The sequence below is a fragment of the Coptis chinensis genome, chromosome 7 (genome assembly GCF_015680905.1).
Source record: "Coptis chinensis isolate HL-2020 chromosome 7, ASM1568090v1, whole genome shotgun sequence".
Classification (NCBI taxonomy): domain Eukaryota; kingdom Viridiplantae; phylum Streptophyta; class Magnoliopsida; order Ranunculales; family Ranunculaceae; genus Coptis; species Coptis chinensis.
Window position 1 is genome coordinate 35,808,507 of NC_141462.1, and position 72,089 is coordinate 35,880,595.

Below are 72,089 nucleotides of genomic sequence, written 5' to 3' on the forward strand. Positions count from 1 at the left end.
AAATTGTAGGTTTCACAAAACTAACCTCATTGTGAGTGTACAATGTACAATATAGGGGGAGGTTGTCATTAAGTTCTTGTAACAACTCATTTCTCATCCACGACCACTCTTCCTGACTTCTTCCCAGTCCAATGAACATTGCTCTATACCCGCAATTCCCATCACCCGTAGGGTCATCCACTTTAACAATATATTTGTGCAGTTCTTCTGGAATATCCAAACCGTAATGTTTCGGCCCCCTCAGGATGCCAATGTCTAACTTTTGAGGTGGTAAATGTGATTTTTAAGAAGAGTTATTCCATGGTGTGGTTGTTTTAGGTCGTAAAGGTGATTTTTTATAAGAGTTATTCCGTGATGTGGTTGTTTTAGGTGGTAAAGGTGATTTTTGAGAAGAGTTATTCCGTGGTGTGGTTTTTTTATGTGGTAAAAATGATTTTTGAGAAGAGTTATTTCGTGGTGTGGTTTTTTTTTGTGGCAAAGGTGGTTTCGGAGATGACTTCTCTTCAGGTGGGTTTGGAGTAATGTATTTCGATGGTGTGGGTGTTTTATGAGAAGGCTTGGAATTTGGCGTACATTCCGATTGTTGCGACGAGACCCACTCATCATGCTCACGTTGGGAATGTTCAAAACCAGATGGATCTCGCTTTGAAAAGTTCCCATCCTCAGTTTGAAGCTTTCTCTTACAACTACCCTTAGGCCTTTGGTTTTTGCCTCCTCCTGAGGCGGTTCTAGCCATGTACTTTCTGGCAAGGCAATCTCCATAATTAAGTTTCCTAACCATAACCCTCTGTTCTTCTTCAGAAGCCATTTCATACCTTTTATGGAACATATCCACCGAAGATCTACAATTGGGACCAACACCCACAGACACATTTGGAGAAGTAGACAAAATTTTCCAAAAGGGATCGATAGCACTCAAAGATATGGACTGTTCTTGCTTTTGAAGTTCTATAATTTCGTGAGCACATGACAATCCATGGCTGGTGCGCAAATAACACCCACAAATGAATTTAGAGTCTTTAGCAGCATCCATTATGCAGGTATTTAGTTCTTCAAAAAGCAAGTCCAAACATTTTATAGAGACCAGGTTTCTGAGTTCACAAAATAATAGAATTTTGTGGCGGCGCTGAGTTAGAATCAGACTCCTCTCAAGAGTACCTCTAATCTCAGACATCTGAATCTTTAAAATCGGGTGAATCAAGTAATACATACCTAGAAAATCATGTTTGTTTGTGTTTCCTAGTTACCTTTTCACCTGAGCATGAGACCCTTTGACTCTATTGGTCATTGTACTCCCAAAGTGAATGTGTTGGTCTATCCAACAACATATGAATCGATCCTTGTAAGGATATCAAGTCTCTCGCAAATAACTAACAAAGTTGGAGTACTCAACCTTGTAATATATATTTTTCCAAAGCATCCTATCTATGCTGGAAAGTAACCTCTGTCTTCGATTTGACTACAGTGTTCCACGAGAACTGGCCTTTCTCTACAAGTTCTGTGGTTGGAAAAAAATCAAGGCATTTCTGAAGGACACACATAGCGATATGCCATCTACAGAGATGCTTGTGTGCGTCAGGGAACACAATATCAGCGGCACGCATCAAGGCCAACTCCCTATCAGACACGATCACGAATGTCCTTTCGTCACCCAACAAGCCGTTAAACTGACGCAGAGCCCACTCATAATCTATCGTTGTTTCAGACCAAAGCAACACTTGACAGACCGTGAAATACTTCTAGGTTGAAGTCACCCCCACAAACTGTACAAAAGGCCACCGATACCTATTGGTTTTGTAGGTGGCGTCTATGATGATAACTTTTGGAAAAGTCCGAGCCAACTTAACACCCTCTGGATTGGCCCATAGCAACCCCGTTATCTCATCCGTATTCGTATCCTCTCTCACCTCCTTGAAATAATGGTTTTTTGGTAACATCTCACGCAATCTCTGCATTTGCGTGCGACCGTTCATATCCAACATCCTCACCTTGTGCCTCGCATTATAGACTTGATTTATGCTGGATAGGTTTTCAGGATACCTATTTTTGATGGACTTCAAAACTTCTTTAGGCTTAACTGAATTTTGAGTCATCTCTGACAAGTACTCGAATTGTGGAACGGTCAGCCGAGTAGCAAATGCATGTCCTTTGAGGGTCTTCGCCAGTGGATGGTTGTGAATACCATTAACAACAACAATTTTCCAACTATCCACAGTGCCGTGTTGGAAACAACATCTTAACTTAAATGGGACATCCACATTTTACTATTCCCATATTTCTCTTATTAGCCTTATCTTGACCCACCTTTTTGTGTGAACGAAATATACCCGAACTCTCACAAGTTAAATCCAGCCTTGGTACTCGGTTCCCGTTAGCATACTGCAACTTCCCAATTACAACAACCACATTACATTGTTTTCCCTGAGTAGTTGCCCAACCAATTACCTCATTACGTGTATGAAATACCTAAAGATATGAAAGAAAACAACAATCAATATACTAATATAATTTTATTTAGAAAATAAAAACAAATAAAATCAATGCCTAATCTATGCCTCATATGTAGTAAATATTTTTGTTGTATCTATTGAAAGCGGTTGAACACCATCCATGTCATTCGAGTTTCCAGGGTTCTCGGAATCCCACATATGATCCTGCATGAAGAACAATTGTTAAGTGATGTATTATACAAATGGTTTTTTATACAATTTTATTAGAATTGTAATTACGTACTTCATCAATTTGGTGAAATTTCATTTCATTTTAATAAATTTTTTGTCATTCGATGTGACTAGGTTGTTTGGGACGACCCAATTCGATGTGGTCATATCGTTTAGACTGAAGTTAATCGATGTAGTTGGGTCGTTTGGAACTCATAGCTATCGATGTACCGGGTCGTTTGAGATACCCAATTTCAATGTGGTGGGGTCGTTGGGGACTCGAGGATTTCTAAAAAAAACTAACGCGTAGATTCTAAAAAACTAGCTAGGTTTACCTTGTGTCCTCGAGGATTTCTTCCCATCTCCGTATCATCTTCGGCTCCACTTCTCATTGCAACTTCTTCAGTTTGAATATTTTCCCTCATTTGGTCATCTTCCATTCCTCTCTCTTCTTCATTTTCTCTCATGTGTTCATTAAATTGTTCATCTTCGTGTTCTAAAAAGCTATGGTCTTTCATTTTACTATTTCGAAGTTCCTTCACTTAGGGTATAGTTTAGGGATTAGGGATTAGGAATGAGGAAGAAGAAGAAAAATAAGAAAAAGGCTAAACACATTTCCAGGTTACTTGTATTTAGTTGTGTGGGGGGATGCGAACACAAATTTGTGGGGTCCGCCCAACACAAAATAGGTTGTGCCCATAGCGAGTACCTATATATTTAGTAATAAACTTTATATATCAAAATCATAATAATCGGTTCTGATTTTGGTTCGGATACCCACCGGTTTTTTACTATTCGGTTCTAACAGATTTGGTTCTTTATCGGTTCAGTTCTTGAAGACCACTTTTTAATGGATCTAACATTTTAGGACTTAGAATGCTATAAACGGTTTTGGTTCTGGTTCAGTTTCGGATAATCAGATATCCATGCACACCCCTATAAACAACACCCATGAGCCAAAATATAGTAAAGGAAATAGCTACGAATTTTATTTAGTGCTGCAAATGTTCCAACTTACAAATCTAATGTAAAGATTTTCAATTTCTCGCATAAACAACTTAAAACATATAAGATTTCTACCAAAGAAAAAAAAACTTGAAATATATAAGATAAGAACAACGGCTATGTATAACACCCCGTGTTTTTATTTAATATTTTTCCTAGTACAATAAATAATAAAAATAATAAAAAATAATAATAAGAGAGAAAATAAAATAAAAGGATAAATATTAGAAATAGATAAGGTAAAGAGGATAAACCCCATTCCCTATTTTGAAGGGGTTTTTGAAAAAAAAATAGGGTTGAGACAGGAGTTTACACGGGGAGTTTTAAAAACAAGGAGAGGGTGGAAAAATGAGAGAATGGCGAATACTATTGTGATTGTTTTCTGACGATTAGGATGTGGCGTTTTTCGTTCTCAAATTTATATTTATTCACATCGCTCGTAAACATAACAGAGGTGAGTAGATATTTTTATATACGGGTTGAAACGTGATTTAACTGTATGGATTACCTTCGAAATTTTTGGTAAACATGTAGGGCTGGTCATCGAGCTACCCAAGTCGAGTATTGCCATGCTCAAGCTCGACTCGCACCTTTAGCAAGTAAGCTCAAGCTCGACTCGAACTCGACTTCGAGCTTAATATGGAGCTCAAACTCGACTCGTCCAATTGTACTAATAGCTCGAGCTCGACTCGACTCGTTTTGCACTACGAGCTTGAGTTCGAGCTCGAGCTCGAACTCGAGTTAAGCTCATTTATACTCATCTAAACTCAAACTCGAGCTTAAACTCAAAAAAAATATCAGAGACATCAAACAAGACTCAACATCAAATTTACTTAAGAGTCTACTCTGAACAAAAAAAAAAAAAAAAAACCTCATGAGACTACATATAACATTCCATTGCAATTCAATTTAAGTTCATAGTGCCATATAATATTAATACTATAATCCACAATCCAAGTACCTATTACATTCCAAAATCCAAAAGACTTTAATACCAAAACAAGTCGACTATGTCAATCTATGACTCTATCATCCAAAGACTTTTATGAACAAAAAAAAAGTCAGACTATATCAATCTATGATGCAACTTTGAGTCTTTGACAACTGCAACATCTTGCTTTGAATATGTGCACATTGATCTTTGTCTTTGCCTTCTAAGGCGTCAGCATGCAAGCAAAACTCCAATCACTAGAACACAAAAAAAAACATGTAATTGTACTATGTACACAAGGCTCCCTCACCTGACACAAAAAAGAACCTGCAACAATACACAAAGTGTTAGGTGCATAGGGGTAAATGATATATAGCCTAAAAAGATATGGAAAGTGGTGGCAATACCATATTACCATAGAACTGACAAAGAAACAACCTCCCATTTTCATCCTTAAGTAGATTATAAAGTCAAAGGGAGGCTCACTTACTATCATTCGCAAAACTTACATTCATTCCCAAACCTTCTTGCAAGAGTTAATCATCATTATTCTCTTCCTCAACCTACAAAGTAAATTAAACGCCCAATTTTATATCACAAGATAAATATTACAAAAGCATTATAACACATCAATTTAAACAGAAAAATCAATTAAGCACTTACATTGAACAACTCTTCAATCCCACTATCACCGCGCAACCAATCTCCGCCGCAAAACAAAGCTTCAACTGCATCAGCCTTTAATGAGCTACGATACTGATCAAGAACCCTACCACCAAAGACTAAAAGCTGATTCGAAAACAAATCGGTGGTAACCGGAATAGAGAGTATGTCCCTAGCCAGTTTTGAAAGGTGTCGAAACTTAAGAGTATTTGCTTTCCACCAAGTTAAAGCATCAAAATCAGCATCCTCTTCTCCAGGTAGGTAAATGCTTTCTTCTAGGTATATGTCTAACTCAGATTTGTTTGGCTGAACCATATCCAATTGCCTCGCCCACGTATCAAACTCATTCCTACTCTTAGTTTTCACCTTTGAAGCACCAACTCCACTACCACTAGCTACACTACTAGCATTTCTTTCTGCATCTTTTGAAACATAATCATTAAACAAGTCGTACAAAGCATCTTTAACCTCATCTTTACATTTCTGAAGTTTATCGGGTGCATAAATCTTAGGAAAACAGAAATTAATCAATACCATCTTATACCGAGGATCTAAAACTGCTGCAAGTGCCATTAACAGGTTGCACTCTCCCCAATATTTGTCGAACTTATCCTTCATCTCCTTAGTCATGCTCCTAATATACTCTCTCTCATCAAATATCATGTCATTCAACAATTCCTTTATTTTCCAAATTTCAGGGAGAAACTGATTTGAAGTAGGATAGGAAGTTCCAGAAAAAATAAGTGTGACTTCATCAAAAATCTCTAAGAACTTGCACACCTCTTCAGCTCGCTCCCAATCCTCATCAGATGGTAACCAAACATAGTTGGGTTCTCTATCTTGGTACCTCACAAACACATCTTTGAACTCAATAGCAGTTGCTAACATAGCATAAGTAGAATTCCAGCGAGTAGAAACATCCAAAGGCAAGCTTTTAGAGGTTGCAATTGGCAGATGCAATTGTTTGACAATTTCATTAAACTTGTGAAGTCGTGAAGGAGTCAAAGTCACATACTTGACACTCTCCCGCACATTTACAATCACTCCGGCAATCTCTTTCAGCCCATCTTGCACCATGAGGTTCAAAATATGGGCACAACACCGAACATGAAATATCTTACCACCAAAAAACAGGTTTTCATTGGATGCAAAAATAGTTTTCAAACTACTTATAGCTTTGTCATTTGAAGATGCATTGTCTAGGGTGATTGTTGAAATCTTAGTTTCGAGTCCCCACTCAATAAGACACTCATGAATTGCATCTGCAATGGCAACACCAGTATGGGGAGGGGGCAAACGACAAAAGTTCAAGATACGCTTTTGTAACTTCCAATCAGAGCCCATGTAGTGTCCAGTGAGGCACATGTACCCCACTGTTTGATTTGAGGTCCACAAGTCTGAAGTTAGACTAACTCTATCGACAGTAGCTAACTTTAACTTTAACTTAGCTTTTTCACAACCATAAACTCTTATGCATTCCTGCCTAATAGCTTTGCGTTTCACTACCTCAAATCGTGGGTTAAGCATTTTACAAAGCAACAAAAAGCACTCATGTTCAACCATTCTAAAAGGGTACTCATGCACCATAATCATCTTAGCAATTACTTCTTTTATCATGTCTTTATCAAACTTGTAAGTACTTAAAGAACTACCACTATCAGCACCAAAATGTAATAGATGTTGCTGACCCTTACCAGAGATGCTAGCCTTTCGAGGTATACAAGTAAGTCGGTGCCTAAGAAGGCTACTCGTAGACCCCCTAGTAACAGCAAGTTCGTAAAAAAAGGGCTGCATTTCCCTTTCTTAATCCCACCCACTATTACTTCAGTAAAATCTTTCCAAGAAGCTTTTGATGTCTTCGTTGGTGCCTTCCTCTTTCGTGTCGTCATGGCTTCGTTAGGAGGCTGATCACCTATAGGTGGAACAACGCTATTTTCAGCTTGGGCAGTCACACTACCATCAGTTAACGAAGTTATGGTGGGTTGTTGCGTAGAGTTGGAAGCCATTTGTTGTGACATATCTGTAAAATAGCATTAGAAATTAAGGACATATCTAACATATAAGTGAAATGCAACCATTGAAAATCAGCTTATATAAGTAGCATACTAGCATTTCAACAATCGCCACTATAACCATTATATGATCAGATCCCTGGAGTTTATAGACACATTTTATCGTTGGTACCCACTTAGTTCCTTAGGATGGCCGAAAGATTCTCGGTAATGTCTTTGCACCAACATTTAATAGTTTGTCTGGCCTTTGACCTCGGCAATATAGCACACCTTAAACATGTTCGAGTAAGTGTCGGCCGGTTGAACCATTGACTAAAAACATTTGTTTGTCTCAGATGTTTTCCTTAGCATTCTAATACCATAACCTAGATTTGATGCAAGGGCACTCGAGAAAGCGTACTCTTATTGAAACTTTTCTTGAAGTCCCCCTACCGGACACCCCCAAAATAAAATGTTTCAAAGAATCATTAGCAAATGGTTTTGGTAACACAGATACACATAATAGATACACAATAAATAGGGAAAGGAAGAAGAAAGAAACAGCCAACGACAAGCCCACCATCACAACAGTTCTAAAAAGCCAGTATCACCAAAAATATCAAACGCACCAAATTCCAAAACTAAAAAAAAATACAATTCCTAAACCAATATAGAAACATTTCATAACAAACCCAAAACATCCAACAGAGAAAAAAAAATACATAGTTTCCATTTCAAATTAAAGTAAAGTTAGTTCTTTTACCTGAAAATACAAGTTCCAAATAATAAAATAAAACCCCATCTTGCAAAATCAATAAGTAGTACTACTGAAATGAAGAAAACACACTCAAACCAAACATATCTTAAACCAAAAAACAAAGTAACTAGGAAAGGAAATACCTTGAAGTTAAGATGAATGTGAGCACCAAATAATAAATAAGATGGTTGGTGCAACTGTGCAAAACCACTTCACAAACTTAACATGGAAAAAAAAAACCATCATTGAAGATGATTGTGAGCAAAAAAATAATAAATGAACAAGTAGAAATTGAAATAAATCAAATTGCTAACCTTAAATTGTTAGTTGTTTTGAGTTAAAGAGATAAGAGTTCAAGAAAAGATGAAAGAGAATAAGATGGAGTCATGGCGGCTGTTAGAGTGTTGCGTGTTAGGGTTTAAAGTGTTTAGTTATGTTGTTTAAATACATTGGGCAAATGGGTACGGGCTAATGGGCCATAGCTTCATGGGTTGTGGCCTTGTGGGATACTGGGATAGTGAGATATCTATGTGCTTATAAAACGAGTAGCTCGCGAGCTACTCGAGCTCAAGCTCGACTCGAGTAGTTCACGAGTAGCTCGCGAGCTACTCGAACTCGAACTCGAACTACTCGCTATCTAGAATGAGCTTTAAATTAAGCTCAAACTCGACTCATATCTTTATGCGGACGAGTTTGAGTCGAGCCTTCGACGAGCCGAACTCGAGTTACTCACGAACAGCTCGACTCGATGACCAGCCCTATAAACATGTACTATCGGTAATTTATATTTAGTTTTTACTGTTTAAATAGAGAAAAATTATCATATATACGAATAACAGTTTGTTTCGCATCTATAGAAATCAAATAATGAACTCATGAGGATTTCAAAATATAGATTTATGAGATCAAAAGATTTGTGCTTCATCTATATGCTGTTGATTCATGTTTAAATTTGATTGGGCTTTATTGTATAAACTGTCATGAATTGATTAGTAATTTAAATATTGAATTGTTTTGTGTATTGATTGAGCTGTTGGTTTATGTCGGTCGGTTGTTGTTTGAATGGGATTCGGTGTAGTGTGTGTTTGGGTACGGTAGAGTGGGGTGTTGAAGCTTGATTGGGTTGTTAATGGCGGAGAGATCCAGATCTAGTTTTGATTAAAGGTTTTTGGATTTTATGAATTGAGTTTTTGCTTTTATTAATGTTATAGGGTTTTTAATAAGAATTAAAACTGCTGGGATGAGGGTGGACGAAGATAGGAGTTGGTGGTGGCTGGAAACTGAGCTGCTGGTGTTAGTGGAGAGGATGACCGAGAGCACGATCCGGTGCTCTCGACCTTGTAGTGTTATGTTGGATCTATTGTTGAGATTGGGCTTGGGCCGGTTTGAATGTTACAAGTGGGCTTTAGATAACTTTTGGGCTTAGGCCTTTGTTTTGGTTAGTTTTAGTTTTATCTGGGCTAGTACGTGGTATGGGCCGATTATGTTTTTTAAATCGGATCCCTTTACTTAGTTTGATGGGACAGATGTATATATGGGTTTTTCTTTGAACTGGTTTAGTTTGTATAGTCTGAGTCACTATTAAATTTTGAGACGGATTAAGTTTTAACTTTATGGGCCAGTTTCTACTTTAAGTTATTAGGCCAGTTCTAGATCAAGTAAATTCTTTTGAAGTTAGAGGCCGGTTTCTTATTTTAGTTAAGCAGGATCAGGTTCGTATGCATGGTAATACCTCAAGTGTGCAAATAGTGGCTATTGTTGGATTAATGCTACTGTGCAAAATGAGCCACTTATAAATTGGACCATATGGGCTACTGTTGATTGCTTTTGTTGATTGCTACATGTGCAAGCTTTATAGAATAAGATGGATGCATGCACGTTGTGCGTTTTGCTTAAAACTTAAGGGCAATATTGTCAATCTACTAAACAACTGGGGGTAAAATAGTCAACAAAAGCATGGACGAAGAGATTGAGAGATACATTAAAAACAATATTTCATTATTTTGGGATTGTAGCTTAGGGTCGCAGACGTTAAAGTATTTTAGATTTTTTTTCTAATAAAGATAGGAGATCATAAGTGGAAATTTCTTGATCTTTGACTGGTTGACCAAGTTTGACTTTTGACATATTGAACTTTGCGGACAAATCTAATAATAGAATGTTGTCGAAACTTGTATAAACATATTTGTAATTATCTAATAAAGATTTGGCGTGGTATTGTGCAATAATATATATTTGGCATTGATAAACTTTGATTTTGAGTATGTGGCTGATAAGAACTACGAAGGCTTGATTTCAATCTTAAAAAATTTGGATACGTAGGCAGCTTTGAGCAAAAGTGCAGCCACTACACTATATTATATATTATATATAGTTGTTAGTTATTGTGATAATTAATTAAAGGTGTACAATGTTAGTACTTAATTGTGTACGTGATTGTGGTTGTTTAAAATGTATTCACGAGACATTTAGCTAATGTGTTATTCCTGATTGAACCTTTTGATATATATATGATTTATATAATTGATAATGAGGTGAGTTGATTAGTTATGGTGTTTGGAATATTTAGTAATGAACTATTTGTTTACGATATTGTGTATATGAGTGTGGTTATGTAAATTGTATTGGTTTGATTATAAGTCTGTTTATATTCAAGGATATTTAAGTGATTGATTTGCCTTGACGCGCGAAAATGACTCTCTGCATGTGTGGTATGTTTTGACATGAGTAATGCTAGTATAATTATAAGTGATAATAATGTTTTAATGTGTCACCCACATCTTTAGAACTCTCCACGCCTCAGGATTTGGTAATGAGATATTATGACTTGTGATGTCATGTGATAGATGGGTATTCATTGAATGTGTCATAAATGACCCGGGTATTCATTGAATGTGTCATGAATGACCCAATAGTTTGGACTGCCCTAGAGAGGAACTAAGGTATTCGCCTTGCGGGTTGGTCATATTCCTTGAATGTACGGGAATGTAGGTTTGGGTATTCTTTGAATGTGGCGGGAATGACTCAGGGCATTCATTGAATGTGCCATGAATGGCCCGTTAGTGTTATGATGGGTATTCCTTGAATGTGGCGGGAATGACCAAAGGTATTCATTGAATGTGCCATGAATGACCTGATATTTTGTTATGCCCAAAAGAGACTTTGTGATTATGTGTATGGAAATCCCAGAGATGGCTGTGACTCACAAGTTACGAGTTTACAAGATGAAAGTATGTTTCCTGGAGGCGATATCCCGCTTGGGACATATGTCTTGTAGTGGTACTCGGTGTGAGTGAGACACACAGATATGTGTGATTTGGCAAATGTGTGTAGTGCAAATCATGGAGTAGGAACTAAAGGTTGGGCTGTGTCTTTTAATAAATGAGTCAACAAGATAATTAATAAATAAAGTAAAATATTGATTTTACGTGTGATGGAGTTATTGCATATGATGTTTATGATTTCTTATGAGAAATGTTTACGTGGTTTGTATGAGTTGATACTCACAAGGGATGAAGGTACTCCTTGGGTGTGATGTTTCCCCGTTCTCATAAGTAGACGAGTGGGTTTTAAGTAAAAGTATATGAATTGTGTGATGTTATGGATGTGAAGTGTGACTGTGAATAATATTCGTAAATAATTGTGATATTTATATGACTGCGAAATTACTATAACTTGATATGTTATTACCAAAATATTAATGACTTGTGATAGTCTGAGATCTATGGTTATGCATGCAGAAAATGTTATGACGTAATGATGTCATATGAATGACTACCCTTGAGATAGGTATTATGATAAGTGGTATTCCCCGAATATGCGGGACGAACCAGGTTATATCAATTAGACTTAAATGTCTTAAATGAGGTTTGGTTATAAATGGAAATTTGACTGGCTGAGATAAATCATTTTATTGTGATGTCTAACTCTGTTTTGCAGGAGGGTAGGATCTATTAATCTTTTCTGCAGGGACGTAAGTATCCTACCCTAAGACGACGTGTTGGCTTAAAGGTAAGGTATACCAAACTCATATTTAATTAGGTTATCCTATGTGCATTTAATAAATAGAATGTAAGTGATATTTATGTTGTGAGTTATTTTTGGAAAGTGGGAATGATGAGTAATGTTATATGAGATTCTTGGAATTTGTATATTGGGGGTGAAATCTTACTTGGGAAGAAACTACACGCCGTTTTGGAAAACGGAACTGTATTGTCTTCCAAGTTGAAATGATGGTGGAGTGCAGTGGATAAGGACACGTGATTTGGAGTTGCTCTTGGAGTCTTCTGGTTTAAGATTTTTCTGAAGAGTTGGTTAGTTTCTTTATAGTTTAATAATGTGATTTAAGGATTGTTCCTTTTCGTTTCTTTTGATTTCAGTTTTGTATATATCGTGTTTGATAACAGGGTTTTGGGTTTTATTTCACCCCGGGTTTCCAGATAATTAAATATAATTGTTTTAAATATTGTCTGGAAATTTAGGGTGTGACACTATGCCAACCCAAATTCTAACCTAAAGGAACACTCCAAAATGCAACAAAGCAAACACATAGACTATCCCAATATCTTAAATTAAAAAGGTAACCGAGTAGAATTAGCAGTGCATTGACTATTTGGCGGGGAGTTGGAAATGGTGAGTTAGAAAAATTTGTGGCTAGAGGAGGGATGAGGTCGAGGGGAATTTCCACTCCAATTTCTGCCCCAGGGGTTCCTTTGTTCTTTGTGGTATTCTTTGGTGCGGAAGGTGGTGGGGGATTTGACAGTGTGGGCTTTGATGGAGGAGAGCTGGTGGTTGGTGGTGGCTATACCTACCACCACGACCTCTAGCTTCTATTGTTGGTAAAGAGAGTAACAAAATGAGAACAAACTAAAACTTAATGAACGAACCCATTTGTTGTGAATTTGTTTGAATCAACACAATATACTAGGTGTATTTATAGGCGCCACATTTTTCAATGGTACTCGTCTTTGTGAAAATTTGAAGGGAAACAAAAATGCCCTGTGACCACAATTGACAATCTATTCTACCTTACGGATAACATTCTCAGAACATGATCGAAAACTAGGGGTGTTCATGGGTCGGTTCCGGTTCGGTTTTTACCAGTTTCAGGTTCAGTTATATTTTTAATGGTTCCTACCGGGTTTGGTTCTTTCACTTTTTTTTCTTATATTTAGAAAACCCAGAACCATACCCATTAATTAAGTCGGTTCCAGTTCGGGTTTCGGTTCCTTCTCGGGTTATACATTATTATTACTTAAATTATGTTTTTAATTACGTAACCGATATAAAAGTTGGTTTTTAGTGCGACAATAACAATTGCATTGGTCCTAAATTCAATAATCTTTGAAAGTTTTCTAAAAACTTTAAATAAATCTCATAAATTGTACATACATATGTATTAACTTGCATTTCAAATCGAACACGTGTACATTATACTATACGTACATACATACATCCTATATAAATATATGTCACACACTAATTTGTGAGCATTGCACGCATTCATTATCATATATATATATATATAAGTGTAATATATCAAGTACGGGTGTACTTATATAAATATTATCGTGTACACGTTTATTAGTTAATACTAGCAAGATGCACGTGTTCTGCACGCGATGCCAAATAAAACCCACCGAAGTGGGTGAGCATACTTACAATTCACATTACGTGATGCAGTGGCAGCCATTGATTTGAAGGGAACTCCAATTCTATTTAATTTTCAGACATACGTAAGCAATAAACTTTTAAGTATAGCTCCAAATCACATGTACTTTGAGCCTAGTTTTGTCGTTAAGTAAAAAAGAAACTGGTTTTTGTGTCCAAAGTTTTGGAAGAGTTATAAAATATCAGCGGCGGTTTTAGAAAGTGAAACGATTTCTTATGTTCCAAGCTTGTTCAACGTTGAACAAAATGCTACGAGATATCAGAAGATTCATGAAAATATGATATGGGTAATTGATAAAATGAGATACCGAGCATTGATTGAAACGTTTCGATATATTAGTATGTCAATGACGAAAACAAAATGGAGTTCGCACAGCCTAACACGACAGTAGATATGCTTTTAGACTTTAGAATTCAGACAATTGATCTTGATTTGGTCTCTGGTCTGGTGTGAGGACCTTATTTTGATTGCTTTTTTTGGCTCACAGCCGGTTATGTGGTCTGAGTAATGTTGAGCCAGAGCTTCAGCCTTCAGGAACAATTGTGAAAAAAATAACATTATTTAGATAGCACCTCATATTCGTATCTTTTTGTACCATTGACGCTTAAATTTGTTGCACCAACTTTGGGCTACTAAGATAATAATCATTTCAACAGAAGGGATTGTTCCAAAATAGACAAAATAGAAATGGAGTAAGTATGTCACACTTGAGAATGCGCTCAATTTGCATATAACATGTATAAAGCTCCAAAGATTACAAGTACATTACATCTCTGCTAGATGACGCTCCCACCATTTGGCTTCTGCTCCATATAGCCTCAGATATTTCTTAAACTGACAATATTCTCCACATGACAGTTGAAAAGTGGTTCTCTTTACTGGTAGCCGAGGGTATTCGAATACCTCAAGCATAAGGCCAGGTCGTGTGTAATAGTTTACATAAAGCCAATCAGTATTGCAAACATGTATAAGAGTTTCACCATGTTGAGTAACTATTGCGAAAACATCCTGCAGATTCAAAGATGTTGGAGAAAATGAAATTCCCTGGTTCTCATTAGCCCTATACTCAGCTAAATATCGTTCTATCACTTCAGGGCTGCAATCTTTTTTCAATGTTTTGGCATCAACTTGCAAAAGAAAATAAAATTGTAAAGACTCTGTTGTGCCTGAAATATGTGCTCTTATTCCATCTTAAATTTGGAGCATCCAACTCAAAGCGGCAATAAGTGAAGAGGCTCCAGGAACTAATTTATTATATGAAAGACTTTAAACTCCTGGTGTGGGATACACTACATATCTCAACAGAGGTTATAGTAAGCGGGTATGCCTGTTAAAGAAACATTATGAATTTCCAAAAGGCCAAGGCGAGGGACAACTACCTTACCAGTTTTGCAAAGTTCCCTGCTGTCAAAGGGGTTGAATATCCATCAATAACAACCTGAAAGGATGAAAAAATATCATCAATATAGAGTTAAGTAGTCAAGACTTGGGAGGTTGGACAGTTGGACCCATAGTGTTGGGATCAAGTCCCGCATTGAAAGGGAAAGGAGATTCAAGGGTTCAGGGAAATAAAGTTGTAAGTATCCAAAAAAAAAGGTGTTAACATACACCTTGAGTGCCAGAGTGACTAACCTAAGCCTCTCAAAGCACTACCCTACTAGTGGACGACCTCAAGGTGGAAGATGGACAAAAAGATTGTGCCAAAAACTCAAATACATGTGGTCAAGACCTAGACTTAAAAAGGTTTAAAATAATGTTCATTGATTGTACAATTTCGAGCAACTACCAAGATATGCACTTATGCACTAATTTAAAAGGCATCGTGCATCTGCGCAAAATATTTACTTCTTAAGAGCGATTTGTAAAACTATCAAAAAAATAAGTGTTAACAATTTAACATACATCTTGAACACCGGTGACTAACCTAAGCCTCTCGAAGCACGCCCTATTAATAGACTACCTCAAGGTGGACAATGGACAAATAAATTGTGCCAAAAACTCACATACATGAGGTCAAGACCTAGACTTACACTGCTAAAAGTTTAATATATGTTTATTTACTGTACATTTTACAGTAATTACCTAGATATGCACTAATTCAATGGGCATTGTACATCTGCACAGAGTATTTACTTCTTAAGAGCGATTTGTGTAGAGTACCGAATGGCACCACAAGAACGTCTTCAGGATGTGTGATTATGAGAACGTGTAAATTATGAAACAGGTTTTTTTTTTAACTTTACATTCCTATATGCTAGCAAGTAAACCTGTTTGATCTATGGCGAACCTGAATGACGACCTGACTTTTGGATTCGCCAGCAACTGGAGAAAGGTTGAACCATCCCCTTTCTCTATGATGAATTCAATAGTACCTCTTCCTGTAAACCTTTAGTTATATGAAATGTTAGAATTTCAGGCAAAAATTGGTTAAGAGTCAAGAATACAATTATTGCAGAAGTATACAAGCAACCATAATCTCCCTTTCCTCCACAGCTCCACATGTCTAAGACCTCTGACATTCTAAACCTTGGTCTACCAAAATGAATGTGGTGCCACTAAATAGATACTTTCATAAGATATAAATCATTCTGTAAGAAAATCGGAGGCTTTTGTACCTTGGGTATTTCAGGTACTGTTTAGGTAACAAAAGGACAAATCTGAGCCCGACATTCCAAAATTAGAAAATGTGATCAGTTCTACACACCAACTCAAATGTACTATCTTGGACAGAACTCAAAGACTATCAAGATATGTTGGAGAACAAACACCTGTTTAGATAGGCTGAAACAATTTATGGTATATAATGATATTTCTTCGAACTTAATAATTACATCGGACTCACAATAAAAAAAAACCTGTAAAAAGCTCCAACTCATCAATAGTATCTAGTGAAGATGCAAGACCTGTTGATACTATGTCTGCATCCTTATCCTTTATGTAGTCAAGAAAGCTCTGCAATCCACCCTAGAAAACCAAGAACCGATTAAGAGTTTTTAATTCGTTCTGCAATTAGACTACTTGAGATGCTATATTAATAAGGCCTTAAAGTATATGTATACCAAATAGATAAGTTTTAAAGTTTTGTCATCACACTAAGACACTAAATAACTCCTTCCGTCAACTGTATGCAGTGGGTCAACATAACATGAAATGCCCTGGTTCTCATTAGCCCTACGCTCAGCTAAATATCATTCTATCGCTTCAGGGCTGCAATCTTTTTTGAAGACAAATAGTGCACTTACCTTTTGTCCAAATAGAGCAACAAGATCAAAAGCGGAAGCGGAATCGTCGATGATCAAAGATATGTCTCTTGGTGTCGTCGCCACAATTACTAGAATAGTGGCTTTGTTTTCACACAGTAAAACCCTATATAGTTGGCCAATGATTAATGGAGAGAAGAGAGAGTGAGAATCAGAATCTTGGAGTAATTCTACGTTGGTTACTCTTCCCTTCTTATAGGGAGAAAGTGATACATATGTATCCTAAGTGATACTTATCTCAATCTCAACAAGTAGAGTTTTACCTTACTTGGAGACTTGAGTCTTTATCCAACTTGGACGTATGCACATAGCCCATGTCTTACATTTTTTCAATGTTTTGGCATCAGCCTGCAAAAGAAAATAAAATTGTAAAGACTCTGTTCAGAGGCTCTGTTGCCATCTTGACAGCCGGAAGAGTACTGAAAAGCAAAGGCCTCAATATGTAAACCTCTTCGTCATACTTCACATTGCAAGGTGTAGTAGTTTTCATTATTGAAGCCTCAACCCCCTTCAATAAGTACCCATGAACCAGCAGGAGCTTCGGCTACAGGAGCGCGGTAACAGGCTTTGTTACTTCTTTTACAGTCATGTCTTCTTGGTCTTTCTGTAAATAACCTTAACCCAATACAAGCACAGTTGGTCCTGTCTGAATCTCACCTCTATAAACTCTACCGAAAGCTTCAAATCGCTACACTCAGACTTGGGATGAAGTTTGGTTATATTAACCATGCGACGACCAAAAGGATCACAATCCATTCCTTAAAAACTGAAGAGTCTTGCTGAGGTCCTATGTATATACACTCAACCTTTTTAGGCACAGCTTCCTTGGCAGAAAGGATATGTTGAACCAACATATCAGTGAAGCCTGTGGCAAACCCAAAAAGAAAGCTGCAAGCCAACCCTAGCAGAGGCTAGACATTCAACCTATATGCTGCATTACTAAGAGTGACACCAAGTTCTGCAAGAGTCACCTCCACACTCTTCTTATGCTCTCCAAATAATACTTGGTTATAGAGGTTCAAGGACAAACTGCACAAATGATATTTCCTCTCCATTCATGCTAACTTTTGGCTATTACACTCCAAAATGTATTCCACAGTTCCCGAACAATATTAGCCTGATTTCTTTTTTATTTTTTACATCTTATTTTCTACATTTTCGGTCTTTCTGAATTAAGTCGAACTAAACAAAATTAGATTGTCATCTAGGAAAAAAAAAACATTATGGTTCAAATTAAACAGACATAAACAAACAAAATTATCAATATTCTCAAAAGTTGTTCCACAACCCAAGATGAATGTAAGTTCATCAGTTCAACCACTAAATAAAAAAGTCTTCTAAGTGTAGCTTAATTAGCAAAACATACAACCTAATAGAGAACAATAACAAAATATATAGGCTCATATCCCACTCAAACGTGAATATGAAATGCACGTTATAGTCATTTAAGATGGTATAACAGAAGTCAGAGAGGTTGTTACTCGATCTTGTAGAAGTCGGAGAGGCTGAATACTTGACTAGCAGTTATCCCATTATTAACTTGACTAACAGTCTAGCAAACAATTAATCGAGGTAATCGAGTAAAAAATCCCATGAATATAGAAGAAGCAACCTAGACTAACAATTCATGAAATTACTGTGTTTCAACTTTACATGACCTGTAACACCTTAATATTAGTTTATCAACCGAAATTTGATAATTTAATTTAGTATGATAATCATAGTCAATCATCTATCGTAGTTCTTTATGGCCATAAAATGTGATTCCCAAGTTCAGTAATCTCATGAACATCAAAGCTCACTCATCATCTCTTGATAACATCATAGTACATAGGTGCAAGATGCAACCATTTTGTAGATGATATGGTTGAAAGTGATCCATGGCCTACTTGCCTATGAATTGTTTAAGGTACTGGTAAGAGTAAGATAGTTGCTGTTCTTGAGATACAATTATAAGTAGGGTGATCTCGGTCTTTCATTGTGTTGTGATCCCTACTCTTCCTTATCTTTATCTTCATTGAGTTTGAGTGATTGATTGACTATAATCTGTAATAGTATCTCATCAAGTGCAGACATAACATTAAGATAGAGATCCTTCACCACATACCCAAACTGTTGAAGAGGAAGCCAAAGCACCTATGAGCTTTAATACCGCTCTTTAATACCGCTTTAGTTAAAACTCAATGACAAATTGTTAAATTGAAAAGTAGAAGTATAGAACACAACCAAAAATCATTTCAACTGTAAACTTGAGTAGACACTTATTTCACCACATTATTTGCAAGAAAACAGTGAAAACAAACTGAAAAGTAACGCAATCTAAAAGTCAAAATGACCATGAGAAATTGAGAATGTTCCAATTCAGTGTAGGCATGAGTTCAATCAACAACTAATTTGTTCGGCCACCCAACAATCATTATCATCGTCAATGATCGTCTTGTCAAAATCAATATTTAACTCAATTCCAGCCATTTTGGAAAATAAAAGTCGTTACGTTATATGGTGCTCCTGGAAATGGAGTACTAAGTTGAATTCCCCTTTTATTCCTAAATAATTATATGTGCTTTTACCCAACAAAGTCAAAGCCTTTACGTTATCATATTTAATGGAGTTTTCTGGGAGGGATGGGGTAATACCACCAAGAACACAAAGCTTAAAGATTAGCAAAATTCAGTAAGTGCTAAATATTCAAGAAGATCTCAAGTATGAATCTCAGGTTACTTGGGTTAGCAAGAGTGCAAGACAGGTGTGGTATTATGGTACCAACTTCCAAGTGCTAATAGGAGGAAACAAAATTTGTAGCAAAAATAAAATTAAAAAAAATAAAAATTATCGGACACCTGTGTGTAAATCAAAACTTAAATCTAGGTACACCCTTTGTGTTGGCTTTGTTGGAATGGTCTGGCCTATAGAACGGGATATCTTTTTGCTCAAACATTTATATATCTAATTTATAACTTATTCTTTTATGACATGAGTTTTTTTTTCCTTTTCTTTTTCCTACATGTCCTTCTTTTAATTCAAAAAGTTGAATATTTGAAATACCCCCTTTGCCTCCTCCCAACCACTCTAACTTCCTCCCAAGCCTCCCCGCCACAGGATCTAAATAGCTTTAGAAGAAGACCAAGATATTTGGAAAGGAAACGACTGAAAGTCACATTCAAGCACATAATGCAAAGTCTTGATATTTCCTAGTTCCTACTCCACCACCTAAATTGGTCAACACCTACCAATCCCTAGAAATGTTTAGTTCTATCGGCAAAGTAAACTGGGGAAATGAACGCAGTATTCCAACCAATTTTGGAACCCTTCAAAATGGCCCTACGGCACTACGTTGGCACATCAAAAGTTAGATAAGAAGTCCGCTTGTATAATCTATAAGGCAAATTTTCTGAAAGTTGTACTACTAAATCTAATTCTAGTCAAATGTATGTAAATAACTCCTTAGTCGGTGTGTATTTACTGGTAATTATTGCATCAAGTTTAACAACCTTAAGTGGCAAAATATGCTAGTTGTTGATCAAGTTGCAATCGGCATGGAAGGAGTGTATAGTGTTAGAAAGTTATGGAACCATGAGGATAATAGTAACAATACACAATTTACCAAGGTTGGTAACATAAACAACACCGCACCAAGCCAATTTGTTATTAAGGAAATCTGGATATTATGGCTATTTATTAAAAAATTGAAAAGTTATAGATTGAATACCTTGAGTTGCTGGGCAAAGAGAATAGATGAAGTGTGAGCTTGAAATCCATATACGTATTTCAATCCACAATCGAGCAGATTGGCCATACCATCATCACATCCATCACTTATTTTTTCCCTTCCCCTTGAAGAACACTTGATCTTACACTAATTTCATCATGAATTAAGCATTTTCCAGCCGATTTATCCTCAGAAAACATGAATCCTCCAGTGATACATCTCCTCTCTTACTCCTATGCATTCAAGTACAAAAAACTGCCCAAATTGAGAATGAGACAAAGATTCCTTCCAAATAAGTTGCTACAAAACTGGTCCCAGTCTTAGTGTATATAAAGACATAATTCAAGTTATTTTTGTTAAGTATCACCTTATCAATTATCCATGAGAAGGGGTATATAGGCAGATCCCTAGGCGCTAAGAGATTACCACCCCTTAACCCACTTATCCTATTTTGTCCCACCTCTTGCTTCCTTAGTAAGGTACAAAGGTAAGAGTTACAACTCCAAGATACAGACATATAAAGTTAAATCATTAAGTAATTACAATTAAACACAAAATCTTGAAACTTGTAGTCGTCTAAAGGTGTTGCACTAACCACCTAACTTTGCATGTCAATGGGGAAACACAAACGGTAAGACTATTACCTAAACGTAAGTGATAGTACCTTGTACCTTAGTTTGCATTATATTCATAGGTTATCCTAAAGGCCTTAAGTAGACTCCAACGTCTCCAATCATATAAATCCAGCAGATCCAAGATGTTGACACGACTTTTTCGAATAAACACACTTCAAACCGCATACATTGGTACAAAGGACTAAACAATATCGGTGTTTGCATAAAGTAGGAAGATCTTTATGAGGAACTAACCTTGAGTTCCTGGAGACTACGCTTTGAAGCCACGTCCAAACTCGAAAACGATTTTATGTTTTTTTATTTTTTTGCTTCTCCAATTGTGAATGATAAAAACCCCCAATTCCTCAATTTAAACACACCCCCAATGTCTATAACAATTTGGTAAGGTGGTAAAATTAGTGTACAACACAACTCACCGTTAACTTCCAATGCGAAGCACTAAGAAACCAACAAAAACACATGAAGTTCACATTCTCAAATCTCACGCAATGATCACACAATCGAATCCAAAAACAAAAAGTCAGGATATTTTTTTGAGAAAACCATTTTTTAGATACAACAGGTTGCAAGCAAAACCCGAAACCCAATTTCACGCTACAAAAAAAGAAAACCACAAATCTTCAAGACAAATTGTATGTCTTAAGACAAACTATTTCATTGACTCTCCACTCTATATCTTAAGACATTTAAGACAAACTGTACGTAGAATTGGCAAAATGGAAAAAACATTGCATATATTAATTATAGACAAAGAGGCGCAATTCAAGATGTAATTCTTTAGAGGCAAATACTTAGAGAAGGCTAGAGCCCTAGCTAGTACATTTAAAGTATTATTGAGTTCCTCTCACCACTATAAATTGTCTACAAGCATATATAGTTCATAATCAGTGTAATGTTATATATTTGGGTAAACTCGCACCCAAAACAAAACGACATTTATCTTGCAGTAGTATCTGGACAGAAATGAAAATCAATCGGACTGTACAATGAGAGAAAATGAAGAAATGATGCCCGGAAATTAGATGTTCTGAAGTTTTATGCAAGCATGTTAAAAATTAGAAGTATTTAGTTTGAATAAAAAACTAAACTAAACGAACAAAGAAAAAAAACTAATAATGATATAAGAATCAAATTATGTCATACCTTGATAATGGCTACAATTTTTTCAGACGTGTAGCTCTGTTTAGTAGAACTTGACAACTAAAACAAAATATATGTGTACTCTGTCATCTCCTAGAGTGCATAAGGAAATTTCTCTTCAATCTGCACAATACACAAATCCAGACAGTGTAGAATTTCTCTTCAATCTGCAAGCAAAACTCAATGAAAAACAATATATAAGTACAGGAAACTAAAAATGTAAAACGTTGTAATGTCGAGTGAACAATTTATGTATGCATATTAAAAGATAACCAAATGAACTATGCACCTGATACCATTTGTGAAAAGAATTATGCAAAATGGAAAAATAAATAAATAAATATATCTGTGAAGGCATTGTATAAAACTATAAATAAAGACATACCTAATGCAGAGATTGCAACAGATTAAAAGTTTTGATTTTCTACAAAATTCAATATAAACCAAAACACATATTAGGATTAAAAAAAAAATAATAAATTATGACAAAGAATTAGAATTGTTTCATAAACGAATCTTTGTTCTTTGTTCTGACTTCTGACTTCTTAGGTAACAATCAGAAACTTTGAGGATTTAGTCTCTAGTTTTGGAGCAGAATCTCCGTTTACACTTAAACATTACATGATTTGAAAAATCAACTCAAGATTTCGAAAGAAAAAATTTGATCAAGTCAATGAGTCAACTACTAAGTTGATGTTGATGATGCATGAGCATTAAATTAATCAATTGGGTGACAACTACTTGGATGTAATGCCTCATGGAGTGACACCAAAGCATAAGTACTGTTACATTCATGAGACAAATGCATTTATGTGTGCATGGTCTCTATTTCTGTAATACCAAATGTCAGTATAAATCGTCCATTGTTGAGGAAGTTCTGTAATGCACTTATGTTGCATCACAAGGTTAAAAAAAAAAAAAAAATGAAAAAGGGGGGGACTCACATTATTGTAAGTATCTCTTCTCTTGAATATTTAGAAATAGCTTGTTGAAGGTGAGCAGCAGTCTTCCCATCTATTGTTGCAATTGAATAAAAGCTTGAAAGAAAATGAACCCCTTGGCTTCTAGGAGTTATCGTACTTCCTTCTGCATAATCTTAAGTGTTTTCCCTTGTTTGAGCTGCATTACTGCACCAATACACCAAGCAATGAGAAATTTGAGCCAATGGATCAATCATTTAAGGTGTGTTTTATTGTCAGCATGAATTCAATCGAACATGTCATAGGGTAAAGGTATCGTTGCAAGAATATTACTGGAAACCTTGTGTTTAGAAATGATGTAACCACTTTAAAACGTGTATTTCCATAATACTCCAGCTAGATCAAAAATGTAAAAATGATGGTCATACATAAATAACCAACACAAACATCAAACATTTCATTACTTACTTTTTGATTTATAACTATCTTCCCTAAACAGGTGCTTCCTTTGGCCATTTTGGACTAACATAAATCCATGAGTCACTACTGTAACTTCAACATCAGGGCCAAGTTCAATTCTCAAACTATCTTTGAAATTTATTAGCATCGTTTTGCATGCATTATAGATGGTCATTCCTGGAAATGGAAACCATCTGCCAGCTGAAGTCAAAAGCGTAGAAGTATCTCGTAAAGTTTCCCATGCAAGTACTTGAAAAATCAGCACGATAGTGAAGCACAAATTTCAGTTGGATGAAGTCATAAAAGTAAATTGAAATCATGAGAAAGTACCACTTAACAGACTGATAGGAAAAAGATGCAGACAGTCATAATGACAATGCCACATATAGACAGCTCAAGTTGTAGCATAATTAGGATCCTTTAAGTTATTTCCATTGCTTCGCCAAATCAAAATGTAATACATCAATAACAACCTAAACTTAAGCTTAGACTCTCTGTACTGACAAAGAACAAAAAACAACATAAGCCAATACGCCATGCTTGCCAAATTTGATACACCCATCTGGGCAATTCGAATTTGAATATGAATTGAGCTGAAATATAGAATAGTTTGTACTGTACGTCAATTGGGATACTTTGTCAGTGAAACTCTGATAGCACGAATTGTTTACGCAAAAGTATTATAATCATTATGACATGTTACACAAATTCTATTAGAACTTAGCAATGGAACTTATAGATGGAATACAACCTATTACCATAAAAAAAAATAATAATAATAAATAAATAAAAAAAAAAAAAACCCTATATATGGTGGTCAAACTCTTATCTAACCCTACAAATAAAGTACACTAACTATAGCGAGAAATATCGGCGTCAAACTCCTTTTACAGGATGACTCTCTGAAGACTTTATTATCACCCATTTGTACAGCTATTTGAATCACAAAACACGCAACTCTTTAATAATGAGCTTTCGTATACCGTAAGTGGTTCAAAAAATTAATTATCAAAGTTAAAGACACTTACCTATTGCATTTTTATCTACTGTTTAGCCAGCATAATGTCGAAACAGTGACCCGAAAGTAGCTGCCAGTAGTCTGCCACGGGTTACACCCTACTCCCAATTTCATCTACGTTTTGCACTTGCATCTAATATCTCCAGCTTGCACAATAAGCCGATGAGTAGCCTTTTAAAAATAATCGGTGAAGTGAATATTTGATATTGGACTGTGTTGCACGGGTATGGCTGAGACACAGCAAAGACACTCTAGAGACATGGCATTTTCAGTTAAAATATGGAGTGTCCGACACGGGTACGACTTCCATTTTGAAGTACCCACATAACACAGATATTGGATAACTGCTATATATTAGTTAGAACTTATGACTCAATTACAACACAAATATAGCCAATAGTGAAAGTACACAAACGATCTTACCCAATGAATGATGTCTATCACCAAATATTGTGCTACTACTTGAATTCAGTAGGGGATTCTTCATAGGAGAGCTAGGCTCGCCTTAGTTGTATTCTTTATCTGCACGTATGGACTGGTGCTTTCCCATCCTTTCCCCTAAGCTTCAGTAACTTAGTGTCGGTGGTTATCTTATGCACAAAAACATATAAGAGTATTAAAATATAGCTCCTATACATAATTGGATAAAATATAGAACGTTGTATTGGCCTAACTTTTTTCTTTAGTGGATCTTTTATTTGCATCTGACACAAATATATACTAATTATTTCCTTTTAATATGTATGGCTTACCAACATGAGATGAATATCAATAAAAGGTTTCGACACATACCTGATTCGCCAAGATTAAGAAGAATAAGTTCCATCCCAAAGCATCTTTCCATCCTGACCATATCAGGTATGCACATCTTGGCGAATCTTCCATCCCAAAGCATCTCGCCAATAATATGTATGCCATATATTCTCACTAATAAGGCTAACAATCCCATGGTCAATTGGGTATTTTAACGTAAGGACACCTCTTTTAAACTGGGCTTCATCTCCCACATGTGCATCTTTCTGCCCCATTGCAAAGAGCAGAGCAGAGGACCATGAGCATGAGAGTAACACCATAAATACAGTTAAGTCGGGTTAGTTGAACATGAACACCGAACTACCGAACATTGATCTGATCATGAACGAAAACAAAATAAACATATGACCCGTTATCTAAAAGCTCTGTAATGAAACTTACTTTGTGCCATTCTTCCGAAAGCTCTCTGCTACTCACAAGAAAATGCAAGGTTAAACCTCCTAGATGTGATGGATCAATTCATTCTTATCCAATAAAAGTGTATTTATTTCCTTAAGAGCTGCTAAAAAGATAAATTTACCATAGCCACTTTCTCCAATCAGAGCGACAGTGTAGATAGTACTAAAGTTTGTCAATCTTAAAAATGAATATATATATATATAGGAGAAGCATTGTCCAGTTGACTACTGTACATGTATGAACTTGAATAGTCCATTTAGATTTTAAAGCATATATATTTACATGTGTGCTCTAACTCCAATCTTAGCTGCTTTGATTTTCTTCTTAGATGTCACCCTCACTTTCAACATATGTTATTAAGAAGCTTTAGATAAGAATCCTTAATTATACTGGACTTCAGGACATTACCTTGCCGAATTCAACAAAGTGAAACAAAGGTCTTGAACAGAGTTCATCCTTTTCAACAAAGATGATCAATATGACTTCATCCTTCTTTAACGAGAGTTCCAATCTTCACCAAATTTCTTAAAAACACATCATAAAGAACTGTTCATACAATTAAATCGAATTTGAAGAGAAAAAAAAAAATCTTGTTGCCGTGGTACAACGGCGTAATTGACCGGCCTTCAAAGAACTCGATTTCTTCTTTCAACTTGTTATATCTTCTTCACGCTCAATTGGGGTTCTGTAAAACACCAAGTCTTCTTCTTCGCCATTTTTTATTAATTTTCAAATTGGGGTTTTTGGAAGTAGCAAATTTTGAGAGAAAGCACACAAAAAAACTTTATGGGAGTGTGTACGTACGTGTGTTGTGTCTTGAACTCACAATAATTAGACCATGGGTGCAGCCCAAATTGAGGGGAAGATGAAGAGAAAAACGGTTCGTATTCTCTGATTATACCTTTCCTTTTCTTAACCTCTTATTAAATAACCCAATTATTGCTAATTAAATGGCATATTGAAAATTGAAAATGGGGTGGACTTGGTTTTCTAATATACTGTCACATGAAAATACTGATTGCTCTTATTTAAAGGTGTAAGGGCATCTCTAATGGGGGGTGTAAAATTACACCTCCACGTAGGTTAGGGGTGGGAATTTGGCCCTAATGACCCTAACCCGGCCCTGACCGACCCGACTCTAATTCCTATAAAGCCCTCACAGAGTTTAGGGTAGGGCCGACCCGGCCCTAATGCCTTCTAAGGCAGGGTCAGGGCTAAGGTTTTGAAACATAGGCCCGACCCTAACCAAGCCCTAGTTATAATTTCACTATAAAATACACAACTAAAACTATCCAACTCCTTGTTACATATTTTCAATTAAAATAACATTGTCTTTTGTAATTTATTACTTACCGTATGGGTACTTCTAATAACTTGTCTTATATCATAAAAACTTGTAAACCTAATTGTTTCTATCTCACAACTCACGTACACCTCACAACTCCCCGTCTAACCTAGTCGCCAAGAACAATAATGAGCACTGGGCACTAGCCTAATGAAAAATAGGTTGACGTTAGTAAAAACTCATTCCATACTCTTATTTGTCTTTGTGTTCTTTAATGTTAAATGTAATTTTGGTGAGATTTGAGTACAAGAAATAACGGATTTATGTCAGTGAAAGCTCATTCCAAAATGTGTCTTGTGCATTTTAACTGTAATTTTGAAATATAAATATGAGTCTCTATGTACTTCAGTTTATTAGATTGTGGATATGCATTTTAAATTGTTGGATTTATCAAGAATTATTACTAGATTAGTTGTTATTCAAATTTCAAAGTGGTGGGACTTTGAGTTTGCAAATCTTTGAAATTTTTTTGTAATATAAATGAGTTTTAAAACTAATGCAGTAAAAAAAATAAAATATATAGGCCCGGCCCGACCCGGCCCTAAACTGTTAAAGATGGCTTAGGGTAGGGTCAGGGCTTGAAATTTAGACTTATGACCCAGCCCGACCCGGCCCTATGGGGACTTTAGGGCCGGGCTGGCCCGGCCCTAATAACTGAAAGGCTTTAAATGTTTAGGGTCGGGCTACCGGCCCGGCCCATTGCCCACCCCTAACGTAGGTGCCATTAGGATTTTACACCTCTAATTGTATAGTATTATATAACTTATAAATATCCACACTCTATACTTTTCAATGGAGAAGTGTAAAAAAAAAAATAGATTTTAAACTCGGACGTCACTTTAAGTGACGTCCGAGTTAAAAAATTACTTTAGAAGTAGAGAGGGACGTTACTTAAAGTGACGTCCAAAAATTATTTCACTCGGGCGTCGGGTTCGAAAGTGTAAAGCCCGTGCTTTTATTAACTAATAGCGAGGGGAATTCCCCACCCTTTTTATTAGCTAATACACTGTTACCTACAGTATAGCACCCCTATTGGAGAGAGTTTTTTTTATATTTGGGGTGTAAAATTTCCACTCTATACGGTTTACACCCTCCATTGGAGATGCCCTAAACAATATTTTTATTTAAGGACAATATCGGTACTGAAAATTTATAAAGGCATAAAAAGACAAAGTAATCTTCATTAATAAATATCTAGGCATCTGATTTTATTATTCATCAAGGGTATTATGCGTCAGAAAAAGACCCGGATGAATTTAAGAGGCCACGATCATTATAGGCTCTACTACTAGTAGAGATATACAATGTATTAATTAATTTATATTATATATGCGTGTAGTCGTTGACATTATTATTAATATTTATAATACAAATGTTCAATATAATGTTACAAAACATGCATTTAATTAAGGGTTTTTTAGACTTTGGTACAACTTTTTAGACCGATATTAGGAAATAGTACGTAATTTCAAAAAAAAAATTAAGAAATAGTACCACTTCTATCAGTTGACCGAAGTCAAACTGTTTCAATATGTTCAGATTTTCATAATATCCACAATACCCTCAAGGCTTTTTAGACTTTTGTACCACTTTATAGACCGATATTAGGAAATAGTACCAAATTTAAAAAAATTAGGAAATATATAGTACCACTTCTGTCAGTTGACTGAAGTCACACTGTCGATATATCTCCACAAATGTCGATATCTTCTATACATATCACGAATTACCATTCCGATATTTCAACAATACATGCAAAATTCCAATATTTCAATATTTTCAAATGAGGACTAATTTAAATATCAGTTTTCTAGCTTTACCCCCTCCCCCCCAGTTCTTTCATCTAGAGGTTTATCCCCCAAGATTACACCACATCCAAGTCAAATGTTATCTTTTTGGTCAATGAATATAAAAAGACTTCATTGCCCTTTGCCCTTTTAATAGTTTTCTAGCTTTACCTCCCGAACTTAGGCCAATTAGCTTTATCCCCCCAGTTCTTTCATCTAGAGGTTTCCCCCCCCCCCCAGTTCTTTCATCTAGAGGTTTACTCCCCCCCCCAAGACCACAACATATCCAAGTCAACTGAGTTTGACGTAATAGTTTTGGTCAAGACAAATGAAAAGACTCAAATGCCCTTTTCTAGGTATAATTACATAAATACCCTATGACTTTGGCGAAAACAAAATTGGAATTCAAATCATCTAGGACACATGTCATGATCTTGTGAACTCTATCCGACGGCCATACACCATCACTACCATCACTGCAACATTATCTTCTCCAAGCCATACACCATTACCACATAAAAAGACTTCATTGCCCTTTCACGGTTGGTTTTCTCTTAGCATACATGTAGCTTTTAACAATCGTAAGATTAATTATGTAATTTCATAATGTTAAGGGTGTGGATGTCATTTGATAAGAATTGGTAGTAGCCGTCGGATAGAGTTCACAAGATCATGACATGTGTCATAGATGATTTGAATTCCAATTTTGTATTTGCCAAAGTCACAAGGTATTTATGTAATTATACCTATAAAAGGGAATTAGAGTCTTTTCATTTATCTTGACCAAAAACATCGCGGTCAACCTCAATTGAGTTGGATGTGTTGTGGTCTTGGGGGAGGGGGGGGGGTAAACCTCTAGATGAAAGAACTGGGGGATAAAGTTAGTTGGCCTAAGTTCTGGGGGGTAAAGCTAGAAAACTATTAAAAGGGCAAAGGGCAATAAAGTCTTTTTACATGCATTGACCAAAAAAATAACAGTTGACTGGGGGGTAAAGCTAATTGGCCTAAGTTCTGTGGGGTAATGCTAGAAAACTGTTTAAATATTTCTGACCATGTAGCCAAACTTTAAATTTGAAAGGGACTCTCCCGATGGTTCAAAATTTAATCAAATGGTTCAAAAAGTAGAGTTGTTGGTGGGTTTTTACAAAGGTTTCAACTACTGAACTTGCTTATGCTCCCTTTTGATCGAGTGACGGGAAAGGATAAGTGCTAGTTGAGAGATTCAGAGGATAAGCTTAGAGAGAAGTGTTTTTCGCTAGTTAAGTTCTGGTTCTGGGGGGTTGAATGAAACCAACGGCATATCACAAGTCTTGCTTCTTCGTCCGGTACTCTTTCCAGGCATTGGACTCCTTTCTAGTTATTCAAGGCTATGCTCGTTTCCTTTAAAGCCGAACTCAAACAGCGGCTACTCTGGGAGGCCCTTGTCTATAAAGATTTGAGTCTCTCTTCCTTGTGTTCAATTCCATCTTTGAAGATGAAGTAAGTCAAGTTCTGTAAGTGAAGGTGCTTTCGGTAAGCGGCAGAGGGAACAGAGAATTCCTTGTTCAGTCGTTTCAGTCCGTTAGTTCTTGGGAGGGATTGGGGAGGAGAAGGGAAGTTTTACTTCTAGGCTTACGGTTCAAGGCGCTGTTGTTTATCTATTAACATCATACATATATACGAAGCGGTTTTTTTCTTTTTGTTCTTAGGTAGTAATAGTGTTTTGCTCCATCACATCTCATGGCAGCAAAGGGTACTTCACAAACATCATGTTTCACTCAAAATCCCTATCTAATCACCACAAATTTAGTGTTCGATTTCTCGCCAAATGACAACCTAGGTTTGCAAATTCTTCTTCATCGCTTAAATGGAAACCATTTTTTGCAATGGTCTCAGCCAATTTAGTTGTTCCTGGGAGTAAAGAAGAAAACGACACTTTCAGAGAGGGTCCATTTTGGAGCGCGCTCAAACACTGATGAAAGGTGATTGGGAAGCTAACAACAATCTTGTTAGCTCTTGGCTGTGAAATTCCATGGAGTCTGACGTTAACACCAGCCTATTTTGGATGAAGTCTGCACGTTTCATTTGGGAACATGTCAATCGATTGTATTCCCGCAGTTTTGACTAGGCAAAGACAAACTAAACATGCAACGTATCATACATAAACTAAAATACGACTCTTGTATTGCATAATAATTCGATTTCGTCAATATTCATTGAGATTGTGAGTGTCAGATAGAGAGCAGCTTCACCCCGTAGGGTTTAGAAACAACTTACCCAACTCAGATTTTAACCCTCGTTAGAATGTTCTTCTCTTTTATGACAAAATCGACTTATTAAACAAGACAATTTTTTAAAATGATGATTTTAGAGGGGAAAACAGTTGATTTTGACCTCGAAAATGAGCTCACACGCGTGATTCAGAGAGCCGTAGCCAAAGTTATGGCCAAAATACCAAAACACACTCTAATTACTATATATAACTCAAAAGTTAAATATGCTAACATGTAATTATATTCCCTCCATATTTATATATATATAACCATGCAAAATAGTACCATGGACATGTACATCTACATTGATATGCAATTCATAGTCACTTAATCGTATATAGATATTTACAGGCGTATTCACATGATTCATGCATATTTCTAACCTAATATGCAAAAAATAGTCCATGCTACGACATAACTGCATACGTGTGAATCATACAATAGTCTACTAAAATTTTTGAAACCTGTTAGCGTCCTGCAAGTCCGCCAAAGAAAAGAAATGTGCACAACAAGTCAAATTTTCTCACAGTAAGCTTAGTGTTTGTTGTAGTCTAGTTTCCAGGTCCTAGCATTTTGAACCTGTAAGTGCAACCAAAAGCAGCATGCGGATCAGCAGCAAAACGCTGAAGATTTCAAAAAAAAAAATGAAGAAAATACAAGAAAAAGAAATAAATGAAAGGATGAGAGTAGGGGGGTTTCCCCATAGAGCAATTCCAATTTGCAAGCACAAGTCCTTGGGTCTTTAGAATGGCAGCGGCGCTATTTGATATCTATCACTTTTCAGTATAAAGATACGAAATCTTTATTTCGTTCAGAATAGACTCAAGTCCTTACTCACGTCTTTTTGGATTTAGTTGAGTATGGATTCGAACCAACCTAAATTCTAGGACAACATGCAACTTTCTAATGCTCTAAAAGGGAAACTAGTGAGTAAGTTTAATATTGAATTACTAGCTAAGTTTGGTTTTGTTGTTTAAGCCCTAACAAGTGCAAAAAAATGTGAAAACACGAAAACAGTAGAAAAAGACTAAGAATTTTACAAGATATTTAAGAAAAAAGAAGTAGTGGAAGATTATAATACTCATGCAAGAACTTATTATCTTATCTTAGTATAGGATTCCTACCGTCTCTAAGCTGTTTTGAGTATATTATCAAACCCGAACCGGCTTGAGCGTCGATCCCTAGCGAGATAAACTCATCTCTAAGTCCATTTCCCTAGCATAAGAAGTTGAATTGGACTTTCATCTCTAAAACTCCATCTCAACTTCTGGACTCATAAAACATAATCCTGTCAAATCTAGAAACGCGGAGTTAATTAAGGTTCGCGCGCGCGGCTATCCTAGGTATGGAAAGGGAGGCGCACACGAACCTTTCTTCACTTCCAGGCCTCAAGTTTGGCCGAACACTACCATTTTGGGGTAGTGTGTTATATGCGTCTTAGGTCTATGCAGAGAATCCTACTACAAAGAAATCTATACAAACCCTCACATGAGCATCATTAACCCTCCACCTTGGAAGATTTTAGCTCATGATCCTTGGGTTTATTTTTATAAGATACAAACTAATAAGTAATAAAAAGAAGAAAGGAATGTAAAAACAGATTACCTAAGAAAGAAAGAAATTTTATTAGAAACTAGAAAATGTTTCCACCATTAACATCTTGCAAGCTTTCTTTCTAAAAAAAACTAAAAACTCCCCTCTAATAGATAAAGACTTGGAATTTAAATGGAACAAGAGTCAAGGCAATCATGTTCATACCTATTTAGGGTATGAACAATCAATGTTGATATATCAATTCAAAGTTCAATGTTCATTCATAGATATAACAATTGGTGGGTATGAACAATCAATGTTCATACATGGATAGGTATGAAAAATTAATGTTCATACATATTTATGAACAATGAACTTTGATTTTTCATACATGGTGGTAATGAACAATCAATGTTCTTACCACTGTTTGGGAATGAAACAGTAAGAAACACAGTGATTGTTTAGGTATGAACAATAAGTGTTCATACCTATTTCGTGTATGAACAATATATGTTTATACCCACCAAATTTAGGGTATTACGTGTCACGTCCTATATAAACGGTTTCATGTCCATTTCAAATACAGTTCCTTTTTAAAACTAACTTATCATTTTGCACACATTTCCAAAAAATAGCGAAAGCAAAAAGAAAACTAACACAAAAACAGTAAAACCCTAGATTCCTTTTTAAACCAAAATTGTCTCCAAAATCAAAATCAAAATATATCAAATGGACGAAAATTTGTGCAATACTGAAAATTGCAAGAACCCTAGGCATGAGAACGACATTTACTGTGAAGAACACAAACAAGAAATATCAAATGTCGTACAAAGTATTGTAAATGATACTGTTGAATAACAAGGTGGAGGAGATGAGGAGGAGGATATAACAAAAGAAGGAGTTGTTGAGAGTGAAGATGACAAGAAAACAGATAACGATGATGATGATGATGGAAATGCAGAAGAAGATGAAGAGAAAAAAGAAGAACAAGAACAAGGAAAAGAAAAAGAATAAGGGGAAGAAGATGCAGAAGAAGAAAAAGATTTAGAGTTTTTCTTTCTTTTTTTTTTAATTATTGATTTTATTTTTTGCAAGAAAGTGGTATGAACAATGAGTGTTCATACGTCTGTTTTTGCATGTTAGGATTTGAATATGTTAGGACCGTATAGAATAGGAAATAGGCATGAACATTTATTGTTCATACTCATATTAGACTATGAATACTCATATTCATGTAGTATAGCATGATAGTAAATATGTATGAATACTGATTTTTCATAACTTTGTTTTGCATGTTAGGATTTGAATGCTAGAAATCAAGAAGCACAGCAACAACAAGATGGAGGAAAAAAATGATTTGAAGGTTCCATTAAAGGTACATTTACATTAGTGATTACTCATAACTCTGTATGAACAATAATTGTTCATAGTCTACTGGGTATGAACATTGGTTGTTCACTATGAACATACTATGAACAATTATTGTTCATAGTCCCTGGGTATGAACATTGATTTCATACCTTTACAATAACGAAACTATGTTTATAATTTGCATGTCTGACCTTTAATTATTTGCAGTCCTTAATCCGAGGAAGGAAGAAAAGCAATATGGAGAAGAAGAAGAAAGTCGATAAAGTCCCCTGTGAGTAGAAGTGTGAGTAGAAGGTTATGTTTGAGATCTGACACACCAAACAAAAAATTATGTTTGAGATCTGTATAAAAAAAAAGGAAATCGGAGTCGAGCAGCGCTATCGGCCAATCTAAAAAACTTAAGACAAAGAATACTAGTAAAGGGAAGCTGGTGGAAGAGAAAACTAGTAAAGGGAAGGTTGTGGTCAAGAATACTAGGAAAAGGAAGCTGGTGGAAGAGAAAACTAGTAAAGGGAAGGTTGTGGTCAAGAATACTAGGAAAGGGAAGGTGGTGGAAGAGAAGGAAGTTGAGGAAGATGAGAAAGAGAATGTTAAAGGTAGCACAGTAGCACCTGTGCAGCTGCAAAGTACCTTCTCACACATGATAAGTTTGGTACAAAAACTCAAAGAAGTGGGAATTCCAAAAAAACATGTCGATGAAATAAAGAAAACACCGTTCTGGTTTATGTTTTATGAGTTATACAACAGTGGGATTGTTGAAGGAAACAAATTCAAGCCAAACAAAGAAATATTCTATCTCTTGGACAATTTCAAATCAGTACCTGAAGAGGTATTTGAGATTGGTAAAAAAAATGGTAAAGCTAACTATAGAGGAGGTTAGTCTCATGTTTGGGCTGCCTATCACAGATATTTTGGTTCAGTTAAATAGGACTGTTAGAGATGATGGAAAGAAAACCAACTTCATTAAAAAGTACTTTGGTGATGCCAACACCAGATATTCCAAGTCTCATGTTGAAGATGGCATAATGAGAACTTTGGCAACCATTGAGGAGCAATCTGCAGCTGAAGATTTTGCAAGGCTGATGTCGCTTTTCATGTTGGTTACATGTTTCTTCAGTAATGCCAATTACAGAGCATCATGCCCATTGATCAAGGTTGTTGACAGATTGGATACACTTAGAAGTCTGTCTTGGCCAACTGCCATACACAAGGAGTTAATTGATGCTGTAATTGAATACAAAGAAGCAAAAAAACAGACGATCAATGGATGCACTATAATGTTTTTGGTATATTTCTTTAACTCGATATCCTTAATTTATGGTTGTTTGACTATTTTTATAACAATTTGTGGGTATGAACATTGAATGTTCATACATGGATACCTATTGGTGGGTATGAATAAGGTATGAACACTCAATGTTCATAGCTATTGGTGGATATGAACAATAAATGTTCATATATGGATACCTATTGGTGGATAGCTAATGGTGGGTATGAACAATCAATGTTCATAGCTATTGGTGGGTATGAACAATGAATGTTTATACATGGATATCTATTGGTGGATATGAACAACCAATGTTCATAGCTATTGGTGGGTATGAACAATCAATGTTCATACATGGATACCTATTGGTGGATATGAACAACCAATGTTCATAGATATTGGTGGGTATGAACAACCAATGTTCTAGCTATTGGTGGGTATGAACAACCAATGTTCATATCTATTATTAGGGTATGAACATTGATTGGTTTAATGTTTTGGTTTATTGGTGTGTGAACTAATATGGCATTTGTCACGTGCATTGCAATTTTGGTTTTGTGAGCACTCTGTAGTCATCAAGAAGGTAGAGAACCATGAAACCAAATTCCCAAGGTGTGCAAGGTGGAATTTGAAAACCTTGCTTGATGCATTCCGAAAGACACCAATAACAGAAATAGCTGCAAGTCAGATTATTGTTGATGCTGAAGCAGCAACGGAGGTTGAAAAGACTTTACTTAATGATATGTATAGTGATTTAGTCACAAACAATGAAGTAACAGTCTAGTCTAATGTAGAAAACATTGATGCATTGAAACTGGATAACAAAGAACTGAAGGAGAGGGTCATCGAGCTTGAAAAGCAAATTATGTCTTCCAGAGATGAAATTGCAAAGTTAAAGGAGCAGCAAGAGAGGGATATGTCTGGTGAGGTTGAATTGCAACCTAATGAAATAACGGATGAAGTCTACCCACCTAAAGAAATGCAGCAGGGGCATCCTGATAAAGTCACAGATGCAGTCCACCAGGCTGAAGTGCAGCTGGGGCATTCTGACGAAGTCACAACTGAAGTAACGAATGAAGTCCACCCACCTAAAGAAGTGCAGTAGGGGCATCCTGATGAAGTCACGGATGCAGTCCACCTGGCTGAAGTGCAACAGGGGCATTCTGACGAAGTCACAATTGAAGTTGCGGATGAAGTTCAGCAGAGTAAGAATGTCGCAGAACCCTTTGATGGTCCATCATTTGATCTATGCCTAACCTTGTCACCTCTAGATAAAGATGAGGAGAAGGATGTCGAGGGAGCCAATAAACCTTGCTCACTTGTAAAGCGAGTGAAACAAATTAAAGATAGGAAAATTAAAGTGATTGGTGAGGATTTCACTGGTGATGGGAAGAAAAAAAAAAGGTGACACTGGCAAGCAAACTCTTGTTGATGACAGTACCGTTCGTCCTCTACTTGATCGACCTGAAGACATGTTGATACTATGTGGGTTTGGAAGAAACCCATTGAGAAGTCATTGACACTTTCTTCAAAATTGCGGACAGTGGGTAAGTTTAAGATACCAAAAAATAATTTTTTTAGTAAATATCTTGTTTGACTAATGGTTATTTCTTATGGTTTTTGAAGAGCTATTGGTTAGTCAAATGGAACTTTACAAATTCAAGGTGTTCTAGTTGAAGATATTCTCTTTGATAGAGAAATTGATCACCAAGTAAATTTTATTCATACCACAATTAGACTATGAATAATTATTGTTCATAGTCTTTAGCTATGAACACTCATTGTTCATACCACAATTAGACTATAAACAATTATTGTTCATAGTCTTTAGCTATGGACACTCATTGTTCATACTCTAGCAATGGGTATGAACAATGATTGTTCATACTCGAGCAACTTGCCAAGAATCTGGTAGCTATGAACATTCTTTGTTCATACCACAATTGGACTATGAACATTATTTGTTCATACTCCAGCAATGGGTATGAATATTCATTGTTCATAGTCGAGCAACTTGCCAAGAATATGGTAGCTATGAACATTCTTTGTTCATACCACAATTGGACTATGAACATTCTTTGTTCATAGTCATAAGCTATTTATGTGATACCAATTTAAAAAAAAAAAAAAAAAAAAAAATATATATATATATATATATATATATATATATATATATATATATCCATTCAAAAGGTCATCGACTGGTAAGCGATAGAACTTCAACAGAAGAAGATTGGAAAAGCAGAGACTTGTCTAGTATCTACAAACTCCAAGGTGAATTTTTTATTACAAAAAAATATTGTTTCATCTATTATTATTATCACATTCTTATTATTTCACACAATTATTGACATAGAGATTGTTGGAAGAAGTAGGATTGGAAACCATATTAAAGAGCATCGACTTCTCTTTGAAATTCATTGTCATTCCAATTCATTCGGACAATCATTGGACTTTTCTTGTGTTGGAGTTGGTGGAGGGACAACAAGTAAGATGGTATTACTTCAACTCCCTAAGCCACACAAAAAAAGGTTAGAAGTTGTAAAAGAATTTGTGAGTTTGACAATAAACACTTAAATTACATAAAAAATTTTATGTTGAAATATAAAGAAATAACTTATTGTAATTTTGCAAAAGAAGATACTAGTTGAATCAATAAAAATCTTATCAGAAAGGGGGATTTGAAAATCCAGCTTGTCAGTAATAAAGGAAGAATAATTTCACCAAAATGTTCGCAGCAAAACAATAGGTAATTATTTATTTATTCTTATGTGTTACAAGTGTGAACTATGATTGTTTATACCTATTTGGTATGAACAATGAGTGCTCATACCTCAAATAGCTATGGACATTGGTTGTTCACGCCTCAGATAGGTATGAAAAATTATGAATACAATGATTCGTCATATTTAGAATTGATTGTGATTTGACTGTGTATTTATCTAAATTGACTGTGTATTCTCTAAATTTAGGTATACAATAGGTATGAACAATGACTTTTCATGCATCAGATAGCTATGAACAATCATAGTTCATACCTATAGGAACTATGAACAATATTTGTTTATACTCCAATACGTATGAATACAATGATTCCTCAAATTTTAGTATTGATTGTGTATTCTCTAAATTGCAGCGTTGATTGTGGCATTCATGTCTGCAAAATGACAGAAATTTTGTATGAACAAGGTCATCTGGATTTCTCTCAATTTATAAATGAAGAGAAAATACAAAACTTGCGCTCTCACATTGCATGTAGAATGCTTTCAGATTTGTCGAGAAGCTGGAGTAAAGATAATCATGATTTTCAGGATAATTTTAGAAAGGGAATGCTTGCTGAATGAATGTGAGATTTTAGAAAGGGAATGTTTTTTGAATGAATGTGAGGAAGGCCAAAAACAATATATTTTGTGGTGTGTTTTGTGCACAATGATATTTTGTTTATGAATAGGGAGCGACTCTAGATATTTTGTGGTGTTTTTTGTGCACAATGATACATTTTTTTGTGCACAATGATATTTTGTTTATGAAAGTTAAATATTGGTGTGTTTAATGTGTTCTATTATTATTATTATTATTATTATTTATATTATGTTTATCTTTATATATATATAATAGCAGTCCCTTTTCAAGCCCTCTAAAGGTGTCCACGTCAACAGGGAGATTACTAAAAATTTGGAGAAAAAAAAGGGAAGTTTAACTCAACTCCACAAAACCCGACTTTCTTCTTCACGTAGGAAACCAATAAAAAAACCCACGACTATTCCAAAAAAAAGAAAAACCCTCAACTAAAATTAAAAACAATCCTAGAGATTCTCTCGCTAAAATTTTGTCTCTCTTCTCTCCAATCTTTTCAATCTTTATATATGTTGTTTATGTAATTTTGGGTTTCGGGCTAAATTGGCGGTACGAAGTTTGGCAACACCGTTGCGAATGTTTGATGGAATGGATTTATATATGTTTTTTATGTAATTTTGGGTTTCGGGCTAAATTGGCGGTACGAAGTGATGGAATGGATGAGGAGGAGGCTCCTAAGAAAAAAGAAGAGGTGATGGATGGTCCTGTTTTGTCTGAACGCGATAGGTTGAAGCTCGAAAGAAGAAAGAGAAAAGAGGGGCATCAAAGAGAGGTAAACTAACTATGAACCATTTTGGGAAAATGCTATTAGTTTACTAGAAACTCCTATGTCTTAATTACTTAACTACATTCTATTGTATAAAACAGCAAGAATACCTGATGCATGTAGCCGAAATGGAAGTAGCTAAAGTAGGGATGCCAATGGTGTCTGTAAATCACGACAACAGTGTAGATGGCTCAACTATCAAAGATATTCACATGGAGAACTTCAGTGTATCAATTGGTGGTCGTGAGCTCATTGTAGATGACACAGTAACACTTTCTTTTGGAAGGCACTATGGTTAGTATTCTAGATACTGAATGAAGAAACAAGATTGATTCATTGTTGATTATAAAATATATATGCCCCATAGTAACTTTTGTTGCTTTTTTGAGTCATAGTGAATATGAACCATTGTGCTGGTCCTATTTGACCACTAGGATTTTTAATCACTATCGAACTCCTCAGGGTATTTTTAAGCCCTCTAAACGTGTCCACATCGACAGGGGGATTACGAGAAATCAAGATGGATTAAGAAAAAAATGGAGAAAAAACTGGCGAACAACTTAAAAATTCTGCAAAACCCACTAAACCTTTGTTTCGTTTTAAAACACCGGAAAAATGAAATAAAAAGGACCTGACCGATCAAATAGATTGACCGTAATTCACATACCTTCTTTATCCCATATCTGCAAAGGCTTGCTCCTGAAACACCAAAACATCAAATCCCCAATAATCTCCGTTATTTTCTATTGAGTCCCCCACAAATAACTTTCTAAACCCCACGAGTCCCCCAAAACCTTCTTTCACCACCTCTAAATTCAGCAAACAAAACACTCTATTCATTGTTGATCACACTCTCACTCTTACTCGCACTCTCTCTCTGTATCTCTGATCGAGATGCTCGATGCTGCTGCTGCTATTGATCAAATTATGCATTCCTTAAATCAATTACACATTGTTTTTTGTTGCTACATTGTATGCTATTGTTTCAATTTCTTTCTATTGATTTGTTGGGTTTCTTGTGGCCCGATTGATATTTTGCTACTGATTTCTTTATTTTCTTTTAGTACTTGATTTTTGGTTATTTGTTTGCCCATTTGGTTGTCTCTTTATTTTTGGGTTGTTGCCGGTGATTGATAAGAATGTGTTTAGTTTAGGATGAAAATATATAGATCATTAAACTGAACTGAGATTGTTGCTCCGTTGAAAAGTATTTTCTTGGGATTCATGATGAACATCAAGACAATATATCTGCAGATTATATAGTCATCTATGCATTTACTTTTAATTTTTTGTGAGAGATGGGTGGGGTAGGTTAGAAGTGTTTGTGTGTGTGTGGAGGACGTCAAACAACAATAGAACATGATAGTCGAGGGATGGTCAAGATTTTCCAGTGCACATAACTTTTATAATATAAATGAATTGTTGATCATAACCACCCGCATGGGAATCGATGAAACTATCGAAGTATATGTTCTTCCCGTTGCTTTCGACTCTTGGTGTGAAAAACAACTTTTACTTGCATCCCTGTATGAATTGTATGATTCTTGAGTCCAACCTTTTTAGTTGAAACTTCTCAACATTTTAGTAAGGCATTGAGCTCTTTAAGCTAAGGATACATAGAGTAAGGTAATATTTGAAATCTTAGTCATTGGATTTTGTCTATAAAACATGACCGAACTCCTTAAAAACAACTTGGAGTTGATGAAAATAGAATGAATTGATTGAATCAGGATCTGCTGCCTCCAATATAGTAAATTGCTAACTATAAACAAAATACAAGTGATAGGAGCCAAAAAAGATAACAATGGCATGACAGCTTCGAGCTCAATCGATGGCGTGCCATCATCGACTCTGAGGGATAAAAACATTTTTTACGACTGGTATAGGCCCTTGCACATCATAGATTCCTAGCTTATGGCTGAATATGGCAAGACCGAATAATGATCCTGGTGCCAGAGTTGTAATGTTTGAAGCACACCTTTTATTGTTTGAACAATATAGCAGATATAGTATAATCTAATATCATACAAAGGAAGCCATCAAGTACCTTCCAAAGCTGCTAACAAGGCACTTTTGGTGAGTTCCAAGAACTCTTGAAGCTGCAGAGAAATTAGATTAAAGTTAGACATTCCAAGTTTTCTTACCCACTAATGTGAGCAAAATATTAGTGGATAGGTATACTCATGTGAAAAGGACAAAATTCCTTGATCTTTTATTGGTCTAAGTGGCGGTAACCATGTGTAAGGAAAGGGCTCACAACCATCACCCCGGACATCTATTTCCAAAAGATTTGAAGCATTTCGAGTATAAATGCAATAAATGATATAAGGACTATTAACTCTCCATGTTTAAAAGCATTATATTTGAGAAGTGAGTCATATCATCATGATGGGTTGTAGGGAGCGATATCTCATCATGCACGTGCAACGTAGTTTAACTTAGGACATCGACCCTCAAGACCGAACGTGAGCAGCTCCTCAAGAACACCCCGGTGCATAAAAACTCAACGCCCGCGACCTCCAAGAACGACCCTCACGAAAGGAAGACAAAGATATTTCGCACGAGCACATGGCGAGCATACCGAGTATGATCACCAACAGGGGGGTAATCATTACCCATCCCCGAAATAGGGGTAACCTCGCCAACGCCAATCAAAGCGGGACTTATAATATAACCAAATTTCAACACTCATTCCACGATCTCCACCTTACATCGCGTACCATAGACACACGTGTCTACTAGATGGACAATTCCCTAAGCCTATAAATACCACCTGATTGAACTACGTCGGGCCTGATTCCTCTCTCCCCGAAAAAGAAAGGAAAGGAGAAAAACTAAGAAGAGAGATCGTGGCGGTTAAACAAGAGCGAACCCGTCCCCAACAAGAAATCCAAAACACACCCTTTACATTGGCGCCGTCTGTGGTTTCGATTACTTGAGAGCCACTTTAAATCAGTTCATTCATCTCTAACTCTCAAGCCCACGAAGCATGGTTAGCCTAGAAGATCAAGTCCAGCACCTTGCCCACCAGTTGGGAATAACGAATGAGAGCATTTCCTTGCTCAGGGAGGAAAATGCTACTTTACGTGCTTTCGGTGGATAGTTACCAAAGAACAACAAATTCGGCAACGGAGCAGAGAACAGCATCAACGATGTTAATCAACAGATTAATGAGTTATCCCAAAGGATTGGCCAGAACACCGCAAAGAAGGATTCGACACAGATTGTGCACAAGATGCTTAAGACGTATCGCGCATCTCCGTTCACCGCAGAGGTCCTCAATAAACCCTCTCCACAAGACTTTATCCAGCCACGCTTTCCCATGTACGATGGCAGCACGTGCCCTGGTCAGCATGTGGCTCGCTATATTCAGAGTTTGGCACTTTACAGCTCACCAGAGTTTGATCATCTCCACTGCAGATTATTTCCAGCCAGCCTCAAGGATGGCGCTCTCGATTGGTTCTTTTCACTGGAATCTGATTCTATAAAAACCTTCGAACAACTTACTGATTTGTTCGCCAGCCAGTACGTCCACAACAGGCGGAAGAAGGCAGATCTTGATTCTTTGTTTCAGTTATCATTCAAGGAGGACGAAACTATTCGTGAATTCTAGGGACGGTTCAAGGCGAATCATTGTGCATGGAAAGTGGCTTGAAAGAATCTTTTCGCCATTAATCGGCCTTTTCCAATGCTTGCCGAGTGTGAAACACCGACCTCTCCGTGTCGTTGATGAAGGAACGCCGAGAGACACACGTCCCGAAAGCTCTACGCCGCGTGGACAAATACATCAAGTTGCGAAAACTTTAAAACTCCACGGCTTAGAAGAGAACCAGGAGGTCGCAGCAGTCTCAGATCGTACACCACGGGCAAAGAAGCGCGCTAGGTCGCTTGCACCAAAGGCCAGCACCCGATTAGAAAACAGTAGAGAGTTCGCTATCCTGACGCGCTCCCCCAGCTACATTCTGGGTAAAATTAAGCGAGCCCCATTCTTCCGGCCCGAAGTGAGGCAGCCAGTAGATCGGCCTGACAAGCCATTTTGTGCGCATTTCACAACGCCAAATGCCATGAAACTGATGCTTGCTGGGGGCTTAAACACTATCTCCAGGATCTAGTGGAAGCCGGCCACATCAAACAGTACACTAACATTCCTGACGGTGATTTGCGACACAAACTGATGGCTCGCCGAGTCCGTAGTCGATCTCCATCTCGCCGTCACTCCCAAGAGTTTCAAGGTCGTCCACGCGCGGCCGGGGCGTCCACGAGATCGTTTCAAGCGCCCGAAGCCGGGCAAACACTCATCCGATCGTGACAATGATCGAACTATTCACGTGATTACTTTCCCGAATGATTCCGTAACCTCATCCAGAGAGAAAAGACGTCGTGTCGGCACTCTTCAGGAAGTCTATCATTTCACCTCCCAGGCCACTCACGCCCCGCGTGGTTCAGGTCGCAGCGCAGACGATATCACTTTTACGGAGGCCGATTTAAGCAAAGTCTGCCTTCCTCATAATGATGCATTGGTTGTCCATGTCAAAATTAGCGACTGGACAGTCAAGCGCGTTCTGATCGACCCCGACAGTTCCTGTGACATCTTGTTCTACCACACCATGCAAGAGATGAGCCTTCCCAAGTCCGTCCTTATCGACCCGATCGCTCCCCTTTATGGGTTCAATGGATCCAGGGCCGATCCCATTGGTGATATTATACTTCCAGTGTCGGTGGGATCTAGAGAGGACAAGATCACCTGCCATACACGGTTCTGCGTTCTAGACAGCAAGTCGCCATACAATGCCATCCTCGGACGACGCTGGATTCATCAGATGCAGGCGGTACCGTCAACTTTACATCAAGTTCTCCGTTTCCCAGGACCTCGAGGAATGATGGAACTTAGAAGCAATCAACTTGAAGCGTACCATTGTAACCAGGTCAAGTCAAGAAATGAGACTGCCCGTGAACTGCCTCCCGCCACACAGGAACCCTCCAGCTACACAATGGCACGTGACTTAGTCGTAGAAGTCCAACCCCGAACTGCCAAGCAGAACGCTGGGGGCTCTTACAAGCAGAAGTTCTTTCCAATGCCGATACCCGCACTCGCTCCCCGAGTCCTGAATGCGCCAACGAAGACCTCTAGCATTGATCCAACGACAGTAGCTTCGTCAGTTAAAGTTTCAGAGATCGTCCCAGCTCATGTCAGACCGCCACAATTGACAGCAGCAGCCACACCATCAATGTGCTTGCAGCCAGGTCCCATTCCCCAGGTCGTGGATACCCCTGGCAGCATTGCCGAACAGGTCGCTCCACCCTCAGCGACCAGTCAGGTCGTCCCACCAGGTGTTCAGACCTCCTCCGATAGTGAGTCGCCAAGCAGTGCTTCGCCATCAGTTGTAAAACCTCCAGCGGCAGAAAAAGAAAAAGTGAATCTTGGCACCGAAGACGACCCCAAGTTTGTATATGTAGGGGCTAACCTCGACCCCACACTCAGATCCCACCTTGTAAATTTCTTATCTATGAATAAAGATGTTTTTGCTTGGTCGTATATCGATGTGCCCGGAATCGATCCTAAACTCGCATGCCACAAATTAAATGTAAACCCCAAGGCTAGACCAGTCCGACAACGACCCCGCCGACTATCCCTGCGTTTTCAAAAAGCCATCAACGACGAGGTCGACAAACTCAAGCAAGTCGGTTTTATCCGAAAAGTAGACTATCCGGAGTGGATCGCTAACATCGTGGCCGTACCCAAAAAGAACGGAACAGTTCGCCTATGCGTCGATTTTACGAATGTAAATCAGGCCACTCCAAAAGACAGTTTTCCCCTACCTCGCATCGACCGACTTGTCGACCAGACCTGTGGTCATGAGCTTCTCTCCTTCATGGACGCGTACAGTGGGTACAACCAAATCCCACTCGCAGAGGAGGATCAAGAGAAGACCTCTTTCATAACAGAGCAAGGGATCTATTGCTACAACGTTCTCCCATTCGGCTTGAAAAACGCCGGAGCAACGTATCAACGCCTGGTCACTGACATGTTCCAAGACATGTTAGGTGACACCATGGAGGTCTACATCGATGATATGGTCGTCAAAAGCAAAAAAGCCGGTGATCACCTCGCCCACCTTGAGCAAGCGTTCTCGATTCGCCCGTGCGGGCATGAAACTCAATCCAGAAATGCCTTTTGAGGCGTCCTCTCCCAAAGTTTTAGGGTATCAGGTGTCGCAACGTGGGATCGAAGCAAATCCTGACCAGATCCGAGCGTTCTTAGGTATGCCCGATCCACGCACAAAGAAACAGATACAGAAGTTGTCGGGAATGGTCGCGGCACTCAACCGGTTCATATCAAGGGCCTCAGATAAGTGTAGACCGTTCCTGCAACTCCTCAAAAAAGGCGAGCCGTTCTCATGGAGCGATCAATGCCATCATGCATTCGCCACTCTCAAAGAGTACCTTACCACGCCCCCCGTCTTAGCTAAACCTGTAGACGGAGAGACTCTGGGGCTCTATTTGGCGGTATCCGATTTTGCAATCAGCTCAGTTCTCTTCAAAGAGGAAAACAATTCAGAAAAACCGATCTACTTCACAAGCAAGATGCTCACGACAGCGGAAAAGAATTACTCCTTCCTGGAAAGAGCAGTACTTGCTTTATTATATTCGGCACGGAAGTTCAGGCCTTACTTTCAGGCGCATCAAATCAAAGTTCTTACCGACCTCCCATTGAAGAAAATTCTCCACAAAGAAAACAAAACTACTCGAATGGCAGTTTGGGCCGAAGAACTCGGTGAACACCACACGGAATTGCACCACGAATTTCCCGAAGGGGATGTCGTTTACCGATTTTCTAGCGGATTTCCCTGTTGATGACCCCAATTGGGAACAAGAGACCGACCTCCCAGATTTGAAGGAGCACATCAAATCCACCTGGTCTCTCTTTGTAGATGGTTCTAGCAATCCCGGCGGCAGTGGCATCGGGGTTGTCTTAGTTTCACCCGATGGAACGGTGATGGAAAAGTCCGTTCGCATCGACTTTGCCACTTCCAACAATGAGGCGGAGTACGAGGCGCTGATCAGGGGACTTCGTATGGCGCTGCAGCTCGGTGTCACAGAGCTCCAAGTATTTAGCGACTTCATGGTCGGTTTGTTCGCCCAGGTTGCAAAAAGAGTACACTACCCATGAAGGTAATCTTTCAAAATATCTTCAGGTCGTTCATCAATTATTGCCTTCTTTTAAGCAGGTACACATACATCATTTCTTGCGTGAAGAGAACAGCCACGCAGACAGTTTAGCTTACTTGGCTACCCAGACCCCGAGCTGCGTTCCCCGACAAATTCTCATAGAAATCATCGATCGACCTGCATACCAAGTCGACCACACCTTGATGATAAGCGACCTATTTCCTCTCTCCGCCAGTCAGTTGAGTCAAACATGGATGCAACCCATCACTGATTATATCCAAAGACGGCACGCCCCCGAGGAGGCGTGCGAATTAAGCGGATCCCCTACCAAGCACGACGTTATTGTTTGGTTCATAACAAATTGTTCAGAAAATCCGCTGGTGGCCCGCACTTACGGTGCATTACCCCAGAACAGGGTCAGTTGATTTTTGCATAAATCCACGAAGGAGAATGTGGAAATCACGCCGGCGGTCGCTCGTTAGCCCACAAGGCCATCTCTCAAGGATATTTTTGGCCCCGGATGCAGATCGATGCCAAAGCATACGTTCTCAAATGTCTCAAATGCCAAACCTTTGGCCACAATATCATCCAACCTGCTCGCAAACTGATCAGCATAGCGAGCCCGTGGCCATTCCACATGTGGGGTATGGACATTATGGGCCCATTCATCCCACAGAAGAGTACTGGCTTCCGCTTTGTCCTAGCCGCAACCGACTACTTCACCAAGTGGGTCGAGGCTATTCCTTTAGCACACGTCAAGGAGTTACATGTCAGAAACTTCATTTGGACCCACATCATCACCAGATTTGGTTTGCCACACACATTAGTAATGGATAATGGGCCTCAGTTCAAAGGCAGAATGGTTAAAGAGTTTCTAGCAAAGTGGAAGATCGTTCACGCCTTTTCTACTCCGCATGCGCTTTCGAGTAATGGTCGGCGTAGCCGATAACAAAGCAATCTTGGAAAACTTGAAGAAAAAGATTGAAAAGAATAAAAGCCAATGGCCAAATCAATTGGAGAATATTTTATGGGCCCACCGCACCACAGCTCGATCCAGTACCGGCGAGTCTCCATTCTCCTTATGTTATGGCACAGAAGCCGTAATTCCACCGGTGGCCGATCACTACGACTCGATCAGAACTTGTCGAGTCAGGACATAACGAACTGTGTTAGCACGAGAAGTCGACCTGTTGGAAGAAAAGCGGGACTTAGCTGCCATCAGAGTCGCATCTTATCAGCAAACTCTGAAGAACTCCTACAACAAGCGAGTTCATCCTAGGTCTTTTCAACCTGGAGACCTAGTGCTCAAAAAGACGCAAGACGGTTCCAAGTTAGCACCCACATGGGAAGGCCCCTACATCGTGGAACGCGTCGTCGGCAATGGAGCATATTGGCTAAGAACCCAAGAGGGGAAGATATTGCCTCGCCCTTGGAATACTTATCTACTGAAATTTTTTTACCAGTAAATGACCAGTAGCGATATTCACGTTGTATATCTTTATGTTCACATTAATGAAAACTACGTTTCTTGGGTTAGCTAGTATGGTATAATCTATTTACTTGTATTGACAAGTCAACCAGTTTATACAGCATAGATAAACAACACGCCTACTGGGTCTACCATTCTCAGCCAGCAGCCCGCTGTCGCACACAAGAACGCTCTCCGCGAGCATACAGCTCTCTGGAGCTTACAGGCTCTACAGCCTCTCCAACTCTTGTTACGTCGAGGACCTATATTTCTAGGATCGACTAAACGAGAACGCTCTCCACGAGCATACAGCTCTCTAGAGCTTACAGGCTCTACAGCCTCTCCAACTCTTGTTACATCGAGGACCTATATTTCTAGGATCGACTAAACGAGAACGCTCTCCGCGAGCATACAGCTCTCTGGAGCTTACAGGCTACATTGCCTCTCCAACTCTTGTTACGTCGAGGACCTATATTTCTAGGATCGACTAAACGAGAACGCTCTCCGCGAGCATACAGCTCTCTGGAGCTTACAGGCTACATTGCCTTTCCAAGTCTTGTTACGTCGAGGACCTATATTTCTAGGATCGACCACACGAGAACGCTCTCCGTGAGCATACAGCTCTCTGGAGCTTACAGGCTCTACAGCCTTTACAAGTCTTGTTATGCTGATGACTTATATTTCTACGATCGACTACACCAGAACGCTCTCCATGAGCAGATCGCTCCCTGGAGCCCGCATGATCTAGTGACCCCTCCAATTCCTGTCACGTCAACGACCTATATTTCTAGGGTTGACCTCAAGACCGGACGCATATTGCTAGAATCCTAAGCAGAGCGCTAATTACACACCAGTCCACGGCAATATACATACGGAACATCTCCAATCAGATTATATAACCATTCATCATAATAGCTACATCCACCGATCTGCTGGGATTACCCAGGAAATCCAGATCGATGATCATTACAAAAATTAACCAAGTATTGAACTGCCACTTTCGTGGAAACCAGTTCACTGAATAAAAATGGCGAACTGCTCAGGCAAGCCTGAAAACACAGCTCTATTGTTAACTCCCGTATAAGAGAGGGAAATGTAAACAGAACTTACAAATCATGGCTGACAGAGCCAAATCAAGATCACCTTCTCAACTCTCACTGATGACATGCTTATCTTCGGTCTTTGCTTAGTCGGCGGTATGCCGAAATGCCGACCTCAAAGATCACCGTCGATCTCATGCCCTCGCTCATCGCCGCGACTCGTTTTCTTCGGATCGTACTTCGGCCCAGAGCGGGCGAGGCGATACAGGCTTCAATATATCGCCCTCTTCGCTTTTGCCACCTTCCGCACTTCTTAGCATAAGCAGTCACCACAGCTAGTTCCCTTTCTAACTCCGTCACGTCCATCACTAACGCAGCATTCTCAGCCGTAGCGTTCTGGTACTTGGTAGTCATCACTTCCAGTTTTCTCTTGTCTGCCCCCCACGCAGCTCGCATACATCCTAGCTCGACGTGAGGGTTGCCATCCATCTCCGCGTTTTGTACAACATCTTTCAGCTTGTCATATCCTGCAAAAAACTGCATGAAGCAAGTTAAAGAATCAGTTTGTCTTAGTAACTGACATAACAACTTAGTGTGTTTGGAGTTTACCAAACAAGCGGCCATATCCATCGTCCCCAGTAGCGTGTCCATGTCCTCATCCTTCACCTCTGCCTTGTCACCATCCAGTACGATCCCCTTCAGGACACTGGTCGCTATGGGCGCCGAGTGGAAGCTACAGTCTGAGTGTTTCACCATACGCTTCTTCCCAGTCCTCCCCATGTAGTAGAATTCACTCCCCACATCACCACAGCGCGGGGACGACCTCTCGCCAGCGACTGCACGACCTCGCCTCAGGTCGCTACACTCTACAGCATGACGATCAGTGTCACCTACCCGCCCTGGCGACCTAAAGACAATGCCGCCAGACGGACGTCCAAAATTCTCCTAGGGCGCTTGTGACTCTTCAACCTGCGAGCTCGACTTTCCTCTTCCCACGATCGTCATGCACGTGAGGCTCAAACTCCATATTTTCCATTATCAGCGGAGAAGTCTCCCTTGTGCTGTTCCTTCCCCTTGCATACGGATGACATCTCGCCATGATAAAAACCTAGACCACAAACGTATTATCACACGAGCTATAGTTTTTACACTAACCTTTTATCAACGAAAGAAGTCTCCCAGTAGAGAATAAACATACCTGGATAAGCAGCAATGGCGGAGAGGCACAGCAAATGCGTAGAGCAAGTAGGCAGACTAAAGCTTTGGGAAGAAGGCAAGCAAATACTTGTCTTGGTATATGATAAGCCGTTTTTATTCAAAAGGAAACGTCTTTTCCTAAGCGCCTCTTAATTACCTTGAGATGCCAAACGCCATTTGCCTGGCATCATTACGTTCCTTGAACCGCTCGTATCCCTCCACGTGTCAGGCACGCGTGGAAACACTACTTGTTAGCGCAATCGAACACCTAAACGCTTTTAGATTGCCTCCGCAATCGCGCAGCCAGCGATCTGGTCGCCTCGTTACGAGCACCACCTCAGAGCTGCAGATAATTTCACAACAACACGCTCATGCAAACATCTCCGCCAGACGCCGAGAAGTTGTCATTACAACATACCTACCATTCTTCGCCACATGCACCGTCATCACACACAATTATAGTTGAGCAAGCAGTAATAAAGAAATAAGCAACAATCATGGCATACGCACAAGCACCGATCTATATTAGCAAGATAGCAAAATAATACGTTAACCGGGTTCTTTGAGATTACTCAGAAATCCAACCCGCTAAATAACCTTTATTATCACCGAGTACCCGGCCGCAACGGAGCACCCGTGTCGTTCTTCGATTTTAAGCATACAGTAACAAGACGAACTGCCTGGTTACCCTGGGGAGACCAAATTTATTGTATCACGGCTTATAAGCCGACAATTACTAAATAACAAAATTACAAATCGCCACCTCCGGCTCCATAATTAGTTCTCCGCTGGCGATTCATCAATCTCAAAGATCCGTATTCGGTCACTATCACGATACTCCATCCAAATCTAAACTCATCGGATTACATCATCAAACCACGGTAGCATCGGGTTCGGCGGTATCACAGTCGCGGGCAAAACCTCTGAAGCAACAGGAGCACTACTAATTCCTCCTGGCACCCGTTCTACCCCGAGGTAAGACGTGCAGCGTGCATGATCTGTCTTCAAAGCGTTGAAATCTGCCTCCAGTTCAACGAAATCTGCATCCAGAACATCATAGGCTTTGGTCGCGTCCTGAGCAACCTTCTTGCAGTGTAAGGCATAATCGTTCAACCTACCAATCTCCACAGTCGCTGCAAGGACGTTCTCTTCAGCTCCCTGTAGTTTTTGCCTCAGCTCTTCAGCTTCCGTGTCTTTCAACATCTTGGCCAGACTCAGCTCTTGATGAGCTTTCTTCAGACCTTCCAGTTCCTCGCGTTCCATCTTCGAGGCCTCCTGGACGTTCTTCAGCTCATCAGACAGCTTCACCACCGTCTCTCTATCTGCGCCTCCATGGCTGGACAATCTCCTTCAATTTTTGAAACCCACTTACCAGCTGCAAATACACACGTATGGTTAATAGCCACAACACAATAGCGTCTAGACGGAGACAGTTACATCAAACAAAGATAGATAATGCGATACCAAACATTGGGCAATTTCCATTCGCCTCAGATTATCGGCCAGCCCTTTATCATCCAGCTCCCTGCGATTGCCATCCAGAGCTATCTGTTCTAGAAGGCAACCCGATATCTTACTCGATCTGAAGCTCTGATCACTTCGGCTTCACGCGGTTCGTTCGCCCCATTCTCATCCAGGAACATGAACTGCCCCTCTAAGTCGTCAGTCACCATCACAGCTTTTCCACTTGCCTTACCTAGAGCTTTCGCTTTCGCTAGTGGACTAGATTCACGCCTCCGTCGGGGCGCACTAGACCCGGCCCCGAAAGTGGCCAAGTCCATGACCTGCTCAGGTCGTGCTCCACTTCGGCGAGAAACCATAGCCCCAGTTAGGCCACCATCAGAACCGCCCCGCTTAGAGAGTCTCCAAGAGCGTGCCGCGCTACTTTCGTAGTTCGGGCAGCGTCTTGCTCCGAGGCGTCGCGCGGCCTCTTCTCCGACCTGCTCCTCGCTCGAGGATTGAAAACCACCATTTCCAACTCCACAGGTGCATTGATCGAACCTCCTTCAGGGCGGAAGCTCGATCCTCCCGCTCCAGAGGTACCACCTCTAGCAGGTCGCCTCGCACCGCCATGCGCCCGTTGCCTCTCTTCTCGTGTTACTAAGTCACTCGTTTGCGCCTCCATCAGCTCTTCCCTTATTTGACCTAGAGCTCGGTCTTTTTGCGCCTTCCTTTTTTCCCGGATCGCAGGCCCACCCTTTTCCACAAAAAAGTGTGCAACTTCAGTTAAACTTCGCTTCTCTTCTTCACGAAAGTCAACCGCCAAACCTCTCTATTTCCCCACGATCGGTTAAACTTCTTCACGGAAAACTCTGCGATCAAAAGTAAAACAAAGACTGTTAAAATAACTATCAAACGTTCTGACAAGGAATAACAGAAAAACGTCCTACCCACCGGATAGGTTACAAATCCTAGTTTGCAGTATACACCCGTTCACACAGTAGTTGCCAACTAGCAACAACGGCCTCTTAGTCCAGGCCTCATTGCTTACTCCATCGATCCGCGTAACGCTGTCGTCATGGTTTGCAAGCTAAAGTTCATGTTCCCCGATCGCCGTACCACATAGTGTTCCACTATGTCAGATACCCTTATGTCATATTCCCCACTCGCATTCAGCAGGTCGAACACCTTAAATAATCGCCAGGTGTTACCTACGAACTGACAGAGAGACTTCCAACAAAGCGCCAAGAAGTCGCATACCAGTTTCGAGAACGGTATGTGCATATGCGCTCTCAGCTGGCCCTCACAGATTATTATTCCACCATTCGGTGGTTGTACTCCTCTACTTAACATTTTCACTCAATCGTGGTTCGTATATTTCCAGGTCAGGGACATTAATCCCATATGCTGCCCTCAGTTCGGGGAACGAGTTAGCAGCACGACGGTTTACACTTCTAAGGGGCACATCACTTGATGACGACATATCCCCTCGACCTGACGTACTGGCTACGTCACATCCTGACCTAGATCGGGCATTACCCTCACCTATCCTATCCTCTTCTTCCAAATCAACCTCCACGCCAACACTCACTGCTTCTTCATCCTCGTACTCTCCACAACTCAAGGATATCTCTCGGACCTCCTCCGATCGAGTGTCATCAGAATCAGACATTACGGCAAGTTTTTTTTTTCCTTACCAATTACTCAAGCTGAAACCCTATACCCTTATGATGACCTACCTATTTAGCAAAATGCACTGACAGGGAGGAAAGCAAATTGAAAATGGAAAGATAACAGCAGCAGAAGCACTCACTTGAGGAACCCTAGCTTGCGTTTTTGTGGAAGAAGAAAACACGCAATGCCTTTTCGATGTCCCAAATTTGATTTTGTATAAACCGCCTGTTCAGTTACCAAAAAGTTATGATTACAGCCTAGGCTATAGCCCACACACGTGTTCCAAGGTACTGTCTTTTCAACAGTTCCGAATAATGCGGCGACACGTTTCTCTCTCAACTACTATGATTCTGTCACGTGCATGTTACGACATAACTTCCCTTTCCCGCCAAAGCATCAGCATGCGTGAATTCGAAAGTCATGTCGTCCTGGTCGAGTCGTCCACCATAGCTCGCTCACGTTCCACACATTCTTTCTCTCAGCATAACGTTTCTTGTGGCATAAACACTCTACTGAGAGGGGGCTGTGTAGGGGAGCGATATCTCATCATGCACGCGTGCAACGTAAGCGAACTCAGGACATCGACCCTCAAGACCGAACTGTGAGCAGCTCCCTCAAGAACACCCCGGTACAGCAAACTCAACGCCGCGACCTCCAAGAACGACCTACGAGAAAGGAGGACAAAGATATTTCGGTACGAGCACATGGCAGAACGCCTCGAGTAATGATCACCAACAGGGGTAATCATTACCCATCCCCGGGAAATAGGGGTAACCTCGCCAACGCCCAATCAGCACAGGACTTATAATATAACCAGCTCAACACTCATTCACGATCTCCACCTAACACGTGTACCATAGACACACGTGTCTACTAGATGGACAATTCCCTAAGCCTATAAATACCACCTGATTGAACTACGTCGGGCCTGATTCCTCTCTCCCCGAAAAAGAAAGGAAAGGAGAAAAACTAAGAAGAGGATACGTAGGCAGTTCGCTCAAGAGCGAACCCGGTCCCAACAAGAAATCCAAAACACCCCTTTACAGGCTGCACCATTTGATTCAATCAAAATTTTTATCTGGGAGATGGAAGAAGGTAGAGCTGAGATAAATTCTTCATTCTAACGAAGAAACTAACAAAACAAAGAGAACTTAGAATACTAGCTAAAAGGTTTTGTCAGTATGCAAACCCTTAAAACCAAAAACAACAACGAAGTCATACCCAAAGCAGTGCATGTCATCAAGGGGTGGACCTACGTGAGGACATTATAGGTGTAATATGAAAGTAGTTTAGTGCCAAGCATGGACGTTGGCCTTTTGATTTTACCACTTTGAAGTTTGAAAGCCTTAAATTGGAATTTTTTCAAAAACTGTGCCACAAAAAAGTGGGTGGACATAAATCCTTCTACCGGATACAAATTTGTTCACATTTTGTTTTCAAAGCACAAAAAAAAAAGTGGCGAGTGTGTCTTCACTTCACATTGGTTCACCTACAAAGCTCTAATAAGAATAAACCCAAACTTCTCTTTAACACCAAACCCAATACGCACAACAAGAATTCAAGCTAAAATTCGTGAAATATTCATGTCAGCATTAAGTTTAACAATAACTGAAAGAAAATTTGTGTCTTGGATTAAATCTGAAGGTGATAAGTTATTGAAAGGTGAAAGCGTAGTTGTTATAAATTCGACTACTGCTTCCACGTCGGATGATGAGATTGGATCATTATCAAGTGGTGTGATTCACCATTCACCCACACAAGTGTTGAAGAATTTTAACGAGATTCGTAGTCTTCGAATTGAGCTACCCAGTGAGGAATTGGAGATAGGGGATATTGTTTTATTGAAATGGCGAGCGGATTTTGGTTCATCGCTTGATAAATGTTTCATTTTAGGCGTGTCGTCAGTTATTCCTAAGGAGAATAATATTACTAGGGCTGTTGGTAATAGTTCAGATGATAATGGGAGTATTCCTGAATCATTTTGTACAAATGGGGGTTTGAAATTGCGAGTGGTTTGGACTATTAGCTCTTTGATTGCTGCTTCGGCTAGGCATTATTTGCTACAGCCTATAATTGTTGAGTATTAGACGTTTAACAATTTGGTTTTAACTAATGCGGATGGGCAAGGGATGTTTTGTATGAATAAAGATCAGCTGGAGGAACTGAGGGTGAAGCCGTTATCGCCAGCTACTGATATATATATATATATATTTGGCTTGATATGAATGATTTGATCGTCACACAGAAACCTTGAACACACACTCTTTCACTCAATGATTAGGCTGTATACACAATCTCCATTACTGAGCTCAATGATTTAGACATTCTTCTAATCATTTATCAGTGTAATTTAGACATGTTTAAACAATGATGAAGTTTGTGTAGCATGTCACTGAGATACACCCTTGGCAGAGATGTTATTATTTGCAAGATAGGTGTATATATATATATATATATATATATATATATATATATATATATATTTGGCTTGATATGAATGATTTGATCGTCACACAGAAACCTTGAACACACACTCTTTCACTCAATGATTAGGCTGTATACACAATTTCCATTACTGAGCTCAATGATTTAGACATTCTTCTAATCATTTATCAGTGTAATTTAGACATGTTTAAACAATGATGAAGTTTGTGTAGCATGTCACTGAGATACACCCTTGGCAGAGATGTTATTATTTGCAAGATAGGTGTATATATGTGAAAGCACCTCTGTCATTAAATTGCATCATAATCTTTTATCTAAATCTCCGTGCATCACACATGCAAATAAGTATCAACACCCGAACAAGCCATAATGTAGAAATAACCTCTTGAATTTAGTCTACGATAAAGGTTTCTTCATTCACCATGAAACAGGTAGGAAGGATGGCAAGACAATTTGCTAAACCAAGGTCCAACCCATTTGAGGTCAGGAATGGGGAAAAACTTCCCAGCTATCAGGGGGACAATATCAATAGTGATGCCTTCAATGAGAAATCTAGAACACCTGATCCCTAAAGGCTGCTTCGAGCCTATGTGCAGTCCGCGTCTACTTTGAAGTTTGAACCTCCTCAAATCATTTGCCACTGGTGGATGTGTAGCTATGCAAAGAGTCACAAAGTGAAATCTTGATTTTCTTTTAACACAAAGGAGCAAGGGGACAGATATGTGGACTTACAAACTTGCGTGCATTAATTGTTATATAGACCTGTTTAAATATTCTTTTGATTTTGAATGCTTCTTTCTTTTAAGGTTCATTCATAATACTTTACACTTTACAGGTCCCTTACTATGAAATCAAACACTCGAACTAGAACTAGGATAAGTGAGAGGATGATTATACTTTGTCTTCTAATTTTCAAGATCATCCGTAAGTCGCCCATGACAATTCTTAGTTTGTCATTTCAGGGAATATTGTTGAATGGTGGCCATGTATTAGATGCTCTACTATTGCATTTGATAAAATTGGGATATTGAATACTAGGGAGCTTATGTGCAAAGCAATTGAGTGAACTCATGGACAAATAGGCTTTGATAACACAAAAGTAGCTTCCTGTTGTATTCCCAGTTGTGAAAAGGAAGCTCTTGCCATGGAAAAAGAGGCTACACACCCAATTAGAAGGTAATAGATAAATAGTATACATGCATTCCCTATCTTCCTATTGCATCTTGAAGTGAATTAAATATTTAAGTGACTATTGCCTCTGTTTCCATCTTTTTTTTTGTTAGTATTTTCCATCATTTTACTATAAAACATTTGGCATTAGCAAAGATATGTATCAGTTTTGACAATGTCCTATATATCGTGACGATATGTATATATTTTGCATAAACCATAAGCGTAGTCTACTAATTGCACAGGTTGAGGGATGTACTCAGAAGGAATAGAATGACCATAAAGAACAAATAAAAAAAAGAAGGTGAATTAACTTATTTTTGTTATATTTCTAATTCTTATCGTCATTCCGTACATCTGAAGTGGCAGTCCTTATCCTAGGTGGCGCTCTCCCAAGAGAGAGTGAAGCCATGAAGACGAGGGCCTAGAAAAAGCAAGCCTTTGGTTTCAGCAAGTTCGAGTGATAAGCAGGCCTTCTTCCCAGTTTTTTAAATTGCAATTCAAAAAAAAAAAAAAAAAAAAAGTGTACATTACTTAAGGAAGTGTTCTTAATGAGGGGTTGTTGAGTAAGGGAGTGGTCGGTATACTAATAATGTACAAGTCTTTGACTCTACCCTAGCTAGAAGAAAGAAAGGGTATGCCTGCGCGTAGAAGACCTAAACAGCCTAAGCCTAATTTGGGAAAAGTAGTTCCTGGTGGCCTGGAAAGCAAGAGATCTGCTGATGGACACGATAGTAAGATCTGGTGTTGTTGGACACGCGGTTTTACGGTCATGGGTTCAGATGATTATATTGGTCTAGGCGTCTAGCATCAAGGTATTCAATTTTTTCCCTTTAATTCATTAGAATTTATTTGCCAATTTTTCTCACTACATAACTATCTTCTCGATATATAAAATTTTCAAAATTGTATTTGATTGTTTGGCAGAATTCGCTTCTTTATTTGAGTTTTTAACTGTTTATTATTTGATAGGATTTCGCTTTCAAGCTTTGTACTTGCATACTGACATGATGAATTGTTACTTCCATCATATGAATTTGTGGATGTGTTCATGCATGATTATTAAGGCAGGCTAATCTATTTTGCTGAACCAACTTTTTTTCTTACTTGACAAATTTTGGAATCATTGCATCTGGGTTTTGGTGTCCTGAAAAGTAATAAGAAGTTCAAATATTATATTACAGGGTATGGTTTTATCTGCGTGCTCACATTATTAAACTCATATTAACATGGTAGCTGTAATCATATGGTAATCAATGTTATTTTGGAACAATTTTCGCTTGAAATGACTTTAAAGTTGTTGCAAGTTTGATCATGAAGTATAGACCTCATACCATAATCATAGTTTAAATCATATGTTTTTTTTTACTTGACAAATTTTGGAATCATTGCGTGGGTTTTGGAGTCCTGAAAAGTAATAAGAAGTTCGAATATATTATCGGGTATGGTTTTATCTGCATGCTCACATTATTAAACTCATATTAACATGGTAGATGTAATCATACGGTAATCAATGTTATTTTGGATCAGTTTTCGCTTTAAATGACTTTAAAGTTGTTGCAAGTTTGATCACATATTGATGTATAGACCTCATACCAGTGGGCTCTCCCCGTGGTTTGTACCTGCTAGACCGAGCCTCCATTGCAAGGAGTTATGGCTGATACATAAGTTTTACTTGCAAAGGGCTTTGATAAATACAAATTATAGCCCCCATCTCCGTCTCTCCTCCGTCTCCCATACAAGTTATATACTACCTTCTCAAACTATCTTTGAAGAGTATTAATTTCCAAAACCACAATGTCATCGCCTCTCACTTGGAAGGCCTCTACTATACATTGAGATGAACACTGGAGTATTGGACGTTACTTATTCAAAGTTTAAAGGTACGTTTTTTTTTTCAAATTTTATATTGTTTTACTTCAATAGGTCCTTTTTTTTTCAAATCCTTTTAATCCAATATTTCAATTGTAAGATGCGAGGTTTTAAATCTTCAAAGGACTAAGTTTTGGACATCTATTAATTTGTTCATTATATTTTTGATGTTTAGCCATGAAGGCGCCGGGTGATTTCTAAAGTTTTTAAATGCGGGTTTTCCAATCTTGAAATAACTAAGTTATGAATTTCCTAGGTTTGCAAGTTTGTTCTTTAATTTCTTCTCTACCTTTTTTTCATTTTGACTTCTTCATATTTTTGGCATCTCTGCCACACTCTTTAGGGTGATTAGTATGTATGTATGCTCTTCACTTGCTAATTCATCATGTCCTTGTAGAAGTTTTGGCACATGTTACCTTAGGTGGTTTTAAGCATCTAGCTTAAATCACATGTTACCACAATTTTTTGAATGACACGAAGACAATACATCAAGCTGCACTCATTCCACTTCTCAGCCACACACAATTGGTTTTTAATAATCTCTTTTAACAATATATCATATAATATCCATTTCTACTTCATCATATAATAATAATAATAATAATAATAATAATAATAATAATAATAATAATAATAATAATAGTAAACTAAAAAATATAGCAAGCCCAAAGTCAACTTTAAAAAATTGCAAGTCTGGCCAAAGGGCAGACCAAATATAGGATGAGGTATATATATGGAGATATTGTTGCAGATACATTCGAATTTTGTACAATCACCTCTTTCAAACTCTTTCTTTCCATTATGTATTAGTGTTATGCAGGACATGATTTAGTAGATCATGGTAAAACTCTAAGTATGAGTGCAGTTTATGGGGTCTTAATATATGTTGTGATATTTGATGGTGAACTAATACATGACTACGCTTTTGTTTCAAACAATCGATTGTGTTTAAAATTTGATTTGATTTGGTGGTTTTCTGGATTTTAAATATTTTGACTAATGATCATGTAGTCGCCTATTGGTGTTTTTACCGATAAATTGCTTCTAAGCAAGTACCAGCTCAATTTAGTGATTTGAAAAACAAAGGGTGATCAAAAACTTGGTGTTGCTGATGCAGTTACTGATTGGCAGTTAAGCTTATTGTTGAAATCCCTATAACTGAGATAGGTATTTCCTTAGCCTATTTTCTTATTTATTACCAAAACTTCTCTAGGCCATGAGAAAACCCCCACAAAGATGATGCATCAACTTAATTATACAAATTTGTTTGTGCTGGGCTTTTCTGATTTGCTATTTATATGTCCAGTCGTGTGGAAAAAGTGTGGCAGGTCTTAATTTTTATTATTTGGTGCTTTAAAATTATATTCTGCCTACAACAACCACTTTTTAATAAGCAAATTAGAGCATATATGGATTAGGGATGACGGGTTGTATGATGGAAGCCCATTCATGCTATTTGTAAAGAAAAATTTTGTCTGTAGCAATTTTATTTGCTAAAGTTATTTATTTATTTATTTTTTACATATTCAATTTTTGTTGGTTTTGCAACAAGAAAGGCAGTTGAGAAGATAATTTCTTAGAGAATAATGCATACTCGCAGTATGATTGCTCTCACACAGTTACCGCATTTCTAGCTAAATGGATGAACAAATGGAACAACACTGTAAGTTCTTTGTTCTTTGTTCTTTCGTTATCTCTGCTCATGTGCTACTATTTATTTGATTTTACGGGTGGTTATATATTAATTGTATTGGAGTTATAAGTTTACGAGTTTTTGGTTTGTTATTTTTGTGTTTTCTTAGTGTAGGATATTTCTATTGTTGTTATGCTCCCACTCATCTTATAAGGTTGGGGCATGCACACCAATTGATACCATTTTCCGTTGGAAACTTACCTCAAGCACCATAGGAGGTAGTCGAGTCATATCCTATGCAGTTAAAGGTGCAAGTGTACCTAGGTGTTACCCTGTCCAGTGTCAGCCGAGGCAACCATAGGCACCCTTAGGCTGTTAGGTGATAGGGGTGAGCCTAGAGGCTAAGTGGTCCTAAATTTTTTTTTGACTACATAACCCATTTCTTAGTTATATATCTAAGTACATGTATACGACGGGCCTTACTTATATGGGATTATGGTGTACAATACCAAGGTTTTAATCATTTAAAAAAAAAACTTTTCAGTGAGCATATGAATTTTAGATGCTCCAGTATGGGAATCATTATACTATTGGAGCCACTGAAGACGTCTTTACACTAAAAAAGAAATACATAACATTAGGCATGTACCACATTGCTTCATTCTCACACTTATTCTCTAAGTGATTGCCTATTGGGAAATTAGAGTTCTTTAAGCTAGGTCTTTTTGTAGATAGTTGATACTTGATAACTTCTACCACATTTACTTCATTTGATTTGAGTGTTTGATAGTTTTTTTTTTTTTTTTTCTTTATCTTTTTATTAATCTTTATTAGGGGCAGTGCAAAACATAATGGGTATGATTTCATTTGATTCAAGAATATGGTTATTGATATATGCTTCTTTCCTACTACTTAGAGGTTTGAAATCTCTAAATTGATGCAAAAGCAACTCAAGGTCCTTACTCACGATCTTCGATTTCGTAGAGTTTGAATAAGGATTCGAACCAATCTAAAGTCTAGGACAACTACAAATTGGTTGTTACAATAAAGAGAACTAAGGAGTAAGGTTATAATACTAATGCTAGGTTTTCTTTCCTACACAACATTAAGAAAAACATTAAAGTTTGAATCATGCACTTAATACAAAAGACAATTTACTAAAGAAAGAAAAGTGGAGAGCTAATCCTCCTCATGTGATACTAACATTTAGTTGTTGATTTGAAAAGTTTATTTATTCTTCCTAGACTCATAGACAAGCCCCTAATGGAAGAAAACTTGATCCCTAGCATGTATGACTCACTTAAGAGCTCATACATGCTAGCAAGTGGAACTAAGCAATGACTTATCTCTAAGCTCATTGCTTTGATTCCTAACTAGACTCTACACCAACTATCATTTTGGGATAGGATATAGAGTTAGTTGTTCTTCCTAAAAACTTACCAAACCAACAACAATTGTTTTTCCCTCACATGAGTTGGATTAACTCTCCAAAAGGGAAGTTAGCTCATGATCCTTGAGACAAGGAATTTAAACTAGAGAAACAAAGAAAGAGAGAAAAAGGAAGAAGATAAACAATCCAACTTACTTCTATTTATTTTCTAGAAGAAAACAAGTGTTTCCTCTATTAAAACTATTACAAGCTTTCTAATAAAAACTAAAAACTAACTTATGATTTTTTTCACTAAGGAACTAAAATAATACAATGTAAGGAAAATAAGTCAAGGGAGTAAATGAAGTGTCCCCCACCCTTGTCTAATTTCTTCTCCATTTGAGAGAAATCTCATTTCCTCCCACGTGAATCATCAAACCACATTAATTCATTTTTATCCACCACATTAAAACAAAGTGACACCTTGCCTTTTTTTCACTATTAACACCTAATCTAATTTATTACATGCAAGGTGTCAACTTTGCACCAATAATTTGTTATTTTTGTCTTGACATGCTCCATGATTGATGACTCATCCAATCTTGTGGCCCCGCATAATGGGTCCATGTGCAGTCCAGTGGCGGTCCGGTATTTTAGGCAGTTTTTACAACTTCCCGCCTATGCGTAGAGTTCATCGTCCTGATTGTCTGAGCAGCTCTCTTGTCGCATTCGGAGTCCTAGTTCAAGAGGTAGGAGCTTTGGAAGTTTGATGCTTCTGTGCGGATTTGGAAGAATTCATATATACTGCCCTCGTGCTTTATCGCAGTTTAACAAATATTTCCATGTTTACTGCAAATACCTGCAAAAGTATGAAAACATATTTATTTCATGATTATTAAACACATAATTAACCAAATTTATATGTCTCAATAGGGTTTCATAATACACTTTTGGGTGCTTATCACACTACCCCCAAAACAAAGACTTTGCTTGTCCTCAAGCAAAGAAGAGACACTAAAATAGATAAGTGGCCAAAAATGTGTAGTCCTAAACTAATTCTCGTTTCACAGAGTGCGGTTGCATTGACCATATGCAACAAGGCCTTAAACCACTAGGAATTCCCTAGTGGACGAGTTATAGCCTCGTGAGAGTTTTCCAGAAAAGATACTCACAAACTTCATTTATACTACAACAACTCAGTGACAGAAACTCGTTTCCTAAATTAATCTCAGATATCCATACATCTCCTTAGCGAGGATTGATTTCTTTGAAACTCAAGTTAATATGTATTCAATAATTAAAACATCTACATATGATTATTCATGCAGTGAACTTTTCATTGAAATATACTAGCAGGGTTGTTTCTGGATCCTTTGGAGAGCATACCTAAATGGGTTCTCACAGGTATGTGTTGAAACACAAATTCACTCAAAATTTTTCCACTCAGGTTTTGTTAACTCTAGTGTGCAGTGGGCACACTTTTCCTTACATCTCAATGACAGTCAGAGGAGCCGATGTCGATCAATCACGTCTACTACTTATTATCACACCACCCTACTCCTAATTGAGCTAGAGGTCTTTATTAGGTATTGTGGGGCTTAGGTGGATAGTGTACAAGAAAATCGAAATGGATAACCAAAATTTACGAGTATGAGAGACTAGGGTCTTCATATATTTACACTAGAGAAATCCTTGTTTTCTTTCCTTCTTCTAACTGATTTTTATAACCTTGTTCTTAAGCCTCTGGATATTGATGATTATATATATATATATGGCTTAAGAACATGATTCTATTTTTCTTTCCTAAAGCAAGTAACTGACTTATATTTAGGACAAGTCTTTCTCTTTATTCTTCCACATTTCATCCTATTTCTCATACTCATCACTTAGGTAGGTTCTTTTATTTGGTTTAATAGATGGGTAAGGAATTTTTGTGGTGAAAGTGAAAGGTTTGATGAAAGGTTCAGTGGAGTGACTAGCGGTAATATTTGTAACAGGTAAGAATTTTTAGCTATGTCGATCCAAAGAAAGCCTAAATTCTCGCCTAGGGTTCGGGTGGTGATCAAGTAAGTAGATGCGTGATTTCCTCTAATCGGAAAAACTACTCCTCTGTGTCATCACACACAAATCACTCATGTCAAGGCTTTTAGTTAGATTCTCACAGGATTTATAGTTTAAGTAACTAACCGTTGGTTCCAGAAACTTACTGCCATGTACAATCGATGATACTCAGTACATGAATATTCATGAAAAGATGTATAAACTATTGCATACATATTATCTAATATGAGATTTCTAGACAATTTTCGTCATTGAAAAGGAAACAAGACTTTGTCACTAAGTACAATTATTAATATGAAAATAAAAACTATATACAGGCTACAAGTTGGCATTGCACTTTTTTTTTTTTAATGTACAAATTTACAAGGGGAGATGAACGTGCCAACAACACCGGACTTCAAGAAGAAAACCATTATCAGAAAATTAGGCAACTCATCATCATGCTCGGCCTGGGCTTAACCTAATCCAAATGATGACCGTGGCTTAACCTTTATGTTTTGGGGGCCTAGGGTTCGTGATCGGTACCATCCCTGACCAATGTACAATGGTCTAATAATAATATTACCCTTAGTACATATGGTATAGCCTCAAACCGCCCCGAACTGTCATCAAATAGAAAACTATTCGAGGTTGGCCTGGTGAAATCCATTGCCCGTGCGAACGAGGGACAATCCGATGTTGCATATCACGATTCTCTTTGTGCACAACGCTTAGTGCAAAGGTGAAAATAAAAGACACGAGTATATACATTTTGAGTTTTTTAACGTCAGATCCTCAAGAAGAATGTGAGTATTTTAACGTCAGATCCTCAAGACGAATGTGAGTATTTTACTATCTGATCCTCAAGACGAATCCCAACATGTGGGAGCAACGGGACGACGAAAAAGTTTATCCTGCTGAGCTGGTGTCAAACAATAATATACCTTATACTAGCTCATATCGGATAGTAGTTCAAGACCTGAACAGAAAGGTGTTTGACAATTCATACACCACCCCATCCTTCGTGCACGTCACTTTCAAGCAAAAGTACTACAACCATTACCTATTCGAGATGGGTGAGACTTACACCAAATGATGAGCTGAAGTTCGTGAGGGAGAGAATAGAAAAGGAAAGAGAATGAAGGAGGGGAAATTTTGGGAACCCATTGTTTACCAAAAGGCACGTTTGCTCGATTAACAGAAGACATTTATACTCAGTTCTTATTAGAGTTTTTGTAGACTAAGGTTCCGGCGCTTGCAACCACACACTCTAGGAATTTTTAGAAAAGAAAATAGAAGAGGGCCCGACTACCCTAATGGAGTACTTTCTCAGTTTTAATCACATAGAAGGAAGTACACCAGCGAATCTATTAGTTTGTGTAGTCTGGATCTTGGAGAAGAGTCTTTTCGACATCTGGAGAGCGCAACTCATGATAATGTTTTAGACGTTGGCCATTTACTTGAAATTCACTGTTATCGGTTAAATTTTTCAAAGATATAGCCCTATAAGGGGTGACAGTAGAGACAGTGAAAGGACCAAACCATCGAGTTTTTAATTTTCCTAGAAAAATATGTAATCTTGAGTTGTACAACAAAACTTTTTGACCAACTTTGAAATCTTTTCTCAATATGTGCTTGTCATGCACTCTTTTCATGTTGGCTTTATAGGATTTCGAGAGATCATAGGCATCACTCCGAATCTCCTCAAGCTCATTTAACTGCAATTTTTGCTTCTCGCCTGCCGCATTGTTATTATAATTGAGGCTTTTGATGGCCTATAGAGCACGATGCTCAAGTTCAACCGGCAGATGACAAAATTTTCCAAAAACAAGGCGATAAGGAGACATCCCTATAGGTGTCTTAAAAGCTGTTCTATATGCCCACAAGGTATCAGATAATCTTAGAGACCAGTCTTTTCTAGAGGGATTAACTGTCTTTTCTAGATGGATTAACTGTCTTTTCTAAAATTGATTTGATCTCTCTATTAGAGACCTCTACTTGGCCACTGGTCTGAGGATGATACGGAGTTGCCACTTTGTGCGTGACTCCATATTTCTTTACTAATGATTCAAAAATTTTATTACAGAAATGTTTTCCCCCACCACTAATTATAACTTTGGGAACACCAAATCGAGAGAAAATATTTTCCTTTACGAACAAAACGATCGTTTTATGATCATTAGCACGACATGCCAAAGCCTCAATCCATTTTGACATGTAGTCAATAGCTACCAGTATGTATATGAAGCCATGAGAATTTGGAAAGGGACCCATGAAGTCGATGCCCCATACATCAAAGATTTTCACAATTAAAATGGGATTTAAGGGCATCATATTGCGTTGAGTAATGCGTCCTAGCTGCTGATAGCGGTTGCATGCTTTGCAATGCTCATGTGCATCTTGAAATAGTGTTGGCTAATAAAATCCACATTGTAGAACTTTGGTTGCTGTTTTCTTTCCACTGAAATGACCACCACAAGATTGTTCATGGCAGAAGGATAACACGTCATTGTGTTCCCAGTCGGGAATGCAACGGCGGATTAGTTGGTCGGAACAATACTTGAAGAGGTAAGGATCATCCCAGAAATAAAATTTCACAGTGGATAAGAACTTTTTTCGGTCATTATAAGACCAAGATGAAGGAACTTCCTCAGTAACTAGGTAATTTACTATATCAGCGTACCAAGGAGACGAAAAGACAGAATACAAGTATTCATCGGGAAAGGAATCATAGATGGGTTCTATATCATTATCGACCTCATTGACGAGTCGTGATAAATGGTCTGCAACTACATTTTCTCAACTTTTTTTATCTCTAATTTCTAGAGTAAATTATTGCAAGAGGAGAATCCGGCGGATCAACCTTTGTTTTACATCTTTTTTCGCTAATAGGTAACAAAATGCCGCATGGTCAGTGTAGACAATTGTTGAAGAACCCACTAAGAACGGACGAAACGTATCCAAGGCATATACAACAGCGAGAAACTCTTTCTCAGTGGTGGTATAGTTACGTTGAGCTTCATTAAGGGTTTTACTCGTGTAGTAAATGACAATTGGTTTATCCTCTCGGCGTTGCCCTAGTACAACTCCAATAGCATAGTCGCTTGTGTCACACATTAATTTAAAAGGTTTAGACCAATCAGGTGGTTGAATTATGGGAGCGGTAATTAGGGAAGATTTTAAGGTCTCAAAAGCTTGTTTGCAATTGAAAGTGAAGTAAAAAATGACATCTTTAAGCAGGAGATTGGTTAAAGGTTGAGCAACCTTTGAGAAATCTTGAATAAATCTCCTATAGAAACCTGCGTGTCCTAAAAATACGCGAATGTCGCGAGCTGTTTTTGGTATAGGAAGTGAAACAATTTTTTCAATCTTAGCTTTATCGACTTCGATTTCGTCCTTTGAAACAATATGTCCTAGAACTATTCCTTTTGTAACCATGAAATGACATTTTTCCCAATTAAGAACGAGGTTTTTCTCTTCACAATGTGTGAAAACCTTTTTCAGATTGGACAAACAGTTATCGAAAGAATCACCATATATTGAGAAGTCGTCCATGAATACTTCTATAAAACGTTCAACTATATCACTGAAAATGTGAAGCATGCAACGTTGGAAAGTACCAGGTGCATTGCAAAGGCCGAAAGACATTCGTTTATATGCAAATGTACCAAATGGACAGGTGAACGTGGTCTTTTCTTGATCAGTAGGATCTATGATTATTTGAAAATATCCTGAATAACCATCAAGAAAATAGTAATATGTATGACCGGCTAATCGTTCAAGCATCTGATCGATGAAGGGAAATGGGAAGTGGTCCTTACGAGTGACGGCATTAAGTTTGCGATAACCGATGCATATTCTCCATTTTATTGGAATACGAGCAGAGATGCATTCATCTTTATCATTGCGCACAACTGTAATGCTAGATTTCTTTGAAACAACATGTACTGGACTCACCCAAACACTATCGGAGATAGGATAGATAATACCCGCATCGAGTAATCGTAAAACTTCTTCTTGTACCACATCCTTCATGGTGGGGTTTAGACGACGTTGCGGCTCACGCGACGTCTTAGCATTTTCTTCAAGATGTATGCGATGGGTGAATACACTAGGGTCAATGCCCTTAATGTCATCGAGAGACCATCCAATAGCAGAATGGTGTTGTTTAATGACATTAATTAAACGAGATTCCTGATCGTCAGTCAATTGTGAAGAAATGATAACTGGGTGACGACCATCTGGATCAAGATGTACGTATTTTAATTTTGAACGAAGAGGTTTTGAGTCAGGGGTGGATGGAGTGGGTATCAAAGATTCTTGAGGAAAGTCTTCTTCCATGGAGAAAACAGATTTATGATCGTCTAAGTCGCTGGATATCACGGTAGTAGGGTCAAATAGTAGTATTGACTCTAATAACGTGTTTACTTCCTGTGTATAATCATCAACGACAAATTCAGATTCGCCGAAGGAAAGAAATTGTTGTACTTCATCGTCAGGAAAAGAGTTTGTTAAATACTCGTGCACAAGGCTGTCAACCATGTTCACTTCACCATCAATGTCAGGCTCTAGAATTTGTTTCATCAACTTGAACACATTCACCTCGACCGAAAGATTTCTGAAGGACATAGTCATGGAACCATCCCAACAGTTAATGAGAGCATTAGTAGTTGCTAGGAACGGACCTCCTAAGATAATAGGAATGGAATCACATGCAAATTCTGTATCCAAAATAACAAAGTCTACAGGATAGTAAAAGTCTTGGACTTTTACAAGGACGCTTTCCACAATTCCTTTTGGATACTTAATAGAACGATCGGCTAACTGTAGAGTCATGGTGGTAGGTTTAAGCTCATGAAGACCTAGTTGTTTAAATAAGTAATATGGAAGTAAGTTCACACTAGCTCCTAGGTCTAGTAGCGCAGTAGCCGTATATTTGTCACCTAAGGTGCATGGAACTGTTGGTTTACCAGGGTCCTTGTATTTGACTATACCATTGTGTTCGGTGATGGATGGAAACTGTTCAGTGAAGAATGCTTGTTGAGGAACATTTGTTCTCCTTTTTGTGGTGCACATATCTTTCAGAAATTTTGCATGTTTTGGCAATAACTTTAGGGCATCGAGAAAAGGTAAGTTAATTGTCAAATTCTGAAAAGTTTATCGAATTTCATCAAAATTCTCATCAGGTTTATTCTTTGCCAAGCGTGCAGAAAATGGTGCCTTAGGCCGGAATTTGGCATAGGGGTCCGCTTGCTCGTTTCCTAATTTCTTAGATATTGAGTTTGTTGGATTTGGTGAATCCTCCATAGGTTCATTATTGGAAATAGATTCATTGGAACCTTCGGATACCTTTGGTTGATCATCTGTCATACGTATTTGATTGTCTACAGTTTTGCCAGATCAAAGAGTAGTGATTGCGTGCACCTCACCTTGGTTTGGAGTACTTGTACCAGGTGCATTGGTGAGTTCAAAGGCAGTGTTTGCTGGCTTAGGGTTTGGAACTGCTTGTCCAGGAAACACGCCTTTCTGACTCTTTTCTTGTGTCAATTGTTGAAGTGATTGTTGGATAGATGTTAAAATTTGAGATTGTTGGTTCATGTAAGCTAAGAAAGTCTCGCTTGTCCTATCCGTAACGAGTGGCGCAGGTTGTGCAACAGGTACTAGTTCACGATTATTGTTGAGAAGTTGTTGATTATAGCTGGGATTTAGATTGGCTGGAACAAGGCTGCGGTTGGTTTGATAGTTAGCATTGGAATTATTTTGAAATTGATTTTGACTTTGTTGGTATTGCTGATTATTTCCTTGGCGGTATGGAATAAAGTTGTCGGGTGGTCGAACAGGTGGATTTGCAAAACCAAGAGGAGCCCCCATCTGTTAGTTATTTTGGTGCCAAGCGAAATTCGGATGCTATCTCCAAGGTGCATTAGGAATGTTGAATGCACATGCCTCTTCTGATGGTAGATAAGGGGAGGCATATAACAAGGGACAATAAGCATCAGGATGGTCAGGACTGAGACAAAGAACACATGGGGATGTGTCAACGTTCATGACCTGTTTTGGGAGTTGATCGTTTACTTGAACTGCAAGAGCATCTACTTTTTTAGTGAGGGATTCTATCAAATTTTTTAATTCGGGATCGGGTTTTACCTCAAAAATAGATGTAGCTTTTGTAACAGTATCCTTAGATGACTTAGACGACTCAGTGTTACCCCAGTGGATACCTCGTTTTGCTTGTTTGTCAAGAAAATTATATGCTTCAATCGCTCCTTTGTCCATGAAGCAACTGCCGTTCATTATATCAAGTGTTTCTTTTCGATGATCAGAAAGTCTATTAAAGAATGAACGAACAAGAACAACAATATCTAGCCGATGATAAGGACATTCTAACAGAAGATCAGTAAATCAATTCCATGCTTCCGTAAAGGATTCATGAGGATTTTGACGAAAGAATTGAATTTTCTGAAGCATTTCAATAGTTTTCTTTTGAGTGTAAAATTGTAGCATGAAAGCTTGCACAAGTTTATTCCATGTGTCTATGGATTGTGGCAGTTGGCCTGCTAGCCAAAGTGACGCTTTATCATCTAAAGTGAAAGGAAACAACCTAAGCAAGAGTTGTTCGGTAGAGATGGCGGGGTGATGAAATGTTGTGGCTACTTGCTGAATCTTACGAAGGTGATTATACGGTTTCTCATGATCTAAACCATGATAAATAGGTAGCAATCCAAAAACGTTAGGTGGGATTCTAAAATCGTCGTTAATATCCTCGAGTTTGATACAGGAAGAAGGTCCTTCCTGTAATGTAGTATAGAAGTCCAACAGGGGCTTCTCAGCTGGTGGAGGATCGTCGGCCATAATGATAGAAGTTAATGGTGACAAAGGATCTTGATGAAGGTGATTAACAGAAGAAGAACAATTTTTAGGTGAGAACTTACGCAATTGCCTATCGTATTTTTTTCGACGATAGGTATGTTCAAATTCTTTAGTGGAACCAGACCGTAATCTCATGCAAGCATAAAATTAGATCTAATTGACAGAAGGAACTTATTATTACTTGAATTTTAAGATTATCTTGAAGTATTAGAGTTGAACAACATAGGCCTAAGTTACTGCTAATGTAGCAGTGAAGCTAGGAATATGTGTGCATAAACCAACAACTAGGTCACAAGAGAGATATGAGGGAGGCTTTCCGTGCAAACACGGTTCTAATTAAGTAATCTCAATCTTTCAAGTTTCCTAAACGCCGTTGGAATATGATTAAGATTTATGGAATTAAAATTTATGCAAGGTCTTAATTATTATTATTATTATTTTTTTTTTTACCTTAAAATTTATGCAAGGGAGAAAGTATAATCATGCAAATACGAGCTACTCATACATTACTAGATATAGTAGCATGTGAAGATACTCTACTCATACGTATAGCAATACGAATAGGCAAGGTTGTATCATCAATAAATACTTCGATACGTACAGGCAAATACACATCAGTAATACGTATATATAGGCAAATAGGTAGATATATATTTCGTATATGCATATCTATACTAACAGGCAAATTGTAATCACTCATATGTATCTAGATACATTAGCATGTGAAGATACTATACGTACGCAGATTGATACGACAATGCAAAAACGTAAACTAAACATGCAACATATTATACATAAACTAAAATACGACTCTTGTATTGCATAATAATTTGATTTCGGCAATACTCATTGAGATTATGAAAGTGTCATATAGAAAGCGACTTCACCCGTAGGGTTTAGAAACAACTTACCCAACTCAGATTTTAACCCTCGTTAGAATGTTCTCCTTTTCTTGACAAAATCGACTTATTAAACAAGACTGTAATTATAAT

At 38.2% G+C, this 72,089-nt stretch overlaps 2 protein-coding genes and 3 long non-coding RNA genes across 10 annotated transcripts; 2 read left to right on the forward strand and 3 right to left on the reverse strand.

Annotated features, from left to right (window-relative positions):
• Positions 1–4,691: 4,691 nt before the first annotated feature.
• Positions 4,692–8,735, reverse strand: LOC147487314 (zinc finger BED domain-containing protein RICESLEEPER 2-like). 2 transcript variants are annotated; one of them, XM_086575002.1, is made up of 4 exons: positions 8,322–8,735; positions 8,151–8,204; positions 5,260–7,279; positions 4,692–5,159 (listed from the first exon to the last, which is right to left on the reverse strand). In XM_086575002.1, the coding sequence occupies exons 3-4, from the start codon at positions 7,051–7,053 to the stop codon at positions 5,133–5,135; spliced, it is 1,821 nt and encodes a 606-aa protein (XP_086431128.1). In that variant the 5' UTR covers positions 7,054–7,279; positions 8,151–8,204; positions 8,322–8,735; the 3' UTR covers positions 4,692–5,132. The 2 variants fall into 2 exon arrangements, with proteins under 2 accessions (XP_086431128.1, XP_086431127.1); XM_086575001.1 differs by having other exon boundaries at positions 8,151–8,226.
• Positions 8,736–14,383: 5,648 nt separating this feature from the next.
• On the reverse strand, positions 14,384–16,321 carry LOC147487315 (uncharacterized). The gene is made up of 3 exons (XR_015202363.1): positions 15,966–16,321; positions 15,058–15,116; positions 14,384–14,686 (listed from the first exon to the last, which is right to left on the reverse strand). It is a non-coding gene; the product is annotated as an uncharacterized LOC147487315 (long non-coding RNA).
• Positions 16,322–20,494: 4,173 nt separating this feature from the next.
• Positions 20,495–26,155, reverse strand: LOC147487316 (uncharacterized). Of its 4 annotated transcripts, XR_015201517.1 has the most exons (5): positions 26,014–26,155; positions 25,612–25,838; positions 23,367–23,549; positions 22,426–22,589; positions 20,496–20,880 (listed from the first exon to the last, which is right to left on the reverse strand). It is a non-coding gene; the product is annotated as an uncharacterized LOC147487316 (long non-coding RNA). The 4 variants fall into 4 exon arrangements; XR_015201516.1 differs by lacking the exons at positions 23,367–23,549; positions 25,612–25,838; positions 26,014–26,155 and adding exons at positions 21,015–21,117; positions 22,808–22,882 and having other exon boundaries at positions 20,495–20,880; XR_015201515.1 differs by lacking the exon at positions 26,014–26,155 and having other exon boundaries at positions 20,498–20,880; positions 25,612–25,999.
• Positions 26,156–39,179: 13,024 nt separating this feature from the next.
• On the forward strand, positions 39,180–57,614 carry LOC147487317 (ABC transporter F family member 3-like). 2 transcript variants are annotated; one of them, XM_086574981.1, is made up of 3 exons: positions 39,180–39,715; positions 39,811–40,003; positions 57,559–57,614. In XM_086574981.1, the coding sequence occupies exons 1-3, from the start codon at positions 39,527–39,529 to the stop codon at positions 57,561–57,563; spliced, it is 387 nt and encodes a 128-aa protein (XP_086431107.1). In that variant the 5' UTR covers positions 39,180–39,526; the 3' UTR covers positions 57,564–57,614. The 2 variants fall into 2 exon arrangements, with proteins under 2 accessions (XP_086431107.1, XP_086431106.1); XM_086574980.1 differs by lacking the exon at positions 57,559–57,614 and adding an exon at positions 57,182–57,319.
• Positions 57,615–57,715: 101 nt separating this feature from the next.
• LOC147487318 (uncharacterized) lies at positions 57,716–61,696 on the forward strand. The gene is made up of 3 exons (XR_015201809.1): positions 57,716–58,128; positions 58,913–59,196; positions 60,303–61,696. It is a non-coding gene; the product is annotated as an uncharacterized LOC147487318 (long non-coding RNA).
• Positions 61,697–72,089: the final 10,393 nt, after the last annotated feature.

What these genes read in the sequence shown, in the direction of transcription:
- LOC147487314 (XM_086575002.1), bottom strand. Translation starts at nt 7,053, where the DNA reads ATGCAGCCCTTTTTTTACGAACTTGCTGTTACTAGGGGGTCTACGAGT. An exon ending in GGATTGAAGAGTTGTTCAAT is followed by an intron (nt 5,160 to 5,259) that starts GTAAGTGCTTAA and finishes TTTACTTTGTAG; the next exon opens with GTTGAGGAAGAGAATAATGA.
- LOC147487317 (XM_086574980.1), top strand. Translation starts at nt 39,527, where the DNA reads ATGGAATGGATTTATATATGTTTTTTATGTAATTTTGGGTTTCGGGCT. An exon ending in AAGAGGGGCATCAAAGAGAG is followed by an intron (nt 39,716 to 39,810) that starts GTAAACTAACTA and finishes TGTATAAAACAG; the next exon opens with CAAGAATACCTGATGCATGT. An exon ending in TTCTTTTGGAAGGCACTATG is followed by an intron (nt 40,004 to 57,181) that starts GTTAGTATTCTA and finishes ATTGAATACTAG; the next exon opens with GGAGCTTATGTGCAAAGCAA.